The 60948-nt window shown below is 44.9% G+C and overlaps 3 protein-coding genes and 1 pseudogene across 5 annotated transcripts in view; 2 read left to right on the top strand and 2 right to left on the bottom strand.

Annotated features, from left to right (window-relative positions):
• Window positions 1-1495: 1495 nt before the first annotated feature.
• STAR (steroidogenic acute regulatory protein) lies at window positions 1496-5956 on the top strand (the record flags this gene model as incomplete). The annotated part of the gene is made up of 7 exons (XM_081082681.1): window positions 1496-1559; window positions 2367-2480; window positions 2741-2868; window positions 4162-4320; window positions 4452-4636; window positions 5225-5318; window positions 5843-5956. 7 exons carry the CDS (start codon window positions 1496-1498, stop codon window positions 5954-5956), a joined length of 858 nt encoding a protein of 285 aa, XP_080938807.1.
• A 3054-nt stretch (window positions 5957-9010) lies between these two features.
• Window positions 9011-33590, bottom strand: ASH2L (ASH2 like, histone lysine methyltransferase complex subunit). Of its 2 annotated transcripts, XM_081082679.1 has the most exons (17): window positions 32777-33590; window positions 32032-32098; window positions 31707-31852; window positions 27906-27994; window positions 27532-27626; window positions 23439-23534; window positions 22518-22613; window positions 20758-20833; window positions 20026-20043; window positions 18518-18611; window positions 17307-17524; window positions 15425-15592; window positions 14085-14278; window positions 12781-12873; window positions 10552-10650; window positions 9848-9907; window positions 9011-9745 (listed from the first exon to the last, which is right to left on the bottom strand). In XM_081082679.1, exons 1-17 carry the CDS (start codon window positions 32962-32964, stop codon window positions 9638-9640), a joined length of 1905 nt encoding a protein of 634 aa, XP_080938805.1. In that variant the 5' UTR covers window positions 32965-33590; the 3' UTR covers window positions 9011-9637. The 2 variants fall into 2 exon arrangements, with proteins under 2 accessions (XP_080938805.1, XP_080938806.1); XM_081082680.1 differs by lacking the exon at window positions 20026-20043 and having other exon boundaries at window positions 32777-32985.
• On the top strand, window positions 21088-21759 carry LOC308511510 (large ribosomal subunit protein eL8-like; annotated as a pseudogene). Its single transcript has one exon. The product of its transcript is annotated as a large ribosomal subunit protein eL8-like (transcript).
• Window positions 33591-45888: 12298 nt separating the features above from the next.
• EIF4EBP1 (eukaryotic translation initiation factor 4E binding protein 1) overlaps window positions 45889-60948 on the bottom strand; it is a 21059-nt gene continuing 5999 nt past the window's right edge. The window contains exons 2-3 of the mRNA XM_081082678.1: window positions 50533-50712; window positions 45889-47825 (exon numbers count right to left, since the gene is read on the bottom strand). Of these exons, the coding sequence (XP_080938804.1) occupies window positions 47794-47825; window positions 50533-50712 (212 nt within the window). The 3' untranslated portion in view covers window positions 45889-47793. The remainder of the gene's footprint in view (window positions 47826-50532; window positions 50713-60948) is intronic.

Raw genomic sequence — 60948 nt, 5'->3', positions numbered from 1 at the left:
CATCCTTTCTAGAGGGAGGGAAACAGTGGGAGGTGGTGGGGACCTGCTACTGCTCCCTGATTTTTAGGCCTTCCCTCCGCCTCCGGACAGTGGTGACAGGGCAGGGAACTCTCACTGGAGGAAGGCCTGGGCCAGCGGCAAATCGGTGTGATTCTCTTGGCCTCCCAATATTGTTGCCAAGTGAAACAGGCTTAAAAGCAATTTCAAGGCCAACCTTAAAGGGAAAAGATTTCATCAGAGAGCAGCATGCAGGCTGGGCGGGTATGCGGCCCCCACCCCCACCCCCACCCCGTGGTGGAGTATGGAGAACAGCAGAGAGACTCTGCTGCCTCATGAGTCTCAATTAGAGCACAGGCCCCCAGAGTGCAGACTGGAGTGAGCACCCCAGGGCCCTGTCTTCTCAGCCTTTCAGCTCATGCCAGGCGCTTGGGGGCAGCCTGTCCTGCCTGGCTGCTTCCCTACAACCAGAGAACTTACCAAGCAGAGAACTCCGCCTCCGGACCTGATTAATCCATGCGCTGGGGGTTGGGCATGGAGTGTGGGTAAGGGTGTAGGGTATGCCAGGCCCAGGTCCCTCTCCTTGTGTCTCTGGCCAGTTATACCCTCTGTTTGCATCTTATGGGGACACAGCCCTGACGTATCATCCTTGTGCCAACACAAACCCCTAAGAAGGGGGAACTATCTCTGACTAGGGCTTTGGTGACGTTATTTATACAAATGGCTGAGTAAATAATTGAGCAGCTGAACATACGAGTGTCTGGGGGCTGCTGGGAGCTGTGAGAAGATGGACTAAAGGTGAGATTTGTGTTGTTGTCCCAGCCCTGCCACTCTCTGGGGCTTTGGGCTCCTCATCCAGGGTCTCGAAGGCCTCTACCAGCTTCGACCGCTAAGTTCTTAGCGGACACCTGGGCACTGAGGCGGCGTCTTCCTAGGCCCCGTGTGCAGTTCACAGAGCACCTGCAGAGCAATCACCTGGGAATGTTTTTAAACAAGCTTTCAAAGCCTCAATTCTAGACCCTTTAAGTCTGGAGTTTCTGAGGATGAGGGCTAGAAAACCTGTTTCAAACAGTCCCTCCCGCCCCCTCCACTCCCCCAACCCCATCGGATGGTGTCTGCTTTCTTCTAGACCGCCTTTGCCTCACTGCTTCCTCTCTCCCCTCCATCCACCCAGTCTGGCTCCAGCCTTTTCCTCCTTTCTTGCCCTGTTCCACCCCCTCCTCTCCCCACAAATGGCCAAAGCAGCAGTGTGAAGCAATCCCTCTCTCCTTGACCCCTTCCTTTGAGCAGTGAGTGATGGCTTTTTTTTAATCTCCTGCGATTAACCGCAGCCTTCAGCTGGGAGCATTTAAGACACAGAACGCAGGGTCACAGCCACAGCTGCAGGACCCAGAGGCAGACCTTGACGGGCTCGGGAAGGACGGAAGGAACCGCCTTTGAGAGTAGAGGCAACAGCAGCCGCAGCAGCTACATCACCACGACCAGCCGCCAGGAAACAATGCTCCAGGCAACGTTTAAGCTATGTGCTGGGAGCTCCTACCGACACGTGCGCAACATGAAGGGTGAGCTCCCTGGGGGACAGGGCGCTCGTGGTGGTGACCAGGACTCTCAGGCACCTGGCTTAGTGGGGGAAACACTGGACTGGGGGCAACCCACTCAGATTCCTATCCCAGCTGTGCCTCTTATTGGGCGATCTTGTCCCTTGAGGACCTCACTTTTCCCACTGGAAGAACTGGGCTGGAGATCAAGATGCCTTTGACCCTTCTGGGTTCTGTAATGTCTGGTCTCCCCTCCAGGGCTCCAATCTCCCTTGAACTCTTCCTGACTCTGCCTCCCTCTAGGATTGGTCCCAAGGGTAGCAGGAAGGACTAGCCACAGTGGTAGAGGTAGGACTAAGCCTGGACTCCAACGAGCCAGGCTGGCAAGCCTAAGACACAGGCAGGGAAGAAGAGGTGGGTGGGGAGAAGGAAAAGAAAGGGGAGTAAGACAGCAGAAGAGCAAAGACCCAGCTGCTGGCAGCTACACAGACCTTCAGGGACTGGTGTCTTCAATTCTGCTGTGGCAGGATTTTTCTGGTGTGAACAAAGCTTCTCTCTTTCAAGAGGGAAACTCTGGTGCAGCTCCTGCCTCCAGGCGGGACCAGGCAAGCCAGCCTAGATGGGAGGCAGATTTCTGGGCCCTGGAGGCAGCCTGGTGCAGTGTAGGGAGCCCTGGACTGGGAGTTGACCTGGCTCTAGTTCAGGTCCCTGCTAGGAATCTGTATGTTCCTGATCAAGTCACTTCCCTCTCCCAGCCAGTTTCCTCATCTGCAACAAGATGAAGAGGTGGAAGGGCCATATCCAGGCAACAGTTTCCTTCCCTTCCTGCAGGGTTGAGGCACCAGGCTGTGCTGGCCATTGGCCAGGAGCTGAACCGGAGGGCCCTGGGGGGCCCAACCCCCAGCGCATGGATTAATCAGGTCCGGAGGCGGAGTTCTCTGCTTGGTAAGTGCTGAGGCTTCCGGGCTTCTGCCAGTGGCACGAGGCTCCCAGGTGCAAACACTGTGCATGTGGCCCTTGTCCCCGCCACCCCCGGGTCCTCTCCCTGTCACCTGCAGTGTCTAACTTGACCTGCAGGCTGAATCCTATGGCTTTGGTCTTGGCTCTTCAGAGGAAAGAGCAGGTCCAGAGATCAAAGGGAGGAAAGCTGGTGGGAGGCTAGGGGAGCGGTAGGAAGCTTGGTCTCTCCTTGGCTGTGTGTCCAGGTTCCCGGCTGGAAGACACTCTCTATAGCGACCAGGAGCTGGCCTATATCAACCAAGGAGAGGAGGCCATGCAGAAGGCCCTGGGCATCCTCAGCACCCAGGAGGGCTGGAAGAAGGAGAACCAGCAGGTGAGGGAGTGTGTGGAGGAACAAAGCCAGCTGGGGGTCCCTGCTCTTCAGAATTCCTGCCTTGTGCAGTGTCACTGGGTGACAAGTAGCTTTGAGAATTCTCCTTCCCCAGGAACATATCAAGTATTCCCTCCCCCCTCAAAGACATCCTGTAGACGGGCATTTGAGAAACACTGTTCCTATATCCTGCCCTCCAAATACACTGTACACCTATTCAGCAGGGACCCTGGGCTAGAAGTTCCAGTGCCAAGGAAGCCTGCTGACAGCTGAGCTTGCAGGGTGATCTGGACTCACTGCGAGTGGGCTGGACTAGAACACAGGTGGCCCATGCCTTCTGGGCTCTCTGCTCCTGAGCACTGCACCTTCACTGGGAACCAATAATGAGGCCCATGTTAGAGGCCAGTGGATCTATTGAGACTTTGGTTTTATCTTCACTGAAAGCTTACATGCTGCCTGTTGCCCAAAGTTTAGGTCAGTGGTTCTCAACCTTCCCTATGCCGCGACCCTTCAATACAGTTCCTCATGTTGTGGTGACCCCCCAACCATAAAATTATTTTCGTTGCTACTTCATAACTGTAATTTTGCTACTGTTATGAATCGTAATGTAAGTATCTGATATGCAGGATGTATTTTCATTGTTACAAATTGAACATAATTAAAGCATAGTGATTAATCACAAAAACAATATGTAATTATATGTGTTTTCCGATAGTCTTAGGCAACCCGTAAAAGGGTCGTTCGACCCCCTGGGGTCGCGACCCACAGGTTGAGAACTGCTGGTTTAGGTAAAAGCTTTCCTTCTCCAAATTAACAGACTACTAGATTGGGAGTCAAGAAATCTGGGATTTAGGCCCAGCACTGCCCTTGGCTAAGGGTCTCTGGGCAAATCACTGACCTTCTCTGGCTCTACATCTTTCTTGGATGAGGAACTGGGCTAAAAAAATCTTTAAAATCCCACCCACCATCTGTGTGTGTGTAACTAGTTGGTTGTAGACCAGATTTTTCCTACTCCCACGATCCTGGAGCTTCTGAAGTCAAGTAAGGTCCTGCCCATCAATACTTGCCACCAGGAAAAAGGGCCGAGGGAGCAGGTGGCCACCTCTGGTCTTCAGCAGATGGACAGGCTTGTGGCAGGAAAGATCACCTGCAGTTTTACTCAGAAATAGTTCCAGGTTTCCTGCTACTTAAGAGTTCTTCTGTCTCCTTCCTGCCTTGCCTAGAGTTGTTTATGTTCTCTGGAGTAGGAATATTTTCCTCTAACTTTATCCTGGGGCTCCTCTTGCTCCCTGACAGGCCAATGGAGACAAAGTGCTGAGTAAAGTGGTCCCAGATGTGGGCAAGGTTTTCCGGCTGGAGGTGGTGGTGGACCAGCCCATGGAAAGGCTTTATGAAGAGCTTGTGGAACGCATGGAGGCAATGGGAGAGTGGAACCCCAATGTCAAGGAGATCAAGGTGAGGAGAGCCCAGGTGTGAGTGACGGGGCCCCAGGAGAGCCGAGTCGGAAAGGTGGCCAACGCTGTGAGTGGTGGTGCCTTACCCCAGCACTGGCTAAGCAGTGATTCTGGTTCCCTGTGACCTGGTAGGTCCTGCAGAAGATTGGAAAAGACACAGTGATCACCCACGAGCTGGCTGCAGAATCAGCAGGAAACCTCGTGGGGCCCCGGGACTTCGTGAGTGTGCGCTGTGCCAAGCGCCGAGGCTCCACCTGCGTGCTGGCTGGCATGGCCACGCAGTTCGGGCAGATGCCTGAGCAGAAAGGTGTCATCAGGTAATACTGGCAGCAGGCTCAAAAGCTCCCTTTCCTAACACAGGCCTGGGGGCCAAGCATGGCTCCAAAAACCCAATCCTTGGTCCCTACTCTCAACTTCCTTTTACAAAGGAAGATGCTCATTTTCCATTGCAGGGAAGACTAGATCAGCCCTACTTATATAGCCAGTTTGTCCTGATTCTCCCCAAAAGTTTAAAGACCTTAATTGTTTTCTAAAGCAAGAGGTTTAGCTGGTATGGTTAGGTGTGGCTGTACTAGTGATTAAAATATAATCTGCACCACTTAGAACCCAGCTGCTCCCCGAGTTCCTCAGGGGCCCCAGCCACCACCCTAGACCCTTTCCCCAACCTCCCTCTTATCCAGCAATTATAAGGGACCACAGGAAGCCTCCAGGTTCCAGCTCCAGTTCTAATCAGCATTTGTTCTGATAAGCTGGTAACCATGCCAACTGTTAAATACCACCCTTGGCGAAGGCCACTTCTCTGATGAGATTTGGAAAGACAAGTCTAGTAGAAGTGTGGCTAGTAGAACTCGTCAGCATGAGCGAACTGAACTGGCCTCCTGATTCAACTTCTCTTCAACTGACAGAGCTGAGCATGGCCCCACTTGCATGGTGCTCCACCCTCTGGCTGGGAGTCCATCAAAGACCAAACTCACTTGGCTGCTCAGCATTGACCTCAAGGTGAGAGGGGCATGGGAGGTGGCACAGTGGGAAGGTGGTGAGAGAAAAATAGTTCACCACTCCCACAGGGAATAGGAAAAATCCTTCCATTTAGAGAGAATTAGACTGTTGAAGGGAGAAGAGATTTGAGTAATGGCTTGATATTCAACCATCTCTCAAAAGCCTGCAATGGCTCCTTCTTACCTCTCATATCAAATCTCAACTCTATAATTATTTTTTTTTTAAAGGGGAAACTTAGGCCCAGAAAGGTATGCTCACTAGCTCAGGGTCACACAGCTGGGAAGATACGTCTTAATTTGTCTTGAGAACAAATCCTGTTCTTCTGACACTCTCATGACAGCAGGGCAGCAATGCGGTCCCTCCCGCAACTACGGAGGGACCGTGGTCCCAATTCCAGTCAACAAGGTTGCATCTATAAACAGAGCTAGAAGACTAAGACCAAATCGTAATGTGATAGGATCCAGAGGTTTCTAGAGTGGACCACCACCCACAAGATGGTCAAATTCTTTCATCTTTTACTCTAGGGATGGCTGCCAAAGACTATCATCAACAAAGTCCTATCACAGACCCAGGTGGACTTTGCCAACCACCTGCGCAAGCACCTGGAGTCCAGTCCTGCTCCTGAGGCCAGGTGTTGAAGACCAGCCTGTGGCTTCCCACTGTTCCCGCTGCATTGGCTTGTGTGCTCATCAGGAAAATCCCTCCCAGAAGCCTGCAAGTCTGCTTGAGATCATCTGGGGACTGTGGGTGGGGTGGTAGTATATTTACATTATGATATTAGGACTCAGATTGGTAAAATTTTAGTACCAAGAAAATAGGGATGGGTCTCATATAGAGGTCAAGCCTTCTAATTTCATTCACTGAATAGCTGGGAAATGAAGGTTAAGGGTCTCAAAATATCTGTAAAATTTTTCTCTGGCCCTTACATGTCTACCTAAAAACACCTTAAAATGCTACTAGCTGAGAGAGGGTGCAGAGGGTGCTAAATACAAGGATTGGGACCTCATGCTTTATGGGCTCAAGAGTTCCACTCCCTGCAGGCAGTGTGTGTGGAATATTAGGGTCTTACAAGAGGGGCTCCAGCAACTCTTTGGCCCTCCACCAAGCAAGCAGAGAGCTGCACCAAAGTGCGGGCAACTCCCCACAGCAGGTGCCTTCCAGAGACCTAGTTCAGGTTTTCTTGATAAAAAAAATACAAAAATAATTATTAGGCTGATTTCCCTACTACTTCCACGAGCACCAGTCAGAGTAAAGAATCATAACTAATACAAAAACTTCAGTCTGTACCTGTTTTAAAATTCTACTCTTAAGAAATCTATTTGAGTAAATGTCAACTTCATACTAAAAGAGTCCTAGATAAAAATCTTAAATTTTAATTCCCTAACTCATTAAAAGGAAAAACTACTGGAAACTTATATCACTCAATTATTTAGAATCTGTTATCAAAACCTTTCATAAAATTTAATTTCTAGGATAAGCACAAGCCTAATTCTTAAGAGCACTAAAATTGGTACCTGATTAATGGGTATTCAAAGGTGAAAATCATGACTGAGGATTTTTATTTACTTAATTAAAAGGAAGGATAGTCTGACTTTGGGTGGTAAACACATAATACAATATACAGATGACATATTATAGAACTGTACACCTGAAACTATATAAGTATTACTAACATTAAAAATAAATTTTATTATTTTCTCATCATTAGTGACTATTTAGACCTAACAAGGCAACTGAATCTTTACTTCAGTCTATTGTATCAGCTCTCAGCTTGGCTCAGGGATGCCAATTTCTCTGCTTTAGTAGGTCAGTATTTTACTATTTTGAGAGATGGCTGGAAAAAGGGGTAATATGATGACAGCAAATTCCCCTTCTAAGAGTCAGAAAATTTATGCTTTAAAAATATAAACTGGGATGGGGTTACTTTGCTAAAATGTATACAACTTGAAGCTTTCCCATTCTAGTGCTAATAGCATTGATGATTTATACCATTTGGAAATAGAGTTCTATCTTATTTATTAAACAATTAGCAACAGCAGAAATTCTGATATTTATTAAGGTATTGAAAATTTACAATTAGAGATATTTATTATTATTTATTCTGATTGTTTCATTGTTTCTTGGTCTATTTTTGAAATAGGTATAATTACTGTTTATCTGTCCAGGAGCTTCAGAGTGAGAGGGGATAGTTGTAGAAGTATTTTCTAGAACAGAAATATCATCTACTCCCCAGTAAGAGAAAATAGTTGTTTGAAGAAGTATAGAGCAATATATACCCTGGTTTCAAAAGAGAACATATCAATAGTAAAGAAATAGGCTTTCAACACATAACATGGTTTTGAGCTTGATTATAATTTGCCTTCTTCAAACTATGCAACTGTGTCTTTGAAATGACTGGGGAGATATTCTCCCACTTGTTTAACTTTGAATAAAGTAAGTTGTAATGATCTATTTACAAGACTAGAGTATTCTTTGAGCCCTTCCAATGAACTTTGTCAGAACACACACATTTTGAACATCAAGTATAAACAAACAAAATCATTATTCCTTCTACCTCTGATTTACGAAAGCCAAATGTACAAAAACTAATTTTATCATTTAAAAAGAGTAGGTTGTAATTATATTTCATAATTTGTATTTTACATAATTACGTATGTGGTAATTTATATTATAAAGAATTTACCTCCAGCTTCCTCTAAATAACAACCCTCATCTTAAAAGTTCTTCAAGCCGAAACCGGTTTGGCTCAGTGGATAGAGCGTCAGCCTGCGGACTGAAAGGTCCCAGGTTCGATTCCGGTCAAGGGCATGTACCTGGGTTGCGGGCACATGCCCAGTGGGAGATGTGCAGGAGGCAGCTGATCAATGTTTCTCTCTCATCAATGTTTCTAACTCTCTATCTCTCTCCCTTCCTCTCTGTAAAAAATCAATAAAATATATTTAAAAAAAAAATTCTTCAAACTCTGATGATCCAGAAACTTTGTAGCCATGTTTGCCCTTTAAGACCAGTCACAAGTAAACAGGTGTTTAAGGGTGACAGACTGAGACTCCAGCCTAAGATCATACTGATTCAGTGTGAGGTTTCCTGCTGAGATGTGGAATGGCCCAAATTAATATATTTGTCTTCTAGTTAGGAAAAAAATATATTAGTCAAAACTACTGTTAAGATACCAACAGTCACTTGAAATTTGGGGAATTTCTTAATATATGGTGACTCTTGGCAACATATTCCTACCTCGTGGTGAACCACTCTACCTGTTAGCATAGGTAGGAATTTATATGTGGGAGAGTTTAGGGCCATCCTGGGAGGGCTGCATTGCCATTGATGTATAAAAAAGGGAGCCTAAGAAAACAGTCATTCTTACCTTCTAGTGTTCAGTTTCTGAAAACTGCCCTTTAATCATCAGCTACACAAAGGAAGAGAAGTAAGGCAGGAAAACAAGCTGCACGTATTAACACACTTGCTCAAGGAGAAGAACTGGAGGGAGCCCACTAACCCTTCACTCTTCTTCACCTCTGGAGTCTTATTTGTCACAGGGTAAAGGGGGTGGTTGAGTTGGCTGGAGAGAAAGCAAGCAATTGGAGAGGGATTGAGGTACAAGTCAGAAGCCTGTCTCCTCCACTGCTGGCCACCCTTCCGCAGACAGCCCACATTTCTGACTGTCCCAAGAGGGAAGCAAAATGCCACACATGCGTGATTACAAGTTTTATTTGGAAAAAGTTTCTAACTATTAAAGCTGCAAGCGAGTTCCTGTCACAATTACAGTTCTAGAGGCATGGTAGTTTTAGAGATCCCAGTGTTCAAAAGAGTACTTCAAAATTAATAACAAAAACAAACGCACACCCGTTGAGAGCTCTTAGACCGGTCTGGTATGCACAGCCACTAATTCCAGCTGTTCTCGGAGACAGGCCCACCATCCTTGCAAATCAGGTGGGAAGGAGTCAATGCCCACAGAGGGGAAAAAGTCTCTAAATAAGTTAGCTACTTAGACAACATTATCCACTCCCTAGAGAATACAGTAAGATAACAAGCCCCAGTAGTGGGGAACACGGTACAGCACCAGCTTCACAGGGAGCTTATGGGATTCTAGGGTCAGCAGTTGGCATCTCGCACACAAAATGAAAGCAGTCACTAGAAGCAGGGAGAGTACTGAAGGGCAGGGAGTCTCTCCCCGTCCCACCCAGCCTTTTACCTTGCTAACAGCAGAGGCTATGTTCTGCAGTATCTTCGGGATAACGTTGGTCACGTTAAAAACAAAAAGAAAATCCCCCAATATCATTCCCCAGAAAGTCCATGTCTGCAAAGAAAGAGGGACCTGGTCAGGGTTCCCACGGAGGACTCCGCCTCCCATCCACTTCTGTTTCCACATGATATAAGACATCAGCCAGAGTGTGTTCTACTACAGCGCCCCAGCCCATATCACTCATCTGTGGGAGGAACGAGAAACAGAAAGGAGGTGATGAGAATAACTACAGCAAGAAGCTACAAAGATGCTGAGGATGCATGTGGACATTTTTAATGTTACTCACAGGGCGGTAAGTGAGATCCTTCGGAGGGTACTTGAAGCATGGTCCAAAGTTAATGGAAACCTGGGATAAATTTAATTCAAGCAGACATGGCAAAACAAAGTAAGTATATAGTGAAAAAGTTAATGGGATATTTTTCTCTTTGAAGGTAGCTGTGATATTCAGGGTATAACAGGAACAATGATATATATTAATATTGCTAAAATTGGCCAACACCTTAATGTCCATCAAGAATTAGGTAAGTAAAATAGACTAAAATACATGGGAAACTTCCAGGCATTACCTTTCCAAATCATTTTTTTAAAAAACTAACAGGCTCTAATGATAGTCCCCTTCATACTGAATTATATATATATTTTTAAGTCAATATAGCAATAGTTACAAACTAACAATGGCAGGTTATCATGACATATATAACACCAAACTGATTTATGCACATAAATAGTTTACAGCCATTACACGGAACAATAATATTACCACACAGTACATTCAAAGGACAAATATGGGGCACACTAATTGCATGATCTAAGCAAATGCTTCATAAAACACCCAACTATTTTTGGAACAAACAGTGACAGTCAGAAAACATTCCCATCTTCCTTAGGCAATTCAGATTTCTTTCTAGAACTCAGGCAGTGGCCCTTTGACTATTGCCATTCACCTACTTCTCCCAAGTTCTGTCCACATGATGAACAGATGGTACATACCGTGCAGCTCTTGTACAATGAGATGGCCGGAAAGTAAACCCCCTCAAAAATATCTTTGTAAGCCACACCTTGATTGACACCATTTTTATAAAATATTATCTGAAACAAAAAGCACACTTTTACTTTTGAATTTAAAAACAGAACACATACACACTAAAAGAGAATTCACTTGGAGCACCCTTCAGAAGTGCTGTGCCACCATACTGGTGATAATGTACTCCAAGAATAGCATATAGCTTGTGTAATAACATCACTTAATCAGTTTCTCACCTATTTATATGCACTATTCTAGTTGGTGTTCACATTTATTTGCTTTCTGCCTTCCTATGCTACTTCTACCAGTTATACTATTATTTATTATACTGTATTTATACCTTGCATAAGGTTCTCATTTCTACATTTCTACTTCAAAAATCTCAGGATATTCTGTCAGTCTCTGAATTCTCATTTTCTTTGTTCTTTATCTCCCCAAAGATATTCTCTCTGAACCACTATATATATATAATTCGTGCACTGGGGGGGAGAGGGGTAGGGTAGGAGGCCCAGCCTGGCTTGTACCCTCTCACAGTGCGGGAGCCCCACAGTTAATTACCCCAAAGAGGTAGGCCCCGCCCACCCATCCAGGGCTCCTTGATGGATTGCCCCAAAGAGGTAGGCTGAAGCCAGGGGTCCCGCCTCCGCGCTGCGCATGCATTAAGCCCCCGCCCACCCGCGCGCACCTGCTGCACATGCAGCCTCTTGGTGATCACTTGCTGTGGCATGAGGGCGTGTTGTCCACATAGGCTTTTATTAATAGGATATATCTGTATACTAGAGGCCCGGTGCACAAATTCGTTCATGGGTGGGGTCTGGCCATGTGCCCTGATTGGGGCCGATCGGGCAGGGCAGCCCTGGGGGAAGGGTGTGGGGGGAGGGGTCACGGGCCATTGGCCGGCCAGCCCCACCCCCTGGTCAAACTCCCAGCAGAGGGGACAATTTGCATATTAACCTTTTATTATATAAGACAATTTGCATATTAGCCTATACACACACACACACACACACACACACAATTTTCCCCCCCAGATAAGGTTCTTTTTGCCCTTGCCAGTGTAGCTCAGTTGGGTGGGCATCGCCACATGCACTGAAAGGTTGCTAGTTCAATTCCCAGTCAGGGCACATGCCTGGGTTTCAGGCTCAATCCCTGGTAGGGGATATGCAGGAGGCAGCTGATCAATGCTGTACCCTCACATCAAGGCCTCCCTGTCTCTCTCTAAAAATCAATATACTATTTTAAAAAATTCAAACTTCCAAAAATAAATAAATAAAAGGTTTCTTTTTCTGAAGTAACTTTCGGTCTCTTCTGCTCAGAAAGAGCAATCTTCTCTCTGGCTATAAATAATTCCTCACTTAACATCATCGATAGTTCTTGGAGCTGTGGTGAAACACATTTTGAAACCAATTTTACCACTGGCTAATTGATATAACTGAGTTAAGTTTTTACTGCACCTCATCAGTGTTAACGAAATGACGTTATTCCAGGACTTGCTGTATTTTCTGGCTGTATCATCCTTAGATCTACTAACCGCTTCCCTCTACTCATTTTTCAACTAGAACCCTAGTTTTGTTTTAATTTCTCCTATATTAGTTTCTAATATTGACTCAGGTGCATCCACAGCATTTTTATGGAAAAATGTTTCCAGCTCAGAACTTCCTTTCTTCCCTTCCCCTTTTATTTTTGGCCCTTGTGGCTGGTCCAGATTTGTCAGCCCTTCTTTGATTGTGTTATGACCTTGGGTAGACATGTCCCCAATGACCCTGGCACAGGGAGGTAGGGAAAGTTCTAGGGGACACTGAATGAGCCATTCCAGCTCTGGCTGCCTCCACTCACACAGCCAGGTCCTTTCCTTCCTCTCCTCCTCCAGTGTTCCTCCCTCTGTACTTGGTACTTCTTCTGATAAAGAATAACCATCTCTGACTTGCTTCTTCAACCATTTGTAGATTTCCTTGTTAGACCAGTGTTTTTACTTCTTTTCTACAATGTTCCTGAAAGAACCACGATTATCGCTCTAATAGCAGCAGCACAGTATCACAGAAAGAGCACAAACACAGTAGGCAGAGTGTGAGCTTACTCTGTTAGCGGGAAAACCCTTCATTCCCCTTTGGGCCTCATTTTCCTCACTTATAATTAGGGGGTTGGTCCAATCTTCAAGGTCTCCTAGTTCTGACGTTTTTGTGACCATGACTCACCTCACTATGGGGAGTCTGCTTTAGGCTCTTCTCTGCTTTATCCACAAAGTCTTTTTCCTCAAAATACAAATAACTCTTGAACTTTATCAAAGCCTTGAAAACCAAGAGAGAAAGGAAAAAAAGGCTCATTGAAGCATCAGCAACATCACACAAATAGCTCTGAGTCATGCGCTCTGCAACAGAAATTAAAAATCTTTGCAGAGTTAGCTTTGCTAGATTTTGAACTATGTGCTTCTTAAAAAGTACCAGGAAGGCACGTTTGCTAAAAATTTTCAAAAAGACCTTTACTAATAAATTTTGAGGAAACACATACATTTAAGTATATATATACTCTCACCACGACAACAGTAGAGCAACTAAAATTATTACATATAGTTGGTGAAAATGGAGAGTTGGGCAATTTTTCATAAAAATAAATATAAAACTACCCTATAGCCCAGTAATTCCAAAATAAATGGAAGCATGTTTACAAAGAGATTTGTTCAAGAATGTGCACAGCCCCAAACTTAAAAGAGCGCAAGTGTCCATCAACAGGAAAATAAATGTGTTATATGTTAATTATTTTTCAACATAGTTGGAAAAACTAGAAAATGGATAAACACACTGTGGAATATTCATACAATAGAATGAGAACAAGCCAACAACACAACATGAATGAATATCAAAAGCAGTATGCCAAATATTAAAATTCAGATGCAAAACAACATACTGCATGATTCCATTTATATACGATCAAGAACAAGTAAAGCCTATAGAATAGAAATATGATAGGGGAAAAAATTCTTAAAATTACTCAGAGAGGTAGTTGCCTTTATGGGTGTAGGTGGGACTGGGGAATGACTGGGAAAGGGCATGAGGGACCTTCCGGTCCTGACGATAGATTCTATGTCTCAACAGCTGTTTGGGTCAAACTTAAAACTCAGTGAGTGAAAATCTGTACATTTCATTTTATGTAAATTTTATATCAAAAGAAAAAACTAAACAAAGGTTGAACTCTAGCTAATGATGTGCATCTTGAAGTACTTGGTGGGGAGTGAATGTCTGCAATATTCTTTTGAAGTGCATTAAAGAAAGAGGGATGGATGGACGGGTGTGTGGAGAATAAATGCATAACATGTTAATAGAATTTAGGTGATGGGTATTCAAACACTGACTTTAAAATTCTTTCAACTTTGTTATGACTGAAAATTTTCATAATGAAATGTTGGGGAAAATATGAATGGTGGGTCAGTATCACAGGAGGCCACAGACTACAGCTGCAGGTACTGGTCGGCAAACCCAGGAATATTTCAGGACAAACTTACCTTATCTTTATAAGTATCAGGCAGCGACTTGGCTGTCTCTGTGTCTTCAGGAAGATTGATATAGAATCCTAGGACATCTCCCTGTCCATAGCCAGAAGAGTAGTGTTTGCCAATGGACTGGTGGAACTTGGTTCCCTTTTTGCTCCGCCAAGAATAGCTAAATTTATCATAACCTAAGGGAGCTTGAAGGTTACCTACCCAAAAAAAGATATACAGGAAGTCAGAAGACTGCAACCCAACTTCTGGTTTGCTAAAAAAAATAAAAAATAAAAAATAAAAATAAAAAATTTACTTTTTTTTTTTTGGTGTGGGGGAGGAAGAGTCATCAATTTTTTTTTTTTAAGAGTGTTAGTCTTTTTTTTTTTTTTTAAATATATTTTATTGATTTTTTACAGAGAGGAAGGGAGAGAGATAGAGAGTTAGAAACATCGATGAGAGAGAAACATCGATCAGCTGCCTCCTGCACATCTCCTACTGGGGATATGCCCGCAACCCAGGTACATGCCCTTGACCGGAATCGAACCTGGGACCTTTCAGTCCGCAGGCCGACGCTCTATCCACTGAGCCAAACCGGTTTCGGCGAGTAATCAATTTTATAAAATTACTAGAGGCCCGATGCATGAAATTCGTGCAAGGGCCCCAGCCCCTGTCCGCCAGAAGGATGTCTGGTCTAATTAGCATATTACCCTTTTATTATTATAGACTATTTCTCATAAGCAAAGAATTATAAAAATATTCCAAGAATTGCAACTGCCTAAACCAGCTGTGGGCAAACTACGGCCCATTTGAAATGAATAAAACTAAAAATTAAAAAAAAAAGACCGTACCCTTTTATGTAATGATGTTTACTTTGAATTTATATTAGTTCACACAAACACTCCATCCATGCTTTTGTTCCGGGCCTCCGGTCCAGTTTAAGAACCCATTGTGGCCCTCGAGTTAAAAAGTTTGCCCACCCCTGGCCTAAACCCTTTGGAACTGAATTTCATGTCCATAATTTGATAGGCTCCAAAGTAGTAAAACTTGCCCTAACCGGTTTGGCTCAGCGGATAGAGCATCGGCCTGCGTACTCAAGGGTCCCAGGTTCGATTCCGGTCAAGGGCATGTACCTTGGTTGCAGGCACATCCCCAGTAGGGGGCGTGCAAGAGGCAGCTGATCGATGTTTCTCATTGATGTTTCTAACTCTCTATCCCTCTCCCCTCCTCTCTGTAAAAAATCAATAAAATATATTTAAAAACAAAACAAAACAAAACAAAAAACCAAAGTAGTAAAACTTATTAGCCAGATAGTCTTATACCTCTCTACCTGCTTCACTGTCCATACTATAACCACAGCTTACCTAACGGCTGAGACCAGCCCAATCTAGCAGCAGTGTCTGGTGGCATCTCATCCACCGTAATTTCGAAGTACCAGGCCCCTTTCCGGACCCCATGAGAAGCCCGCACCATCGAGTAGCCCTTCTCTCCAACCACAGTCAGCCGGTCATCAGAGATCTTTAACTGGGGAGCTGCAGAGATGGAGATAAAAACAAAGGCCTGCAACTTATCTGAGATACTGGGAGACAACTGCCACAAAACATGAGTCTTACACCCCAGTGAAGATCAGAAACATCAGGTCAGGAATCAGAAATATTAGTTCAGGAGTTTAAAAATCTCAAGACAAAGATGAGAAGAGAGGAAGAAAGTTGTTAGGTAATCCAGTTTTATTATATGTTGAAGAGCACAAGTTAAATTAATTATATTGCCTGTTCCCTGAAATATAATAAACCAACTGTAATGTGTTTAAATCCTGATTTGAATAAACCATCCTTTAAGACTTAACTTTTAACTTTGAATTTCAGATTTTCAAAAATAGTACAGTCCTCATTCAGCTTCCCTAAATGTTAACACCATCTATAACCATAATATAATTACCAAAACCAGAAAACTAACATTTATACAATACTATTAATTAATCAACATATCTTCTTCAAAATAAGCCAATTATCAACACAATATCCTTTTCCTGGTCCTGGATCTAATCCAAGATCCCACAATTCATTTAGTTGTCATGTTTCAATCTGCGACAGTTCCTCAAGCCTTTCATGACAGTAACATTTTGAAGAGTACTGGTCACTTTAGCTTGTAGAATATCCCTCAATAAAAATACCTGTAAAATAAATAAACAAACTCATTCTCACATTCCAAATGATAATGAATGGCATTTGAGCAACAAAAGAAAGTATACTCCACAGAATAAAGTAAGTATCTATGAGTCCATATGATATAATCAAGTAAATAATAATTGGACAAAGGAAAAAATAAAAAATCATTAGGCAAACACCACATTAATAATCGCTGCAGACAAGATCCACTGGTTACGATACTAAAATTAGTACATAAAACTTTACAGAGAAACAAGTTATTTGTATAGCCTCAAAGTATCATTCCCCAAGTTATTTACTAAGTAAAAAGGGAAAGACAGTAGAGAAAGCCAGCGGAAACCATCTTAGCCAAATGATCATGGTCAACACAAGCCATCAGGAGACATATTGACATCATGAACTCCATGAGGTGATACAATGAGGACTCATTTCTGTAGTGTTAAAAAAAAAAACCCACACAAACAACAACAAACACCCATAACCTCAGTCTAATTATGAGAAAAAGACAAACCCTCACTGAGAAATACTGGATAACGTAACTGATGAATACGTTTAAAAGTGTTATGGTCATGAAAAACAGGCTACTACTGAGGAACTGTTGAAGACTGCAAGAGACTAAGGAGAAATAACAATGCAATGTGAGATCTTAGAAAAGAGGCATTACTGAAATTTAAGTAAAGTTTTTAGTTTCATTAATAGCTTTTACCAATGTCAATTTCATGGTTTTGATAATTGTACTATGGTTGGGTAAGATGTTATCACTAGGGGAAGCTCGATGAGGAATATATGGAAACTATAGTTTCTGCAATTTTACTGTAAGTCTAAAATTAGTTCAAAATATAAAGTGTTCATAAACTATATATATGTGTGTACGTTGTGTGTACGTGTGTTTACATAATGGCTAGAGCTTATAAGAGACAAAAAAGGAAATTACTTCTTACTATTCGGCTGGGTCTAGAGATGGGTGTGGAGGAGTGGCTATAGACTGACACATATATCTAATTCTAGACTGGACAAAGCTGATGACAAAAGTTGAGGGTAACACTGGGTCCAACATGAACATTAATAGTTTACATACCTCGATCATGTAAGGCTAACAAAACCCGTTCATACAAGCAGGCTCTGTAGAGATCTCCAGGAATAGGTTTTCCTGCCCAGCAGTCAAGTTCAAGCTTCTCAGGGTCAGGGGCGTGGGGATCAGGCTCCGCTAGAATATACCGATAGCCATCTTTGTTAAATGGGTGTTCCAAGGGGTAGCCATGAGGGGGAAGGCGCTGAGCAGAAAACAAAGGGTCACTGTAGAAAGGAAAAAATAAAATCAAGAAACTAAAGCCCCCTCTAGCTCAAATGCCTTCAATTCTATAAGAAAGGCCTCTAACTTATTAGATTTCAGCTGGAACACAAGCAACTTCACAAATGCTTTTCGTTACTCAAATACACCATCCTGCCCTCTGCAGGCAAAACAGAGAAACGAAAAGGATTCGCTTTATTTAGCAAAACAGTTTTGGTTAAACCACTTCAATCTGTAGGGGTTGACTGAATCTCTGATACTGAGCTAGTACATCATAGGGAAGAAAGGAAGAAGAGGAACGAAGGCAATTTCCCTTAGTTTACTTATTATTATAAACTAATGAACAGAAACTCAGCAATATGAGCACTTACTATCTGTTATCTAAATGAGAAATGACCTGGATTTCATCACCTCAGTATTGAAAAAAGTGAAGGAAAGAGGCAAAAAGCTTAACACATTGTGCACTCGTAGTTTTATTGCTAGCTTTACCCAGTGGCCAGATAAGTTTCTACTGAACGAGTACAAAAAACGTTTTACAAAGTATCATACTTTAAAAAGATATTAGCTTGTAAGAACATGTAATAAATAACTTCAAAATGCAATGGGTATTTAATTTTCAGGCATGCCTTTAACATTTATGTAAAACACTGTGCAACAGGAAAACACGAGAATGCTCATGATCCGCCCGCAATGTGTTGAGTAAAAGAGCCAGTGTTCAATATTGGTGTCACTCCCTCTCCCCCATCTAGCCTTTCTCAAAATGCCTTACTCAACAGAGTGCTGCCCTGAGGCTGGTTCATGTAGCACCAAGTTTGTAAACCAGGATACCTAGCGTGGGGTCATTTTACCTCTCAAGGTGCTCAAGATTTGAGAAAAAAATGGACAGGCTTTTTAAACCTCAAACCACTTGAAATGCACGGCTCTTCCCTTGGACGGCCTTTGCCAGCACCGAACAATACTCTACCAACGGTGAGTGGAGGGGAGTGTTTTCCGCCCACCTCCGGGCCTTCTTGGTGGTCCCTGTGGTCCCTCCATCCTGCTGTTTGCGCTTAGCTCCTCTTCCTTTTCCACTGCTTCCTGCTGCAATTCCCCCTTTAAAGAGAAGGCAGGTTATTTTCAATGAGCTGCGATAGAAGCACCATGGGGACACAAATTCCATGGGCACTAACATTCCCAACATGCATTTGTGTAACATCACAGGAGGATTTCCTTCCCAAAAGCAGATTGGACTTCTCCCTGGTTCTGAATGAACGTGCTGAGTGTCTCATGGCCCAAGAACACTGGGTTCTGGCAGTAAGCTCAAATGAACCTGTGTTACATTTTCAACTTTCCTTTCTTAGTGAACTGCAACTACCAGGACACTTTCTCAGGATGTGACACAAATGCATCTTTATTCATTCAGATTCTAAACACCCACAGCTAAAAACAATTGCATGGATAAAGCTTTTTCCCCCCATCCAAATCAATACAAACAGCCATAAAGAGAGAATATCCTCACTGTAGGTAGATGTTGGCTTGCTTGAACTACACGATATATTCCATAAACACAATAAAGGCACAATATCTGCAAAAGCACTTAACTTGAATATCCAACAAAACAAAAGTACATCAGACATGGAAAACGAAAACAGAAGTACTAAAAAGGTGTTTCTCTCCAGTGCTGCCTCAACTATGGTTGCACATGACACAAATTTAAGAAAGAAGGCTTTAAATTTAGTAGGCAATTTTTACAGTTATTATTGTGCCATGCATAAAATTCAGTTTGGACTAACCTGACTTGTGGAATTAAAAGCAAATATTAGGAGACAGTTTATATATTTAATTTAAAAAATTTAGCTGCATACTATGGCCACAAGAAATACTACCTTGTATATTTCTAAAATAGGTACTTTAAACATTTTGTCCAATGCTGTCATTCCTCTCAGTTTGTCTTCCAGAAAACGTCCCTGAACTGCAGGAAAACACCTTTATGTAAACAACTGCATATAGTACTGTATCTTAATTTGGGGCAAGCTTGGAATTTATCAGCAATTCTGCTGCAATAAAAAGGATCGAGACGTTGAAGGCAGGTCATATTCTGCATATACTGGACCAGGTTGATGCAATACTTCCTTTTATGAACACATCAGGTGTGATTCCTATTTCTCATAAAAGGTTTAATGTTAAACTGTTGCAACATCAGTATCTCTAGTTTGAGTAACCTTAATCAAAACTGTTCGATTTTTATTGTCATTTGCATTTTAATTATTTTAAGAGAGAAGTTTTAGATCCATCTTGAACAAACCAATTGTGGTCGTGTTAGGCAGAATATGACAACATACAAGCTTTAAATTACTAAATTAAACTGGAACTACTGCTTCATAGTAAATGCTACTGCCACCATTTTCACAATGCTTTGAAATTTTAATTTAGTTTTAGCTTCTACCACAACTCAGCAAAAAAGCACTTTTCAAACCACAAAATACTTAAGTCTGAGAGGCTGAAAGAAGACAGAGGAGGAATTCACCTCCAAAAGAGGCTCCACCTGTAACAACAGAAGTGGCACCATGTATTTGTCAAACTTTAACAATGAAGAGGGGGGGAAATGGTGTAAAAAGATAAACAATACACTTAGCTATTTCCAATCATAGAATATTAATAACAGAGGAAATGATTACATATTTAAGATGCTGACCACTCCAAAAACAAGTTAATGATGTCATGTGTCCAATGAATAGCTAGCTACCACCAGCAACCCCAACTCTCATTAGATTACCATTAGTAATGAAGGGTATTTCTGCTATTAGATGGGTTACAAGTAGAATAAGCATGCTATAGTGGGTGATCAATACAGATAATGCTGTCATGCGAATAAGCTGAAGTTCCAGGGCAAGAAAATTAGAAGTCTGTTAAATAATAACTGAATTAAGGAAAAAGAATAGAGAGCAACTGAATCTAAATTGTTAGTTATGAAGATATAGTTGGGGAGTCTAATGTAAACACAGTAAATCCAACCTTAGAATTGTACCTTTATGCTACATCAGTTTCACTTAAGACCAAACTGTGCTATAAAGTGCCAAAGAGTTCTCCACTACCATCTGTCACAACCTTGGCTAGCTCCTAAAAATTGAGTTTAGGACTTTAAAGCAAAATTTAGTAAATATCCAGTTAACAGTCAACTAAAAGAATGCCCAATTCTAGGCACATATGAATTCAATAGTTTACAAAAATTTCATCAATGAAACATTTAAATACTTACCATTTAAATTCCCACTGGTATTCACAGCACTGCTTTGTTTTTGGTTGTCATAAGCAGGACCAATATTACTAAGATCCTAGGGAGAAAAATACTGAATTATGGTAAGAAGCTATTTAACCAAACCAATCTGGCAATGCTCAAAAACACAGGAGACATTCTAATAGAATGGGAAGTGAAACTGACAATCCTAGATTCTGAAATTTGCAGTAGTTCCAAACTTGGATGCTTCAAGGATCAGCAAGTAAGACAGGTCAAGTATAACAATCAAAGTGGTTTAAGAATGATGATGAGACAATTCTTTTTTCTTTCTTTCTCCTCCCACTGCCCAAGATGCTGAAAGGAAAGAAAGGTAAGGGGAAGAAGATGGCGCCAATCCTGCTGTCATGGAGACAGACACAGGAGACCAAGAAGATGGCAAATCCCCTGTTCAAGAAAGGCCCAAGAATTTTAGCACTGGACGAGACATCCAGCCTCAGAGACCTCACCCACTTTGTCGAGTGGCCCCGCTACATTCGGCTACAGCAGCAAAGGGCTTCTCCGTAAGCGTCTGAAAGTGCCTCCTGCCATTAACCAGTTCACCCAGGTCTTGGACTGCCAAACTACTATTCAACTGCTTAAGCTGGCCCAGGAGTACAGACCAGAGGTAAAGCCAGAGAAGCAGCAGGGATTGCTGGCCAGGGCTGAGAAAACAGCTGCCAGCCAAGGGATGTCCCCACCAAGAGGCCACCTGTTCTTGGAGCAGGGGTTAACACTGTCACCACCCTGATGGAGAACAAGGCCCAGCTGGTAGTGACTGCACACGATGTGGATCCTATCGAGCTGCCTGTCGTCTTCCTGGTGCCCGTGCCGTAAGATGGGGGTTCCCTACTGCACCATCAAGGGGAAGGGCAGGCTGGGTGCTTAGTCCACAGGAAGACCTGCACCACCGTCGCCTTCACACAGGTTAACTTGGAAGACAAAGGAGTTCTGGCTAAGCTGGTGGAAGCTATCCGCCCTCACTAGGGAGGCAACGTCCTGGATCCAAAGTTGGTGGCTCACACTGGAAAAGACCAAGACTCATGAACTGGCCACCAAGCTGGGCCAAGTATGCACTGTTCAGTTTTCTGTACATAAAAGCCATGAAAATTCTAAAAAAAAAGATGATGAATGGTAATCGGAGGGTAGGAGTGATGGTGGGGCAATGGCAAATTGGAGTGCCAAGTCCCATTTCCTCAATCCCTAGAGGAATTCAGGCCCAGCGTAGTCACACCTTCTCAATTTATAAGAAAAAACTGAAACCTGAATTTCCATGTGAAACCCTGAATTTTCAAGGCTGGCAAATCAAACATTTTAAGAAGATCTGACTTCCTAAGATGCCAAATGTGAACAGAGTGGAAATTTTCTTTTTCCTCATGTTATGTTAGACGCAAAAGAAATTCTTCATAAGAAAATTTTCTTCAGAATAATGAATGTTTTTAAGAGCAAAACTTGAGATAGAAAATTAAAAAATAACTTAGAATGGTATATTTGCGTTACAAATAAGGAAACTAAAGTTAAAAATTGTAAGAATAATATGTATAACGTTGTAACATTCTGGGGAACAGCCAGAACTAAAACACTAGTCTCCTGGTTTAGTTCTGTCTTTCCACATGTACCAATACTGATTTATTTGGAGCCCACCATGTTATGGGCATGTAAATGGCAGTGTGTTACAATGTGGCAGATTCCCTATCTCCAGGTGGCCCAAAATCAAAAGGGGAATATAAAGCATATTAATGTACCTGATCCAAAAGCCCAAATTTGGGGTAATCTTCTTCTGGGTCCTTACTTCCAGGATCAGGGTGTTCTTTTACCAAGAATACATCTCTTTCTTTACTCTAAAAGGAAACAAAATTTTATTATTACTTGAAATTTTATACTTAAAAGAAGTACTGAATGTTTAACCACAAACTCTAATTCTTAGGTATAATCTCCAAAAGAGACAGTACTGTTTTTTTCTCTCTGATTAAAAAATTAATATCTGATCATCAAAAAATTCAAACAGTGAAGCCTAGAAAAATGAGAGCCAGCCCTGGCCAAGTGGCTCAGCTGGTTGAAGCATCGTCCCATACACCAAAAAGGTTGCAGGTTCGATTCCTGGTCAGGACACAAAGCTAGGCAGCTGGTTCCATCCCTGGCTGGGAGGCAATGAATCGATGTTTCTCTCTCTCTCCCCCTTCCTCTCTCTATAAAATCAATGGAAATGTCCTTGAGTGAGGATAAAAAAAAAAAGAGAGAGCCAAAGTGCTTCAAAACCCCTACCTGACCCTCCACCTAAGAGAGATAAGCACTGTTAACAGCTTGCTGTTGATTCCTCCCAAGGTGCTCTTTAATTCTAAGGACAATGATGTTTAGAACAGTGTTATTTGCTTTCTTAAATCAAAGAAAAAATTGTCTCCAATTTCAATATAAAATTATACTTGCCAAAGTGCAATGGACAAAAAAAAAACAAGTGATGCAGGCACAGTAAGACAGATTATGTAACTTACTGATTTTGTGTAAAAACTATTAAAATTGACAATTAGTTATACTGCACTCTCCAAGATTTAATATTAAGTTGTTCTCATTTTCTTAGTCATAACATTATTTCAGTGAAACTAAAAAGAATTTAATTTGTACAAAGAACACTGCCTAAATGTTGCGTCTAATTTTCATCTACTTACCATGGTTTTAACAATGTTATTTGGCCAAGTCATTTTCCCAGGTCTTTGTCTGGTTGTCATGCACTCCCAGTATTTATCAATAAATGGTATGATATCCTAATTTTTAAAACAAAATATAGTAAGACATTTATAGTTGGTTTCAAAGTTATGCTCACAATAAAGGAAAGAAAACTGCAACATTTCAGACCTCATCAAAATTAAGAGAAAAATACATATTTAGTCTTAATGATTAAACAAATATATAATTGCATGCAAAGAGCATATAGATTGTGGGAAATTTCAAACAAGTATATATAAATCTTAGCGACATAGACCTTATAATTCAACTGGATTATAATCTTGGTTGCCATCTGAAAGATGACTCCAAAGTTAATAAGTCTCTCTCCCAAGCTCCTGTTTCTACCTGCCTGAGACATCTCCATCCGGACATCCCACAGGCATCTCAACATTCTTGTGAATAAAACGGAACTCTGTATCTTACCTCATAAATCTGCTCTGCAGATTTTCTTTCTTGTTGTTAATACTCGAATCACCTATCACCCAAAATCACAAGCAAGACACCATGGAATCATCCTTGATTCTTCTTGCATAACCTTCACATCTAATCAGTCACCAAATGAATTTTAGCCCTAGCTGGTTTGGCTCAGTGGATAAAGTGTTGGCCTGCGGACTGGAGAGTTCCTGGGTTCGATTCTGGTCAAGGGCACATGCTTGGGTTGTGGGCTCGATACCAAGTAGGGGGCATACAGGAGGCAGCCAATCAATGATTCTCTCATTGATATCTGTCTCTCTCCCTCTCCCTTCCTCTCTGAAATCAACAAAAACATATTGGGGGGGAAAAAAGAATTTAAATTTTCAGAAATTTCTCACCAATCAGGCCTCCTTTCCATCCCCACTGCCTTGACTGTGGTCCTCGCCAGTTCTAACCCGCATGACTAAAACAATATCTGAGCCTGATCGTCTGGCATCAACTTTCCCCTTTCTAGGCCATTCTTCCACAGTCCACCAGAGTTAGAGTCCACCACTAACATCTTCCACTAGACTTACTTTAATGAAAACCGTATCTTTACTAAAAGGAACCGGGATTGAATCAGGGAAACTACAAGGGAAGCCTGGAATATTTTACTGTTCAAAAACTATAGGGACATACAGAGTTTCAGGGGTCAATCTGGATGGGACTATACTAATCAAAGCTGAACATCAGAAATACAGAAATCTGAATTCCAAACTGAACTATAAAAATCTACAAATCCAGTGATACTTAAAGGGAAAAAAAATGATGGGGAGCCCTGACGGGTTTGGCTCAGTGGATAGAGCGTCGGCCTGCGGACTGAAAGGTCTCAGGTTCGATTCCGGTCAAGGGCATGTACCTGGGTTGCGGGCACATCCCCGGTAGGGGGTGTGCAGAAGGCAGCTGATCGATGTTTCTCTCTCATCGATGTTTCTAGCTCTCTATCCCTCTCCCTTCCTCTCTGTAAAAAAATCAATAAAATATATTTAAAAAAAAATGATGGGGAAAGGAAAACTCTTTACAGAAGAATTGCAACCAATAAATGTATTCTGGTAACTGATGCAGGCCTGGATAATCAATGGTTGCTAAAACCACCACTTCAAAGGGTTAGAAGAACAAGGCATTCACACAATCTCCATATATCACGCCACAGGTTACTCATTACAAAGAAAAAGGTTTCTTTTTGAAAGAAGAAATGAAGAAATCTGGTAGATACCTCCTTTTTACCCAATTAGTCAAATTTAGGATCACCAATAATAAAACAAGTCAGTATCTTGATATGCTTCTTGATGTGATTCATAGAAAAACACACATTACCTACATAATATTCCAGCCAAAAATGATTAGTCAGTGCCTAATCATGAACAAATAATCAGATAAATGCTGTGAACCCAGAGGAAGAAGATACCTACTAAGAAATGTGAAGGGCTCCTCCTGGCTAACTGAGCTTAAAAAAAAAAAAACGTCTTGCAGTCATTTCTACACAGGATCTTCTCACACAAACTGCACTTCAGGAAGAGGCCTGTACTGAACAGCCTGCAGAAACTGTGTTTCTGCTGAGCCAGCCCTTATGTTTTCTGTAATCTCATTTCAACCAATAGGACTGAGGCTTTCCCCATCCAATCAGAACAGTGCAGCTCGGACCAACCACAGCAGCTGTATTCTGACCAATCAGGGCAGTGCCTTTTGAATCAATCAAACTGCAAGGATTTGGAGCCCTCATTTGCAAGAGGACAGACCAATCAGGGACCAGGGTGGGGACTTCTGTCCATATAAGCCAGCTCCCTTTGGGCTCTGAGAGCACACTTCCCCTTTCCACTGAAAACTGTCTCCCAGGCTGAGCTGAAACACCAAAGATGCCTCACCAGGGTAGAGGAGGGAGCCAACCATCCTGGTGCAAAGCAGAGCAGAGCTATCTAGCTGGGTAGGCACCTACTTTTGCCCACCTCTGCATACTGTATATAAAAGAATACAAGTGTAGCCCTGGCCAGGAGGCTCAGTTGGTTAGAATGCCCCATACACCAAAAGGTAGTGGGTTCGATTTCTGGTCAGGGTGCATATGAGTGGCAACTGCCTCTCAATGTTTCTCTCTCACATTCATGTTTCTTTCTTTTTCTCTTTCAAATCAATAAATATATCCTTGGGTGAGGATAAAAAAATAATCTTTTTAGAATAAAAAAAAAAAAGCATAAACAAAAAGAATATAAGTTGTAATTATTAACCAGTTGTATTGCATTAGTGTTAAACTTTTTTAGAATGATTACCATATTGTGGTTGAGATAATATTGGGTAAAGTATAATGTCTATAATTTAGTCTCATACAGTATAGAGCAGGGGTGGGCAAACTTTTTGACTCGAAGGCCACAATGGGTTCTTAAACTGGACCGGAGGGCCGGAACAAAAGCATGGATGGAGTGTTTGTGTGAACTAATACATGTTAACACTGCTGCTGGTGAAGGAGTGGAGGGGAGAGTAAGAGAACCCTCCGCTCTTTCGGCTCCGCGGGCCGGATAGAACAGCCGATCAACAGCCGATCGGGCCGGGGCCGAAGTTTGCCCACGGCTGGTATAGAGGGTAATATGGATATGGGGAGATAAAGCAAATGTAGCAAAATATTAACTGGCAATACTAGGTGAAGAATAAACAGATGCTCATTGTACTATCTGAATTTTTCTGTATTTTGAAAATCTGGGAAATAATAATTTGGGAAAAAATAAACTAAGAGAAAAAACAAGTCTACCACAGCACAGTTCTATTTAAAATATTTTTAACACAGGAAAGAAAGGAGGTGGGAGGGGACTTTTTGCTGACTACTGTAGTTTATAGGATTAAGGCCCTTGCCCAAGTATGATCCTGATTATGTTGATCTCACTACACATCCTTTATCAATGTGTTTCAAACTGTAGGTTGCAAACTACTAGTAGGTTACAGGTCAGAACTATTCTATATTCTAGTGTAGAAAACGTCAGAATGTAAAAAGAAGAGATCAGAGAGTAAGCTTTGTTAGATGAACCGTGTTTGTTTTAAATAAAAGTGGGTTGATATGGCCCTAACTGGTTTGGCTCAGTGGATAGAGCATCGGCCTGCGGACTGAAGGGTCCCAAGTTCAATTCTGGTCAAGGGCATGTACCTTGGTTGCAGGCACATCCCCAGCGGGGGGTGTGCAGGAGGCAGCTGATCGATGTTTCTCTCTCATCGATGTTTCTAACTCTCTATCCCTCTCCCTTCTTCTCTGTAAAAAATCAATAAAATATGTTTAAAAAAATAAATAAATAAAAGTGGGTCGATATGAATGTGCACTAGTTACAAAATAAACTCTATCATTTAAAAATTTACTTAGTGGCTCAGTGGTTGAGTGTCTACCTACAAACCAGGAAGTCACTGTTTGATTCTAGTCAGGGCACATGCCTGGGTTGTGGGCCAGGTCTCCAGTAGGGGGCCTGCAGGAGGCAGCCAATCAATGACTGCATCTCATCATTGGTGTTTCTATCTCTCCCTTCCTCTCTGAAATCAATAAAAATTTATATTTTTAAAAAGAGTTATTTTTTGGCATAATTGCAATTACACTAATTGCATCTTTACCTTATCTTTGGAGAACATGGTTTTTGGATGTTCATCTTGTGTTCGGGACTGCCATGTTAGGTTGGCCAAAGCACTAAGGCACATTTCCTTCAAGTCTATCAAAACAAAAAGAAAAAGTTATCTATGACACTAGATTTTATTACCAAAAGAATATTTAATGATGTGGTCTACAAATTAACAAAATAACCAATTACCAAGTAGAGTCATCATTTGATCTAAAACAGACAATAGCAATTATTCAGAGTTAAACTTCAATGCAACTTTCACCACTACCAGGCAAAGGTTTCCTGATTCTGCTAAGCCCAAATGCTTTTTCTTGCCCAGCTAACTAGAGGATAATTCGTTTGCAGTACTCCAGAGCACTTTGTTCTTACTTGCTTGCTTCCGGAGGAAATAGGTATTCCCACTATGATGGCACACATTGCAGTGAAAACTGTAGTTGGTCATGAAAGGTAGACAGGATCTGTAGAACAGCCAAATTGTACAACTTAGTGAACTTCTGACCACACATTTCTTTATGAGAAAACAACAGTGAAAGTTATACAGTCATGTTAATATCTCTCTCTATATAAGGCTAATATGCTAAGTGTCTAACTGTCCAGGTAATGACGTCATGTAGCAACGCCCGACTTTCTCTCCCTAGCGACTAGCCTCCTTGCAGTTTCTTCAGCCCAGAAACCCGACTTGCTTTGTAGCCAGGCAGAAACATTTCACACTTTAACCAAATGTCTGTGAAGCATTTTCCTGTGCCTCATCTCATTTGATCCTCTCAGAAGTCCTGGAGTAGGTAGATGGGAGACTCGGTGGAATCCTATTTTCTTTTCATTAGCAGGAAAATGGAGATTTAGAAAGCTTAGAAACTTGACCCGATTGAAAACAAGAAATGGTGGACCTTCAAAATGACTTCAGGTTTTGTCACTGTGCAGAATATAGTCAAACACTGCTGCAGTTAAATATTTTACCCCTGTTCTCCCTGTGTGATCTACAATAATAATCTGCTTTGTGATGATATTTACTGCTGTGTTGCTGACAATTACCTGAAAGAGAAGTTGGGGTGCTTCACTGGGCTAGAAAAAGTTTAGCAAATCAGAAAGCGGGTCTAATTAAGCAAGTTTATTCTATATCTATAAAAGGCTAAGTTGACTTGTGCATGCGCACATATAAAGCTCTCACTGGTGCCAATATCACGCATGTTTCTCTTTGTCATTGTCAATTGTGAATTTGGCTGACACTTCTATTATAGAGAAAGGGTGAATAGTGATATTAAAATATTTCTTCTAATTAATTTCCTTTCAATGTGCACGAATTCATGCACCAGGCCATTAGTATTAATATAATCTTAAAAGTTAAAAAGGTCCCCAAAAATCAAAATAGGATTTGTGTTTTTTACAAATACCTAGATTTTTCTGTCACAAATATTTAATAAGACATTATCCACCATAGTGGATAATTCAGCGTTTGGAAGGTTCTCATTGGTACTTTGTCTGGGTTAATTACAGTTTCTGAGTACCTGAAAAGAGTATGCCAAGTGAACTGTGGAAGAAGACAAAGTAGTCTCTTCAAATATCTTTATACTTAAATATTAGTATTTAAAGACCTCTAAATATCTCTTTAGAAATGCTAATAACATTGTTGGGAAGGGTGGACAGAATGTATAAAAAGATTAATTAAAGCCCTGGTTGGTGTGGCTCAGTTGGTTGAGCATTCTCCCATGCACCAGAAGGTCACTGGTTCGATTCCTGGTCAGGGCACATACCCAGGTTTCCGGCTCATAATTGATGCCACCCTCTCACATCAATGTTTTTCTCTTTCTCTAAAGTCAGTAATAAAAAATACTAAATTTTTTTTAAAGATTAACTAAAAATGTTAAATAATGCCTTGGCGGTTTCTCAGTGGTTAGAGTGTTGATCCGAGGACTGAAGGGTCTCAGGTTCAATTCCTGGTCAAGGGCATGTACTTCGGTTGCAGGTTTGATCCCTGGCCCCACTCGGGGCTTGGTCTTGAGCAGGAGCAACCAGTTAAAATCTCTCTCTTTCTCCCACCCCCACTCCCTTCTACTCTCTCTCTAAAGATCAATGACAAAAAATATCCTCAGATGAGGATTAAAAAAGAAAAAAAGGCCTTAGCCAGTTTGGCTAAGTGGATAGAGCGTCTGCCTGTGGACTGAAGGGTCCCAGGTTCGATTCCAGCCAAGGGCACATGCCTGGGTTGTGGGCTCGATCCCCAGTGGGGGGCGTGCAGGAGGCAGCTGATCAATGATTCTCTCTCATCATTAATGTTTCTATCTCTCTCTCTCCCTCTCCCTTCCTCTCTGAAATCAATAAAGAAATATATTTTTTTAAAAAAGGTAAATAATTATTCAAGAAGAAAACACAGAAGTCACAAAACATTACTTGCCTTAACTAAATGAATCCTAAAAATGGATATTAGTCTATAAGAGTTTAAAAGATCCAAGTAGTAACTTCAGATTTAAGAGATAGGGAAGACTGCCCTGGCCGGTGTGGCTCAGTTGGTTGGATCATCGTCTTGGGCACTGAAAGTTTACCAGTTTAATTCCTGGTCAGGGCACATGCCCAGGTTTCGGGTTCAATCCTGGCAGGGGGCTTGCAGCAGGCCACTGATATCTTGCTCTTACATCAATGTCTCTCTCTCTCTCCCTCTCCCTTCCTCTCTCTCTAAAAAACAGTAAGAAACACATTCTTTTAAAAAAGAAACAGAAAAAGAAAAGATAGGTTTAAGTTGGAAGAGAAGAAATGAAAATAAAGGCAAGTTTATCTTGGACTCTGCTGAAACTAGCTTAAGGTAGCCTCAAAAAGAAGGTTCCCAAGTGTGTGTTCATTGCCGCCACTCAAGAAACTGAGAAATATTCTTATGAAGGTTAAGACTAAATACCATCACCTTTACTCCTCTCCAGAATACCTTCTATTAAACAGCTGTTGTAATAAACTCATTTACAGAAAGCAAAGCCTCATACCAGAGGTAGGTAGGTATATAGTTATTTAATTCAAACACAACCCGGTATTTAGAGCAGCCTTTTTCAGCTGTAGAACATAAGCTGTCCCGCTTACTTGGGCTTTAGTTGTAACTTCTCAAATTCAGGTACAAACTAGTCTCTACCTAAACTGTGGACTGTGGTTCGATTCTTCCCTGGACTGCTCCAAGTTCTCTCCCCGATAAATTTCCTTTCCTAGGTCCTGTCTGTCTAAACCAACCCTCTTTGGCCAAAGTGGCCAGACTTTAGGTCTTTCCTAAGTGAGGATTTGCTTAGCTAATTTATTTTCCCTAATGCTCTTTCTACCAATTCTTTCTTCCTGATCCTTCAATGCTTTCCTTTCTTTTGTAAACATTTAATCTATCCAGTCACCAGTCACATGTTAACTGGAACATTAGCATTTCTAAAACCCACTGTAGCTTTTTAACTAGCAAGCGTTCAACCCATTACAAATGAGGGTATTTCTTCACAATCCCACCCAAAGAAATTAATTTATTATGCAGCTTTATTTTGAGATAATCTTGTCTAAATTTTCTTGTATTATATGGACCATATGGAACAGAGAGCCAGCAAAACAATCATTACCATAGACAGTGAGTCAGTAATTGTCACTTGCTAGATGTTGATAAGGAAAGAAGCCTCTCATTCTCAATCCACCATAAAATGATTTTAATTCACTAAAAAAGGCGAAAGATTAAAAATAGGTTTTGCTGGTGGGAGAACTCAGGGTATCTAAAGGGAGTGAGTTAGAAGCAAACGCTAAATAAGGATGGCTCAGGCATGAAGGGTCATCTCCAATTTCGGACACCATGCTTTGTCCACCACGTATATCAACCCTTTCCCCCAAATCCACAACACCCAGTACAAGATTTAAAGGATACTGTCCCAATTCTGTTCATATCATACTTTGTCACTGCATGGTTTTGTCTCAAAATGATTTCAAACGCAAAAGCAGAGATAATAATATATATCACTGTACCTCTTAGGGCTGTGCTCAGTCGGTAGAAAACATTGCTCAGGGTATTAAAACAACTCCTGATTCAAATCCTACCACTCACTGCACAATGGTTAGGAGACACTGGAAAAAGCTATACATTTATATTCGCCTACAAATTACTAAACGGTTGAACATGTTGAGATCTGTTTCACAAAGCGACTCTTACAAAACTACAAAAATACTCACGAGGTATCTATGCCAAAGGTGTCTGCTGTGAACCACTTGGTACATATCCCACACTGCAGCTCTACCTCTCCCAGCTGCCGGCCATTCTCTTCGTCCACGGAGCCCGCTTGAGTATCCATCGCCTCAGAAGTATCCCCAGCACCTTCCTGTGTCCGGGGCGCAATTAGGGAATCAAGTTAGCTGACCTATTGGATATCTTTTTTTGACCTATTGTATTTTTGACTCACTTAAAAACTAAACCAAAAAAAACCAAAACAAAACACACACACACAAAAAAACAAAAAAACCACCTTATTTTGCCATGCAAACATTCATAAAGACTTACTAGTGTATCTTTTCCATTAGAGGATTCTGTCTCCAAACCACCGCTTACATCAACAGAGTTCGCATCCCTGTAAGACAATGAAAGCACTCCGGTAAAACTTTTCAAGAGAAACAAACCTCAAAACGCCGAGGACCCCAGAGGTAATGATCAAAGTACCGGTGAACTGCACCCCCCGCTTTTTCTCTAAGCCCGTTCTCAGGCTGGATGCCCTGGGTTCAGAGAATGTGGCTCCGACTGACGCAGGCCCGTGGGCACAGGGAAGCCTAAAAATCAGCCCCACAGACCAGTCCGGACACATGGGGTGGAATCAGCTCAGCCGCACAGACCAGTCCACATGGGGTGGACCCGGTCCCGGGAGGTTCGCAGACGGGCAGCTCCCCCACTCGGTTTCAGCGGGGCCGCCACTTCGCCCAGCCTGGCAAGTCAAAGTGGCTTCTTCTCTGGGGTAGTTGAGGGGTTCCTGCTAGAAGACTGCGTTACCGGCCGGGGTGCAAGGACCAGAAACTAGGCTCTCACAGACCTTAAAAGGTGCGGGAAGGGGCGTAGCCCGAGATCCAGTTCAGAGGGGACGGGCCAAGCGGCGGGTGGGACTACGGTGCCGAAGGGGGCAGGGCGAGCCGTTGGCGGCAGGGCCCAGGTTCGGAAGGGGCGGGCGGGAGGACCCCCGGGAGCCGCGGGATTCCAGGGGGGGAACGGGCCTCCTGGCCTCCCTCCCGCGTCCTCCAGTGACTGCTGGACGTCTCACCCGCTTTCGGCCTCTCCGGAGCCGGGCTCCGCGGCTGGAGCAGCAGAGGTTCCCTCTCCGGCTGGAGCGGCTGCGACCGCTACCGCCGGCTTCGTCTCCCCTTCCTCCGTCGCTGTTGCATTTGCGGCCGTTGCTGGGCCAGGTCCTGCACCCACTCCGGGTCCGGGTCCAGTTCCCGCCGCCGCCATCACGGCCGCCTCCTAGACTTCTCGCGAGAATACGCGATCCGTCTCGCGCGAGCTGCTGACGGCCCCTGTAATCTTCAAATAGTAAAGGCCCCCGGTGGGTCCCCTGGCTGCCTGAGTCAGGCGCGCTCCCGGCCCACTTTAAGGTCCCGGGACCGACAGCAGCGGGCGGGGCCTCGGGGCTTGGCGAGCCACCCGCAAAGCTAGGTGAAGGCTAAGGAGGCTGGCTGATGAGTGGGATTCCTCCAGCACTTACTCCATTCCGGGGGCGGATGCTGCGCACATTCGTGGCTAAAACAAGAAATAACCGCGCAGGTGAGATGCCTTGAGAGCACTGGCTGCCTGCAGACTGGGACGCTGTGGTGTGCGTTGCAAACGTTTCTCACCTTTAAATGTGGGAAATGTCTTCCAGAAGACGAGCACTGGCTGTTCCGTCCTGGAAGGAGTTTGTTTACTGCCCTAACAATCTGCCACTGTGCGCACGTGTCCGAGCGGCCTTTAGACACGGGGGCCTAGCCCTAGACCTGCGGTTCTCAACCTGTGGGTCGCGACCCCTTTGGCGGTCGAACGACCCTTTCACAGGGCTCGCCTAAGACCATCCTGCATATCAGATATTTACATTGCGATTCATAACAGTCGCAACATGACAGTTATGAAGTAGTAGCGAAAATAATTTTATGGTTGCGTCACAACATGAGGAACTGTACTTAAAGGGCCAGAAGGTTGAGAACCACTGCCCTAGACAGTCTGAACCGAAAGCCTCAGCTAGGAGGCGAGGGCCAGGGAGGGGTGTGGAGGGAGCATCCAGGCGGGAGAGGCGAGTCGCGCTGTGTGTTCTAGAAGCTGCCAGCCGCGCACTAGTGTAAGGGGAGGAAAATGAAGCTGGGAAGTTAGGGAGCTAGCTGCTGGGAGGCTGAAGAGTTTGGAGAAGCTTGGTCCTTAGAGAAAGGGAACGGTATAGTCTAAAGGTAAGAACGAGGAATCAGCTACAGCGTTGGTAGGTGGAGTGGTTGGAGTGGAATCATTCAGAGCCAAGGTCTGCAAACCGAACAATACAAACCCTATAAGTAGTCAGACCAGGACAGTTTTCAGGAAATCAGTGTTTACAACCTAATTCCTAAAAAAATTGCCCAAGGGTAAGCCTTTGTCCCACTTTACGAAACAAAGGCCTACTTCTCTCCAATCCTGCATCTAATCTTACTGTGATGTATTGTCGCAGGGTGTACTCTGGGACGCCAGGCACACAAACGAAAATTTGTAGATATTTGATTTCTCAGGGAGTTTTTGACAAAATTGAAGGAGGACCTAACTGAATTACTTATCAGTTGTAGATATTTTTTTTTTTAAACGCTGGGTCCTGGCCGGGTAGCTCAGTTAGTTAGAGCTTCGTCCTGATAAGACAAAGTTGCAGGTCAGGGCACATACAAGAGTCAGCTAATGAGTGCATAGATAGGTGTCGTAGGCAGTTAGACGGACGTGAGCAGAGCAAGGATGATGAGCCAGGTATAGAAGGTCACCAGGCTGAAAAGCCCTGGGTGCCAAAGGACAAATGTAGGGTGGGACCTTGCCCCCAGGGTGACCTTCCCTCCCCTAGCATATCTCTGATCATGCGGTTTGGACCCCCTGACCTTCTCTAGAGATAGAGGCCTCGGTTGTATTTCAGATCCAGGCCCAGGAAAGCAGCAAAGCCAGACAAGTAACGCCACTGTTGACCTCAGGACCAACCGCATTGGATAATGACCCACTGGAGCCTGTTAGGTCCCCGGAGGAGGAATGCAGGAGGCCAGAAAGGTGAGGGATTACGAATTTATTTGATCACCTACACCAGGTGGCTGAGCCCCAGATGGCTCCAGCATCCAGTGATGGGAGTCAGTGGTTTTTTAAAGGACTTTTGGCGGGCTTTTTCTGAGCGGAGAATTCTCTGTGCAGGTCCAGAGGGGAGAGATAATGGAATGTGGTTTCAGCAAGTAAAGTGGGTCTCAGCAAAAGGGAATGTTCATAGTGAAATGGCCTGCAAAGTCAGTTCTTGGGGGAGGGGTATCGATTCAATTGCTTGATCAAACCTAGCAGAGCCAACCAATCAATCAGTGGAGACCTAGACCATGAAAGGACCCACCTGGAAAGCTACTGAATATTCTATTGAGATCTTCCCCTGGGCCCTCCCCTAAAATCTACACCCTAAAACCCTTAGGATGGGGGACCCAGGCCACTCTCCCTCCCCAGAGCACTCCAGCAGCACCTTTCCCTCCCCCCTCCTCCTTCCCATCCCCCCCAGGCACGTTACTATTAGCTTCCTCACTCCCAAGCTCCACGCACCTCCCTTTACCTCTATAATTTACTTCCTAAGCCCATTTCTTCTACCTCTGTGATTTTCCAAATAAATGTTCTCTTATAGTTTGAGTCTATGAATTCTTTCCTAGCTAGACACAAGTACAGAGGTTGCTGAACCCAGGTCCAGTATGACCCCATTCGTCTAGCACTCGTCTAGTTCCTGCCACCCACGACAGATTGTACAACAGATTAATGTTCCTCCCTCTCTCTCTCTGTCTAAAATAAAGTAATAAAATAGATTGTTGGTGCTAAATGCTAAAAGTAGCAAGTGAAATGTTAGAAAAGAACAGGATACTTACACAGATTCCAAGGATATCCCCCCAGATATTTGTTGTAGTTTTAATGTGGCCACAGAATCGTTGATACACCTTCCTCCAGGAGGTGAAGCTTGACTCCTTCCTCCCATTGAGTGTGTGGGCTGGATTTAGTGACTGGCTTCTCAACAACGATATGTGGAAAAGGAAAACAGTAATTTTTACAGGAGAGAAATGCAGACACCACCTTAACCAAGTGGTCGAGGTTAACACCATCAGTAATAAGTAATAAGTCCTTTTGATATCATTTACCCCTTCATATGATGCAATGAGAAAGTCACTTCATCTATGTGGAATTTCCCCCCTAAATTCATTCCCCCAGTCTAATCAAAAGAAAACATCTGCCAAATCCAAATGGAGAGATATTCCAGAAAGTATTTGAGCCATGTGGACCAAAAAGGGGCCACATAGCCCAGCCTGTGTTGCTCAGTGGTTGAGCGTCAACCCATGTACCAGGAGGTCCCGGGTCGATTCCCAGCACATGCCTCGGTTTCTAGCTCCATCCCCATTAGTAGGTGTTTCTATCTCTCTTTTCCTCTCACTCTAAAATCAATTTTTAAAAAATTTAAAAAAGGGGAGGGGGGAGCCACATATTAAACCTGACAAGCTCAGGGGAGGCCTGCATGTCAGGGCTTACCAACTCAGAGACCTAAAGTAACCACATAGGATGGTCTAAATTAAAACGTCCTAACTAAAAGTGAGTCATGGAGGGTAGTCATGTCCTTGGCCAGTATCTTCCATGACAAGGGTCAGTCTTTACCTTAACTGAGCTTGTCTGTTGTCTTTTTGCATCTATGAGAAAGACACTTTACCTTAACTGAGTCTGTCTATTGCCTATCCTATATATCCTATATAATAAAAGCCTAATATGCTAAGTGTCCGACCATTTGACCAGTTGCTATGATGCGCACTGACCACCAGGGGGTAGACGCTTGGACTGGTAGTTTAGCTTGCTGCTGGGGTCTGGCCAATCAGGACTGGGCGAGATGGGCCAGACATGCCCTGGAGCCCTCTGGGGTGCACCAGTGGGGTGCCTCGGCCTGTCCTGTGCCCTCTCGCAATCCGGGACCCTTTGGGGGATGTCGGACAGCCAATTTCGGCCCAATCCCTGCAGGCCAGGCTGAGGGACCCCACCTGCATGAATCTGTGCATCGGGCCTCTAGTATATTATAACTGGGTGCCCCCTCCCCCAAAAAATGTATACACACTTTAACAGCTGATAGCTCAATTTTGAAAATGAAATGTATTTTAATGAACACTACTTTTATAATTATTAAAAGTGTGTGTATACATTTTTGAGGGGGGAATCTATTGATCTCCTGAGACTGGAGGAAAGCAGGAGGAAGGAATAAGGATGACATTTATAATTATTAAGGGGAAACAGGAGACCAAGGGAAAACATTGATGGCCGGCAGCGAAGGCCTGGCTGAACTCTGAGACGGCACATCTATTGTGGCTCCAATTTATACCTTCCATGCTTCCTTCCAGCAGCACTAAGCTGCATAAGTATAATAGCAGGGATGAATGGGAACGTTCATCTTAGTTTTCAGTTTTGCCAGGCAGATAAAATAAGGGCCAGGATCAAAGGCAACCAAAGCTGATAGTGAGAGAGAGTTGAGATGATTAACCATAGCATGTGAGAGAGCAGGGGCACAGGAAAAACTGGAGAATTCAGCGTCCAGAAGTCCCAATGAGAAGGCAGGAACTGGGATGGAGAGAGGTTGAGGTAAGAGAAGAGAATATTTGAGTTTCAAGATTTTAGTAGAGGTGAATCCACGTGCCCTGTCCTTGGGCCCCCTTCCTCCTCAAGTTCATCTGCTCCCGGATCGCGGAGATGTCATGGGTGACTGTGAATAAGCTTCTGCTCCATCCCTACGCTCGGCTGCCCTCCGATCTGCCTCTGCCTGACCCTGACCTTTAAAACAGCCCCCCTCGTCACCCTTAGCCAGCTGGAAGCAGTCAGAACGAGTCGCTGTCCCTTATCACCAAAAGGCCGGGATGTTAGGTCTGAGAGAGCCCAGGATCGGATACATGCAGACATGTGATGAGACAATGGACTTCCCCTGGAATTTCTCACAGATCAAGGTGCCAGACACAGATACCGGCTTCTTCTCCCTTAATCCACATACCCCCACACAGATACTGACTTCTTTCTGAATACCCCCGCCCATCCCCTGCAGCAGAGAATTCCTCAGCTCATGTCCCCGCCCCTCACCCAACCACAGTATAAAAAAAGCGCCCCCCCCCTCCCTGTTGGCGTGAATCCACGCCCTATCCTTGGGGTACGTGGGTCTCCCGGGAACGCAGAAAGAAACCTTTTCCTTTCCTTTCTTTTCTGAAGAAAAAAAGAAAAAGAAAAAAGAAAAAAGATTTTAGTAGAATCCCCTTCCTCTTTCCCATAGCCAACTTACTTGTGGGCAGAAGTGGGCCAGGCTAAGGTAGAACCAGACCTCATTTCTGGGATGGAAAAGCCAGGTATCCATCCACCCAACGAGGTGCCTTCTGAAGATAAGTTAATTAAAACCACTAACAGGGCACTGGGCAGGAAGCTTAGGATGGACAGTCAGGAGAAACATTCTTAGAAGCTCTCTGTCCCCAGCAGAGGACTCAGCTTGCCAGACAGCTGACTGGATACAGCTGACAGCTGCAAGCTGAATTATTTGCCTGGCGGTGGTGAAAATACAGAGCCCATTCTCCTCTCATCCTCAAATATAGCATTCAGATGCGCACAGTTGTTATTCTTGAGTGGTGGGTTTATAAAGACCGCTTCCTACTCTTTCTCTATATTTTCCAAGTGTTCAACAGTGTACACGTGTTGCTCAAATGAGAAGTAAATAAAGTCTTGTAAAAAGTGTTCTTTGTCTTCTTCCTCACTTTTTGCTACTATTCTCACTTTTGTTCCTTTAAAAAAAAATTATTTTTTAAGAAGAGTTTATTTGAGCCAAACTGAAGACATATGCCAGGGAGCAAGATCTCAACTGCTCCCTTGTTCCTTCTCAGTTCTACTGCCTCTCGCTATTTGTAGTTTTATCTCCTCACCAGGATTACCACATCCGAATCTTCGTGTTTTAGGCTTTCCTACTCCAGTCCACCTGGCCAGTCTTTTAACACCTCTGCTTCACCTCATCCTTCCTTAAGAAGCTCCTTACTGCCTTTCAGTGAGAACTCAGACTCAGCTCAGTGGTCAAGAGTGCCCAGCAAATGACCTCCCAGTCCTGTTGGCATCCCCCATTCTCAGCACACCCCGCCTCCTCAGCTCTCTAGGTGTGGTTCCGCCTCTCCGCTTTTCCCCCTCTGGATTCTGCCTCACTCCTTGTACCCATATCCATTACATCAAGACCCACGTCAAAGTTACCCCCTCAGGAAACCTTGCTTCGCGCAGTTTTTATGTGAATGTATATGCTTCAGTCATCCTCAGTTATAACTGAGAACTTTTTTTTTGTGGACCCAGATGGCCATAATCTTATTTGGCTCACTTGTATGAGGATGAATGAGGTCATCATTTCACTCATAACAAATCCTGATGCTTATTCATAATATACTTCTCTGAGAGGTTCAAAAGCAATCAGCTCCCCACTCAACACAGTGCATTTTTGCCTCATTTTCTTTGCTTGTGCTATTCCTTCTAGCTTGAATGCAAATGTTTTAAAGAAAGTTTCAAAACAGTATTATGACTATTGTTTCACCCCAAAGGATTGGATTAATTTGGATGAAGTTAATAAATTTAAAAAGTGATTATTTTGACTGATGAATTTTTCTGGACTCGAGAATGAGAAAGGTGTGTAAAAAATTCCAGCATTGTGTTGTGATCCAACTTTTGTACACTTGTTAGTATACACGAGGAGAAAAAGGTCTGGACTTCTGCTCACTGGACTTTTATCACTGATTATCTCTGAGGGAATGGAGGTAGTTACAGACCCTACCTGTTCTTTCCATAATATACTTCGGGAGTGTTTTGTTTTTTTTAAAATATATTTTATTGATATTTTACAGAGAGGAAGGGAGAGAGATAGAGAGTTAGAAACATCGATGAGAGAGAAACATCGATCAGCTGCCTCCTGCACATCTCCTACTGGAGATATGCCCGCAACCCAGGTACATGCCCTTGACCGGAATCGAATCTGGGACCTTTCAGTCCACAGGCCGACGCTCCATCCACTGAGCCAAACCGATTTCGGCAGGGAGTGTTTTATATTTTTCTATGAATTAGATTATAATCAGGAAAAAAGCGAACACATTTTCAAAAGCTTTACACATACCTGGACTAAGCCACAAAATGTAATTTCCCCAGGTCCGGTGTTGAAGTGAACTAATCTACTTCTATCATCTTTTGAGCAAGAAAAAGATGCTCCAGACCTTTAAGGAACTGAGGATTTTCTTTTCATTTAAAAAGAAAATAGGCCGGCCGGTGTTGCTCAGTGGTTGAGCATCACCTTTGGTCCTGGTTCGATTCCTAGTCGGGCCATATGCCTGGGTTTCGGGCTTGGATGCAGGAGGTGGCTGATCAACGATTCTCTCTCATCATTGATGTTTTTATCTCTCTCTCTCCCTCTCCCTCTCTGAAATCAATAAAAATATTTTTTAAAAAGGAATTAAAAATAAAAGGAAAGTAGAGACATATGTGAGCTGAGTTTTAATTGTTGCTCGATCACTTCTCATTCAAAAAACTTACCCAAAGCTGTGTTCATTGTGTCTCTCTGTCCACAGCCACACTCACTCCTGGTGTGAATATTTTGCTGTTCCCTCAAAGGTGAATGAAGCTTTCCAGAAAAATCTAGAACTTAAAAACTCAGTTGCAGACCTTCTTCCTCCTCCCTGAGTGTGCTTTAGCGAGATAGCAGCCAGAGCACTACCTTGGAGATGCCCAGGGTCTGGGCTGGGACCTGAGACTTTTATTTCTAACCAGCTCCCAGATAGTGCCTAGGATGCTAGTCTAAGGATCATGCTTAGAATAACAGGGAGTAGAGTATTTTTCTCTTTCACCTCCCCACTAGCTTCTCTAATGCAGGCCCTTTCAACAGGGCTTTGGGTATAGGAGGCAATAACTAACCCCACTTAGCTAATAGCTAATGTAGCAGAATAATTCCAAATAGTAATGGGTTGATTTCCACTCTTTCCTTTTCTCTCTTTAGTCTTCTTGCTACACTCCTCCCCCTCCCTTCCCACATAGTGCCCTATCCTGGCTATACATTAGAATCACCTTGGGAGCTTTTCGGGGCAGGGTGGGGGGCGGGGGAGACAGTGCCCCTTGGCCAATGCCATCAGGCTCGGTAAAGGAGGGATCTGGGTATTGGCAGCTTTAAAAAAAACTTCCCAGTGATTCTAATGTGTCACCTGGGCTGCACTGTGTTTCATTGCCTCAAGGAGAGATAGGGCAGGTGAAAGAGAAATAGTGTATTATCTATGTTCCTTAGGGAAGGAGTGAGGTTAAAATTTTCCCTTCTTCACTCATATTCGTTCGTGACCAGGATGTGGTAGATGGTGGTTCTGTTGGAGCTGCAGGGGATGAGGCGCAGTGATGGAACTCAGAGCGTAAATGAAGCCATGTAGGTACAAGAAACCCAAATATCTGGGAGAGGTCAAGAAGACAGCAGTTATCAGAGACTTGAATTAGGGAAAATCTGAGAGTGAGCTTGCCTCATTGAGGGATAGATGGACTCCCGGGGAAGAGGCAATGTCATGACCTTTCTTTCCCTTGCTTGACAAAAAGGAAGGTTCTGACTGAAGCATAAACGTTAATATAGTTACTCATTCAGATATCTAAGTTTTCATAATGTAGGCCCCAAAGCCAGGGCCTGCTGCTACCCACCTTACTTGGTTTCCAAATACCTATCTGGTCACATGCACTTCGTGTAGCACCTATGTGAGTGCTACCCACCGCAACCAGCTGACTAACAGGTCAGGACCTGCAGCTCTCCCTTGGGCTGATAATGTCCTGTTTGTCATGGCCATGCTCAACCCTGGAGGAACATGAAGGAAGCTGTCAAGTCTGACGTAAGAAAGAATCGGAGTCTCCAGGGGGGAGCAGGGAGGCAATAGCTGAAGGTTCTGGCTGGAGGTGCTAAATCCTATCAACAGGGACTAAAGACCTAGTGGCATTTCCAATTGTGTCTTGACTACAGCAAAAACTAGTAGCGCTAACTTGTTCCTCTGTGGTTTGTGATCTCCCCAAACTAGGGCTGACTAGATAGAGGTGGTGGACCAGAGTACACACACACATCACAAAGTGCCCACACACAAACCTCTTTTGCCTCTGGGCAGTGCCAAAGAGCTGACCTGGGTTAGATGCCATCTACAGAGGAAAGGAGAGATGAAGTCATGCTACTTTCCCCCCAAATCAGACCAGCACCACTAGCACAATTTATCAGTGAATTGAGTAAGAGTGGCAAAGTTCGTCAGGCTTACAGAGTATTTGGGTGTCAATGCCGCTATGGAGGATGTCAGAACTTTCTAGTACTCTGTAAATGTCCCTTGTCAGCTGGGGACCAACGAAACACAGCGGTGGATGGGCTTCTTGGTGGTTCTTGAAGGGCTCAGAAGCTGCAACTATCCAGGAGTTGGGGGATTACCTAAGTGACTACATTCATAGCCATGATACAGATACAAATCTGAACCTGCCCGAGAGGCTAAGGGAGGCGTTTTTATCAGTTCAGAGCCCCCATGGTCCTTTTGGAAGACAATCCTGCTTCTCCCATGATAGGGTGGAGTGACTAGGGAAAGATTTAAATGCAAACTAGTGGTGGGAGTTTGAGTTGAGAAAAGTCCTAAAAGGGTAAACTCAGATGCTAGGTGGAGTTCTGTGGTGAACAAAGCCACCTGGTGAATTGAGGGTCAGAGGGCAGTATGGCCCTATGCATGGCTGTTTGGCTGGAGGGAGGAGGCAGGGTTCTAATTAGCTTGACCCAAACCAGGGAGCAATGCAAGTGTTCTCCGCCCTGGTTCGGCCTGCAATACCCCTCTGGCCACCCTGTCGGCAAAGCTCCCTTAGCATTCCTCTCAGTGATGAGAGTCCAGTTGCAAATTTTGAGAAAATGTGGAGAAGTGTGCTCAGGTCTAGAATGCATGTGGCACCCTTCACTTTTCTTCACCTAAACGAATGGAATGGAATAACTATTCCTGAGATGTATGCTTCCTTCCTGGTGTTAAGGAACGCTTCCAGCAGGAGGCAGCACCATGTTGAGTATTGTAACTAGAAACTAACCTTCATTCCTCCTGAGAATTTAAGAGTAAGGGGCTACGGCTCAAAGGGCTTCCTTTATTTTATTTTAAAATATATATTGATTTCAACACAGGTGTATTCAGTTTGAAATTCATTTCAACTGTACTTCTTTGTGCACTTTCCTATATGTTATGCTTCAATAAAAAAATGTATTACTAAACATGAAATATATGTATATATTGATTTTAGAGACCGAGGAAGACCACTTGCTGAGTCTATTAACAAATCCAGCTCTTCCTGAAGTATTGGGAGAAAGAGAGAGAGAGAGAGAGAGAGAGAGAGAGAGAGAGAGAGAGAGATGTATTTGTTGTTCCACTTATTTATGCATTCATCGCTTCTTGTATATGCCCCGACCAGGGATCAAACTCACAACCTTGGTGTATCGGGAGGACGTTCTAATCAACTGAGCTACCAGGCCAGGGTCAAAGGGCTTCCTTTAAAACTGGCTTCCCTGTTCTATGGTCTCTGAACAGTTGGGGAAGGAAAGATTCCCCTCCACGTTGTCAGTGGGGCGCCCTCTCCCACTCTCCTTGCAGGAGACGTTGAAGTCACACTCATTCAAGGAAACCTAATCATTAGGGATTGTACTTTTCCCCAATTAACCTGCATGTCCTTACCTTCTCACGCCTATTTAATCTGCTGCATTTGAGGTGGCTTTGCTCAAGTTATTTCCAGAAACAGAGGTGTCTGATGCCTGTCAGAGCTCTTCTATGCAGGATTAATCGTCCCCACAGCAAGGAGCACATATCTGCTCAGTGGGGGCAGGGAGGGTTGGCCATGGTAAATTCTGAACTGAATTGTGAGGAGGCCAGGTTTCTGATTTCAGCAATGAAAGCTGCATGCACAACACAGGAATCACACACATGGCTTCAGTTCCTAGAGGTGTTATACGAGCTTCTGAAAGGCTTAGTTTTGCCCATTGCTCTCTTTAGTGCATAAAACAGTGCCTGCACATAGGCACATAGTAGGCACTAAATAAATAGCCCTTCCATAAATGAGAAAATGCTATCAATCTTCTTTCATTCCTTTGTCTTCCTACCCCCACCCCACTAAGTCTAAGCAACCCAATGAACATCTGAATGACTCTGCTTTACCTTAACACCAATCTGTTACTGCCTTGTGCTCTAATACCTCCAACCAACATCCTAGTTGCCTACTGCTCAGACGCCAAACAGCCCAGATCTCAGTTCCAGCCTATGTGTTATAATGAGGATGGGCTTTCATACTGGACAGACAGAACCTGGAATCCCAATTCTGATATACATTAGCCATGGACATGTATAAAACGGGAATAAAAACACCTACTTTAAGTGCTTTCATTCAACCAATGCTTTTTGTTTCAATAATCTAAAGCTATGGTATCTGAATTTACCTTGTGCTACCCAGCACACTTCGGTCTCACACACTATATTCATTCCAGACAGCACACCTGTGCTCAGGCAGGTTCCCTACAGCCTCCGTATCCTTTGCACTCTTCAACCGCTCCTCTCCTGCTGACCTGTCACACTCTCACTCCACTTATTTGCACTTAATCATGCCTCCTGGGATTATTTTTTCTCAGGTGTTTGTCTTGAAATTCTCTTGTATTGCCTTAAGACAGTGGTTCTCAACCTTAGCTGCACATTAGAATCACCTGGGAATCTTTTTTAAAATCCTGATTTCTGGGCCTCATCCTCCAGAAATTCTGTTTCTTTGTTACTAATGTTGTGGCCCCACCTCATAACGAAGAAACAGAATTTCCGGAGGATGAGGCCCAGAAATCAGGATTTTAAAAAGATTCCCAGGTGATTCTAATGTGCAGCCAAGGTTGAGAACCACTGCCTTAAGATCTAGCATCATGCTGGGTGTGGATAAGAGATTTAACGAAGGCTTGGTAAATCAGAATGAGGTTGGATATATCTGGAAAAGACCACTTGCTGAGTCTTTTAAAGAACCCAGGTCTTCCTGAAATACTGGTTTCAGGCCTTGGGATTTCTTGGTTGGCTATGTGTCCTTGAGCTTTCCTTGAGTTGTTTCAACAATGATGAATATCATACTAAAGGGTGCCAGTCAAAAGATGGCCTCCTCCCTAGCTCACCTGACCCCCTGGGACCTGGAGGGGTGCCCACAGCTGTGCCAACAGTGGTGTGGAGGTTGGAAAATTACTGGAAGTTCAGGTCCCTGTCTGCCACTCATGCTCACTGGGAGCATTCCCCAAAGTTTGTTTTTGCCTTTCTTACTGCTTACTCTGAGCAGCTCCCAAATTGGTATTTCTTTCTGATCTCTTTTCTGAGACTCACAGACCAGAAATCTCCGACGCATCTCTCCTCCTACCTCACCAAGTGCTGTTAAGCCTCCTTTTCCAAAGTAGCCTATTACCATTCCCACCAACCTGGTTCAGCCTCTTCATTTATGTATGGAAAACCCAACAGCTTTGACATTCCTCCAGCTAAACTTCTCTCCTGGCCCCTGTACCTCAGGCCATTCATGATCCAGGAAGGCTCTCCCCAAATTAAAATCCTGCTGGAATCTGATTCTCTTCACCCGTGGCATCAACACAGCCTCCTACCCTCGGACAATCACATATTGTTTTATGACTTTTCTGGGTGTCCTTTTACTATTCATAGAACCTCTCATCTCCAGATCAGGTTGTAAGCTCCTTGGGAACACACAACATAGCTTAAAACACTTCTATTTCCTGTTTATCGCATGTGGCTCTGTCCCACAGTCAACTGGGTTTCCCTGACTGCAAACAGTGCTTTTGCTGATGCTAGCGGGTGAGCAGGCCAAACTGTGATGGTTTCCTAGAGTATCTCTAGAGAAGCCTTAAGACTCCATACACTGGGATCTTACACTGGACCACAGGAGCCTTACTGGTACCTAAGATTTTAACTTCCTCAAGGATAAGGACTGTGTCATAGGTCTTTGTTATTCCACATGATCCAGCCAGAATAATGCTCAAGAAATACCTGGGTTTTCTGGAGGATACTTTCAATCAATGGGAAAGATTGAAGAAAGTGAAGAAACTTGTGAACAATTTTCTTATTGTCAGAGAAGCTGATTTTTTTTTTTTTTTTTTTTTTTACGTCTCTTGGATCCTGAAATATAGCACCTAGAAGAGGAATGGATCGGATCATGTGGACTTGTGGGCAAGACCTCTGGTTGGTCAGGAGGGGAGAGAGTAAGGTGCTTTCAATGAAAAGCTAAGGGATTGGGAAGGCTGATCAGATCTCATTTGATCCTAGTTGGAGCTTTAGTTGTTCTTTGCTCTGGTGGTGGTGGTCTCTCCATGGTTTCACTTTCTTTTTATACCAAAAGGGTATGCTGTGTGCCTAGAGTCAACAGGCCACTGTGGCTGGGCCCTTCCACATACCATCACCAGGCACATGGATTCCAGCCGCAGGAAGGGGACTCCAACTCAGCTACAGAAAAGGCCAGGCCAGGGACTTGGCCACTAAGGCTTGCTTCTCCCCAAACAGCAGATTGACCAGTGCTATGAGCACAGAGCTTGTCAAGTCCATGTCAGCCACTGCCTCTTGTCCGGAGGCCATCACCCCCCAGCCTATGATGAGAAACACCTTGTTTCTCAGCAAACACCCAGTTCAAACCCAGGCCCATCTCTCATTTCCTAGTGTGTGACTTTAACTTCTGAGCTGGTCTAAGCTGTAAAATGAGAATGACACTTGCTCTACTTGTCACAGGATCAGCATGAGAATCAAAAATGAGATAATGTCTAGGAAAGTGCTTACAGAGCCAGATCATTCAGAAGGGCTCCTCCACATCTGCTTGGCATCCAAGGAAGGCCCTTAGAGACCTGGGCTTTTTTAGACATTTATAAAAGCCATCCCCACTCACATAAATTGCCTGCTCTGGCCAAAGCAGGCAACTTGATGTCCTGTCCTTGCACACCCTGAATCCATAAGACCACCCGATCCCAAAAACACTGGGCGCCTGCCTCTGCCCAGCCCGCTCCTTCTCAGGAACAACTGTAATGTCACTTCTATGAAGCCTCCATTTGCATGGACCACTTGCTGGTAACTAATCCTATATAATCTCTTTTGTGCTACTTTTCTTAATGGGTAAATCGTATGCTTCAATGAAATGATAAAGCAGAAAGCTGGTGGAAAAGAGAGTGAGAGAGAGGGCTTGTCTCATGTTTGTATCCCTAATGGCAGCTCACACAAAGGGATCACTCAACAAATACCAGGGGCACATGGATCGAAGAGGCTCTACACTGGCCAAGGCTCAGGCTCTTCCCTTTGATTCTTGCATGAACGAAGCAGAGTGAAGGGGACAGGTCATTTGCCAGGCTTAGGAAACAAAGCCCAGAAAAGAGGCGGCACCCACCACTGATGGAAAGTGGCACAGTTCACACCCAGTCCCACCTCTCCTGTTGCTAGTGTGTGATTTTGGCTTCCGAGCTGTAAAGTGAGGATGACACTTGCTCTGCTTCCATCACAGATCAGCATGAGAATCGAAGGAGATAACGTATAGGAAAGTGCTTTACATGCACTGTGCAGAGTAGTTGGTGTTAGCTATCCCCATGGAGTAGAAAAAAGCTCAGACAGGGGCCAAGTTTTGGCCCAAGGGCAACGGTGGCTTTTATTTCCTCTGTTGAGGAAGTAGGGGAGGGGGACTTCCCCAAGCACACCAACTTAAGGAAGGGGCGGTGTGCCCTCAGAGGAAGAGAGCCGATGGTCATTCAGAAGGGCTCCTCCAAGTCCACTTCCTGGCCCCAGGCTGCAGGGTGTGTGCTCTTGAGAGTCACTCCCTTGGGGTGCCAGCTCTTGCATGAATGGAGGCACAAAGAGGTATCTGCTGGTGTTCACCAAGAGGAAGGGGGGACTGGTGCCCTGACTGAGGGAGCAGAGGACTGGGGTGGTGGACCCCCACCCAGTGCCTGCCCAGGATGATAACTGGCGGTGTGACGCTTCTCCGGAGAAGGGCCAGAGAGGCCCAGAGGCATTGCTCGATCTGCTGGCTGGTCCTTTAAATGTCCATCTCAAACTGTGACTCTTCACCTGGTGAGAGAAAGGACAGAGGGCCAGGTGAGCAATGGTGATTGGTAGAACTGACATTTGTTTTATTTTTACATTTTATTTTTTAAAATATATTTTATTGGTTTCAGAGAGGAAGGGAGAGGGAGAGAGAGACAGAAACTTCAATGATGAGAGAGAATCATTGATCGGCTGCCTTCTGCACACCTCCTACTGGGGATTGAGCCCGCAACCGGGGCATATGCCCTCGACCAGAATCAAACCCGGGACCCTTCAGTCTGCAGGCCGACGCTCTATCCACTCGGCCAAACCAGCTAGGGCTATTTTTATTTTTTTAAATATATTTTTATTGATTTCAAAGAGGAAAGGAAAGGGAGAGAGAGATAGAAACATCAGCGATGAGAGAGAACCACCAATTGATCGGCTGCCTCCTGCACACCACCATTGAGGATTGAGCCTGCAACCCAAGCGCAGCCTGACTGGGAATCGAACTGTGACCTCCTGGTTCCTAGGTTGACGCTCAACCACTAGAACTGACATTTTAGAAGCCAGGGAGATGTGTTATCTTTTCATTCTGGTGTTCCTACAAGAAGAGCAGAGGCCAAATTTATGTTGCCAAGGAGAATGGAGGCGAAGGCAGGACTACAGTAGGTATTCCTGGAAACATCGATCTGAAGGTGCCCTGTCTAGCTGTGCTCTCTTCCCCAATCCCAAAAGCACAGAGGCCAGGTCTCCCATAGGAGAGGTGATAGTCCTGAATTTTGAATACTTTTTATTATTTTTTATAAGAATGATTACTTGTGAATTGACATAAATACAATGTCATAGAAAAATAGTCCTTAATTATTCCATAGAGCTTTTTGGAGCACGTGTCCCAACTTTTGGTTAAGAAAATGATGCCATAACCCACTCAGCACACTCTGATTGACCCTGCAATAATTCAGCCACTCACTGCCCTCACTCCCGTTTCCACTAAAATTTCCAAGGCATTCATGCTGCAGACTTTCTTTTTAATAGAACTGCCTCATTCAGCATCTCCTGGGCAAGGCCCAAGGTTCTACATAGTAAGATGCCTGCTCTAGCCCCACAGAGAAACAACTGGCCCCTTCTTCTGGTTACGTTAACACAAATATGTGGGTTCAAGACCAGGAGCCTTGGCTTCTTACATCCAGTTCAGCAAAATGAAAAATGATGTCCCTCCCTTACCATCTCACCCCATCACAGCTGTGAGAAACTACTAGGTTATTATTGTGGGTAAGGTTGCTGCCTGGGGCACCACTGGGCCAACCCTGCATTTGTTATGGCCAGAGCAGCTCTAGAAACTGGGATATAAGAGAATATGCGCGTGGGGACCAGGGACAGCCTTCACGTAGTGGTGACTTAACCACTGCAGGAGTGCCCAGCCGGCACGGCTCAGTGGTTTAGCATTAATCTATGAACCAGGAGGAGGTCAAGGTTCAATTCCCAGTCAGGGCACATACCCAGGTTGTGGGCTCGATCCCCAGTGTGGGGTGTGCAGGAGGCAGCCAATCAGTGACTCTCTCTCATCATTGATGTTTCTATCTCTCTCTACCTCTCCCTTCCTCTCTGAAATCAATAGAAATATTTTTTAGAAAAACTTCAGGAGTTGCACCTCCACCCTCAACTTCCAGTCTTTGATTTGAAGCAAAAAGTAGGGGTATAAGGCACCATGCCACCAGCCACGTGAATCTGTTCCTCCTTCTCTCCATCCTTTAACACACTGCAGGAAACCCCGCTACCCAGGGCTGTCCTCATCGCTCTCTGCGTCTCTTCCCACCTTTCCACTGCTCTCCAAGCCTGAAAGGCAAGGCAACTGTCTCCTGTCTTGGACTTTGGGGTTCCCAAGGTAATTATGATTCATGTCCTGCAGGCTCCTGGTAGATGGATTCTGCTGCTGTCAGCAGAGCCAGCCCAGCCAGAGGTCTCAGCTGCTTCCTGTAGGGCCTGGTGTACTGCCTTCCAGGTGAAGGGCGGGCGAGTCCCAGGCTGACTCGGTTTGTCTGCAAGTGCTTACACTGCATCCTCCCATGGTGGGAGAGCTCAGACACTCTGATGAGCCAGTCACGGTGCCACAGAGATTACATTCACACACACCTCTGCCAGGGGGGCTGTTCTGATGACTTGGCGGGAAGGAAGGAGGGATCAGAAGGGCTTAGAGACCCCATGGCAAACCTGCAAATAACTGGTTGCGTTTCTACTATTCATCAAGAATCCACTAGTGGATGATACCCTGACAGAAGGCATCCTGGATGCCATTCTGAGCCCATAGACATGTAATTTCCTTGGGGGACAAGTACACCATGTCGTTGAAAAGTTGTCTCCTATACATGAATATCGTGGATGTGGTGTTTCTAGTGTTGCAGATGCAAGGTGTAGCTTTAGGAACAATTATATAAAGGGGCACACTTAGGAAATTTGCTATGTGGGGCCTCTTCCATCTCAATCAAGCTCCCCACTGATTAGATTACCTGATGAGGCCAAATCATCTTTTCTGTGGTTCTTGGGCCCCTTTCATGGGGAAAGTTGGTACTGATGAAAGTTCTCCCCACCATTCCCCCAATCCTTACCCGACTCCCTCTGGACTCTGAGCTGCTCCACAGGTGAGACAGTCACTCTCAGTCCCTCCCTGGAACTCCCCCTAGTGGCGAGGACTCTCAAGCCACATACATGCCCATCCCAAAGAAGACCCTGGCCAAGCCCGGCCACTCACCGCCCGCTGGCTTATCTTCAGGGCTGTTCTGCAGGTGGTTCTGGCTGGCTTCAGTGGGGGGCTCGTCACTTACAGGGCTAGTGACCCCCGGAATGGTGGGCAGGTCCCGTGGGGGTGTTTTGGTCACAGGTGAATTCCGACACTCCATCAGGAACTTGCGGTCATAGATGATCCTGGTACCTGGAAGGGAACAGGGACACTGGTAGAGCCACTTTGAACCGCCTGCCTGCTCATTTTTCCACGTCTCTGAGGCATGGCCGCAGCACAGGCAGCAGGTCCTCCTGTAAAAGCCTGGCCTATCGCCAGGTTGAGTGGTGTCCTGTGCACCGAAGGGATACCGGTTTGATTCCAGCCAGGGCATATGCATGGGTTGTGGGCTTGATCTCCAGTAGGGGGTGTGCAGGAGGCAGACGATTGATGTTTCTTACTCTCTCTTCTTCTCCCTTCCCCCCTCTCTCTCTCAAAATAAATTTTTAAAAATATGTTTTTAAAAAAGACAGACCTATAAAAGGTGGAACGAGACTTATTCAGGTGCCTAGGGCTCTGCTGCCACCAAACTGCCCTGATTCCCCGTTACGAGGGGCACTCTGGTGGAAGAAGGGGCCCACTGGCCACCAGACTGCGTCCTTTCTCCGCTCAGAGCTTGGCACACCCTGCGCTCGCTCCCTCAAGCCCACCAATTCACTGACCTCATTGGAGCTCAGCGTTATTACTTGGACAATCATGTCCCATGGTGGAAAAGGTGTGTTTTTTTACTCACTTTTCAATCCCATCCTTTTAGCACCCTCAGGGGATATCCAGGATCTTTCACTCCATTTTACAAATGTGTGGTCAAAAAAAATCAAGGCATTCCCCGACTAGTAGAGATGAGAACGTCCCTGCCTGGGCTTTGTGGAGAGGAAAGGCCCACAAAAGGGTCTCCTGTTAAGTCCACCTCCCCGTGCCAGCCTGCTCTGTCCCTGGCACCAGTTTATCCATTGCTCTGAGGCGCCACTGCACTTCAAGCTTTGTAGATGGTCTGAGTTCCATTCATTTTCTTTCTGTTCTCTTTTCACAAGTGTCACCCTAAGGTAGGGACCAAGTCTTATGGAATCATTCACTATCCTAAAACAACATATTGGACCCATCCTGTGATACTTAAAAAGGGGTGTTTTCTAAAGTACGGGACTCAGGGTCCTCGTGGGAGACCCAGCTGATCCATCAAACGACAGTGAACAGTGAGAGGTTATTCCTGATCCCCTCGGAAGCACCAGTAATATAACAGCTCACTAACATTTGCTGATTGCTCCCTTCTCAACCAAGAGCAGGCCTCAGGTTCAAAGCCTTCCATAGCCAGGGGAATCCAGCTAGAATTTAAAACTGTCTTGTTGTCATTATATTTCTTTTTATAGTTACTTTCTATTAATGGCAAGCGAATCTGGTTTTCCATATATAGTGGGTGGTATCAAATTTCCTTTTAATACATAACAGGATATAATTTAATACAGGGTGAGGCAAAAGTAGGTTTACAGTTGTTTGTATGGAAAACAATAATTCATCAATAATAATACATGAATGAACTCTGTGTTTCACATACAGAAACACACAACCGTAAACCTACTTTTGCCAAACCCTCATTTGTGCTAATAAAATCTACAAACTAAGTGATGGCAGAGGTAGCATCTAAGACACCCACCCCGAGGGCATTTTAGCTGCGGAGGGTAGACACTGGTGTTCAGAAAGCCCGCTGACAAGGCACCAAGAGGGGGGAAGGAGAGAGACCACAAAGCCACCTCTGATTCAGTTGGGAAGGATGAGGAACGGAAGCTACCGGTCAATGTGGTGGGAATGTTTCCTATGAAGTGCTTGGGCTTGTTAAAGCCTTTTCCCTTCCATCCCTTCATGGGATTCACCACTACACAGCTTCGCTTAACAGTGATCTTCTGGAAATTCCCTACACCTCCCAGAGATGAGGAAAACGTAAACAAAATACACACACAGTTCCATATTGTCAAAAATAGGAACTCTTGGCTGGAAGGTTGCTGTGGCTTCCTGGTGCTGGGGACTTGGCCTGCCTTTAGGGACAGGAAATGGACACCAGAGGGGATGCCAGAGGGGGTCCCTGTGAGGTGAGAGCAGCAGTGCTGGAGGGCGCTGTCAGGTGAGGTCTTCTGGGGAGTGTGGATATCACACCAGGCGGGTCTCCGCACCACAACCCTTTTTAGCCGAGGGCCTACGTCCTCTCTCCATATTTGGGAAAATGACCCAACTCCACTAGGTTTCTACAAACAAGAGTTTTTGAGGATCTAACAGGCTTCAAGATGGCAGAGCGCAGCAGTTTCCTGCTGCTCCTCTCAAAAGTCATGTAAAACACTAAGAAACAGAAGCACAGGCTCCAGCTGGGATGCAGGTGAGGCTCAAACTGTTCCCAAATCACAATATATAAAGACAGAAGGTGAGCAGAGGAATGGTGCGAACAGAGAGGGAAAAGGGGACACCTAAATGCAGGGGTGGGGTGTGGAGGTTATACCGTGAAGCAACTGGGGCCGCCCCAGAGAACCCCAGGGAGGTGCAGGGATTAGAAGCAGATGGGGAAGGGGATGGGGGCTGATAACATGCAGGGCTGCCATGTGCTCCTCACCCCAGGAGGGAGGGGAAATTAAGCTAAAGCTGACTTTCTGAATGGTGAGCCTCAAATCCCCTCCCCTGCTTCAGGATAATGAGTAACGATAAAGCCCTACAGAAACTGATTTGGAGAGGGGGTTCCCCAGGGGGAAAAACCTCAGCTAGCCACCAGATTGAGCCACCAGTCTCCAGAATGCTGTAGGGCAGTGGAAAGGTTGAGAACCACTGCCCTAGAGCAATTGTTTTTAAGCTGTAAAAAATAGAAACTCCATTTCTAGTTGGCTCATAGAGTCATAGCAATAAAAGTAATGAATATGTGTTTTTAAAATTTTGTGATATAATTATATTGGGAGAATAGGAGGAGAAAAAGGGTGGTGTATGCATGCCAATAAATTATCATCTATCAAAAAAGCAAGTCAATAGATGAAAGCTGAAAAATGTTGTTAGTTGTTTCTGAAGGGTGAGATGGGGTGGGAGAGGCAAGAGGTTGCTGTTTTGTTAGAAGCCTTTTAATACTTTTGAGTTTTAACTATTTACATATATAAACTATTTACATATAGTAACTTTAAAATACTTTTACTCTGGAAAAAATCAAGCACATACAAAAGTAGACAGAATAATCTACACTAATAAAAGACAAACATGCAAATTGACCATACCTTCACTACGCCTTAAGGCATGCCCACCAGCCAATCAGAGTGACTATATGCAAATTAACCCAACCAAGATGGCAGCCAGCAGCCACAGAGCTGGAGCAAGCAGGAGGCTTGCTTGCCCCAATGATGGAGGAAGCCAAGCTGCTGTGGCAGCTCTGAGCTCCACTCAAAGCAACAAAGTTTCAATTATAGAAGATAAATAAACCCCAGATACCTGCTTTCAGCCGGCCGTGGCCATGGAGCTGGAGTGAGCAGGAGGCTTCCCTCCCACCCACCCTGGCCGGCTCTGAGCTCTTCTCAAGGCTACAAAGTTTCAATTATAGAAGGTAAATAAATACCAGAATAAAAAAAGAAAAAAGAATAAAAGGAGAGGCTGAGAGCGTCCATCGCTGGAGGGGCTTGGCCAGCCTGAAAATGGCCCTCAGCCCCTCATCCAGACTGGTCAGGCACCCCAGTGGGGACCCCCACCCTGAAGGGGGTGTGACCAGCTGTAAACAGCCATCAGCCCCTCACCCAGGCTAGCCAGGCACCCCAGCGGGACCCCCACCCTGATCCGGGACACCCTTCAGGACAAACCAGCCAGCCCCCACCCGTGCACCAGGCCTCTACCCCATATAATAAAAGGGTAATATGCAAATTGACCCTAACAGCAGAACGACTGGGAATGACTGGTCACTATGACACACACTGACCACCAGGGGGCAGATGCTCAATGCAGGAGCTGTCCCCTGGTGGTCAGTGTGCTCCCACAGGGGGAGCTCTGCTCAGCCACAAGCCAGGCTGATGGCTGCCAGCACAGCGGTGGTGGTGGGAGCCTCTCTCGCCTCCTCAGCAGCACTAAGGATGTCCGACTGCAGCTTAGGTCTGCTCCCTGCTGGTAAGTGGACATCCCCCGAGGGCTGCCAGCTGCCAGAGGGATGTCTGACTGCCAGCTTGGGCCCAACCCCCCCAGGGAGCGGGCCTAAGTCAGCAGGTGGACATCCTCCGAGGGGTCCCAGGCTGCAAGAGGGCATAGGCCGGGCTGAGGGACCCCCCGCCCCCTGGAGTGCACAAATTTTTGTGCACCGGGCCTCTAGTCCTATATAATAAAAGCCTAATATGTAAATTGTCCCCTCAACAGGGAGTTTGACCAGGAGTTCAACTAGGATGCGGGGCCAGCGGCAGAGGTGGTGGCCATGGTGGCAGGGCGTTGGGAAGGGAGGTGAGCTGGCAGCCACTAGGGACCCTACCCATGCATGAATTTTGTGCACTGGGCCTCTAGTATAATTACACACACACACACACACACAACTTTAATTTTTTTTTAAACTAAGGAACAGGTTAAATAAATCATGGGACAGACCTACAGTGCAATGCTGCCTGTGCAGCTGCTGTTTGGAAGAAGAAAAGTGTACATTGTTCACAATATATTGTATGAAAAAGAGTCACAGAACTAACTGTATGTGGTTTGTGTTTGGCTACCTCTGGGGGGTAAGATAAGGATTAAAGCAAAAAAACAAACAACCGAACATCTTTTACATTGAGCATTTTTTAAAAATACAAAATTCTAATAAGGATACAAGGACAATAAGCAAACAAATAAGGATATAGGGTCTGAATTTCCTTTCCTAGTAAGTCAAGTTAAAACTTTTTTGGTTAGCCCTGGCCTGTTTGGCTTGGTGGTTAGAGTGATGGCCCTCAGACTCTTTGGGTTTGATTCCCAATCAAGGGCACATACCTGGGTTGCAGGCTTGATTTCTGGTTGGGGTACATGCAGGAGGCAACCAATTGATGTATCTCTCTAACATTGATGTTCCTCTCTCTCCTCCCCCTCCTCACTCTCTCCACTCTCTAAAAAAATCAACTAAAAATATATCGTTGGTGCCGAAACCGGTTTGGCTCAGTGGATAGAGCGTCGGCCTGCGGACTGAAGGGTCCCAGGTTCGATTCCGGTCAAGGGCATGTACCTGGGCTGTGGGCATATCCCCAGTGGGAGATGTGCAGGAGGCAGCTGATCGATGTTTCTCTCTCATCGATGTTTCTAACTCTCTATCTCTCTCCCTTCCTCTCTGTAAAAAATCAATAAAAATATATTTTAAGAAAATATATATCGTTGGTGAGGATTAAAATAGGTAGACTTCCCCCAAAAGCCCAGGGGGCCTCTGCCGGGCTGGAGAAGTGGCATGGTGAGCTCACTCCTCTTGCACCTCTCTGTGCTGGTGTGTACTGGCCCCTGGCCACGCTAGACTTGACCCCCACATCCTGTATTCAAGGAAGGGGACTATGCAACTCAGGGACAAGCGTTAACCTTCACCTACACATTACCAACCTTTGTTCAATCCTACGTCCCAAATGTAGGAGTGCATTTATTTACCCACAGAAGCACTCTGTACCAGCACCATGCTAGGCGCTAGGGACACAAGCAACAGTTAGCTATAGTAAGAGCTTCTTGACCTCAGACACTCATAATTTAGTCAGAGAAAGACCTGTACACCAGCGGTTCTCAACCTGTGGGTCGCGACCCCTCTGGCGGTCGAAAGACCCTTTCACAGGGGTCACCTAAGACCATCCTGCATATCAGATATTTACATTACGATTCATAACAGTAGCAACATTACAGTTATGAAGTAGCAACGAAAATAATTTTATGGTTGGGTCACAACATGAGGAACTGTATTTAAAGGGCCAGAAGGTTGAGAACCACTGTGTAAACAAATGAATGCAGTCAACTGTGTGAAGTCTAAAAACAGAGGTGGGTGTGTGGGCCACAGAGGGAGAGGGGAGAGATCTATCCTGTGTGTGCCAGTGGGGACAGAGATACCAAGCCCCCCCATCAGCCCTGTCTTCCAACTTCCAGGCAGCCTGAGCCAGAGAAATATCCATGTCACCCCAAATAGCCAACAATTCTGCACTGCCCCAAAGTGAGGGGGCAATAGGGGAGGTGGATTGGGGATGACGTAGCCTGGAGAGACTGGAGGTGCAGAGCAGGGGAACCCAGAACCTTGTCCCCCCAGCAGGGCAGGAGGACAGCGGTGGATTCCCCACATTTCAAAGCATGTTTCAAACTGGTGTAGCTGGGATCCTGTTGGGGGTGGGGGTTCGGGGGAGGCAGAGTTCAAGGTTTGGTCTTGAACTGCCTGTAGAGAAGAACTGAGGCTATTTTCTAACTGAAAGTCTTTTTAAATGAATCGCTGTACAAGCCTGTGTGGGGGAAATAGAAGTTCAGTGGCTGCAGGAGTTCCCTGCCCTGTGGAGAGAGGGGGTGGGTGCAGCATCTCAGGATGAATACGTGCTGCTCTTCCTACAGCCTGGTGGTTAGAAACCCAGCTCTCCTATTTGCTAGCTCTCACCACTCTGGGCAAGTTAGTACTCAATCTCTTGGCACCTCAGTTTCTTCTTCTAGAATGGGGTGATGATGATGATGATGATGATGATGATGGTGATGATGATAGTGCCAACTTTAGGGGGTTACTGTGTGGATTAGAACAGTGGTAGACACAAACCCTAGCTATTATGACCTGTATGGCTTCAGGTGACATATTTCATCATTTACTTGGTCCCATCCGCACCGAGGACCAGTAGACGGTCAAAGCTGGGACCAATCAAGGGAGAGGAAAACAACCCTGGAAAGAGACCTGTGGGGAGGGGAAGGCTTCCTCCGTCCTTTTTGGGCCCAAAGAAAAATGCCTCAAAGAAACAAACATGCCTCGAAGACCACCGCTGGCTTTGGCATGTTTGGTAACCAGTGTCTTTTGGGACTTTAAGCTCCAGATGTGCACCAAATACAAGAACGGTATGTTTTCCAAACATTCTCAGTGGTGAGGACAGTTTGCTTGAAGGTATATACTGATTGAGACATCCCCCCAGGGTCTGGTTTCCTCACCTGTAAACAAGGGTTGTGGATTAGGCTCATGAAGCTATTTTTAAAGCATGAACCCGGAGCCAGGCTTTATCACTAATCTCTAGGGTCTGTTCCAGCTTGGTTAAGCTGCCATTTATTTTTAGGATCTCCTTGTTGGCAGGTGCTTAAAGTGGTACAAACAGCACGAGGCCTGGACTCAGACCTGGGCCCACCATGTGCCAGCCCCTTGACTCCGAGGGCAGACTCGTTCCTCAGCTCTCCGAGGAGGTTACTAACAAAATCCACACCTCACAGGAGCATCATGAAGATGAAAGAAGATCATGAGTGTCTTGACTCCTTTTACGAGAAAAAACCATCTGTGAGAATAAACCACACAACTGCTACGAAAAGAAGAAAATCAATGAGGAGAGCACACACAAGCAGGCCAGAAGCTGCTTGGAGGCCAGGGAGCATTTATTGATGGCCCCTGCAGCCAGTACAGTATTGCATACATGAGTGCTAAGCTTTTCAGGTAAGGTGACTACAGCTATCACCCTCAGTCATCACTGCCTGCCTGTGGGCCAGACCCTGCACTCACAGCCTGACATGCGTCCCCCAAACATTACCCTTAGGGACTAGTACATTGAGGGACTAGAGGTTGGGACTTCAATATGAATTCAGGGGGACACAATTCACACACAAAACATTACCTGTTGGTAATGAAATTCTGGGGTCCCCTCACCCTGCTCTGTGTGGCATTTTGAAGTGTTTGGGAGAGTAAATAATTATTTTAGCTTTTTTAAGGGAGATCATTACCCTTCACTCGCAGACAGGAAACTGAGCCTTAGAGAGGCTGCCCCCCACAGCCACCCAGACATCAGAGGCAGGCCTAGCCTGCCCCATCTCCAGTCCTAAACACAAACCTCTTTAAAGTTAGCAAGGCAGTCGCACTGGCAACTGGAAAAATCACAGGGGTCTTCAGTACTTCTTCTGAGTGTTCGGCCAGAACAGGCTGTTCCCTGAGAGGCAGGCCTGCCGTCATCCCTCCTCCCTCTCCCCACAGTCCCCGCACGGGCTCCAAAGGCTGCTGGATGCGACTCCTGTAAGATGAGCCGAGCTCATCCCTCACTTCCCCCTGGGCCTCCCCTGGCAGAAGCATTCTTCCCCTGAGCAGGACTTGAGGCCCAGCAAAAGTACAAGAAAGGAATTCCTAGAACTGCTGTTCCCATTCCAGGGAAAGGGAGAGCATTTCACAACAGGGTCAGGGGAGGTTTGAATGCCTGCGCTCAGAAGCAAGCCAGCAGTCTGAGGACAAAATAATCCCGACAATTTTAAATTCAGCTCTCACCAGCTCTGGGTCAACCTGGAGGCCAGTGCACAGACGTGCCAGGGTCTACCAGGGATCGCCCACCACCGTGACCACCAGGCAGGAACCGCAGGTGTCTGGGCAGTGTTTCTGGCTGAGCTGTCTGTTTAGCAAGCGGAGCTGATCTGCCAGGGAGAAAGTCTTGGTGAGAGAAGCAAAGTGTGCCCAGTCCAAGATCTTTCTTCACCTCGGCCCCCACCAGCTCTGCAAAGAGAACCAAGATCCTGGCGTTTCTCGGGTGCCCGGAATCTTAAGAAGCTCCAAGAACACCAACTCGGGGTGGTCATGGAGTGGCAAAGGCCCATTGCTTAGTCCCTCTCTTCCAAGGAAATCCCTTGAAGGGAATAAGGCCAGTTGGTTTGAAAATTAAACAGAAGGAACAAGGCTTGTAAAGACTTTCAGAACAAAAAAGCTAAAATAATTATTTACTCTCCCAAACACTTCAAAATGCCACACAGAGCAGGGTGAGGGGACCCCAGAATTTCATTACCAACAGGTAATGTTTTGTGTGTGAATTGTGTCCCCCTGAATTCATATTGAAGTCCCAACCTCTAGTCCCTCAATGTACTTGGAGATAAGGTCTTTCAAAAGGCCATTCGGTTAAAAGGAAGCCATTGGGGCGGGGCCCTAATTCAATATGCTGGTGTCCTAATAAGAGAGAGACACCGCAGAGGAACAAACCATGGCCACAACCTCGACCATGTGGAGAGGCAGTAAGAGAGAGGCTGTCTGCAAGCTGAGGACAGGGGCCTCAGGAGAAACCAACCCTGCCTGCACGTTGATCTTGACGCCCAGCCTACAAAACAGTGAGGAAGTACATTTCTACTGTTTAAGCTATCCAGTTTGTGGTATTTTGTTATGGCAGCTCTGGCAAAGTAATATAGGCCGGCTTTACCCTTTTCCTCTGAAGAACTGAGAAGAGAAATTTGTTGTCACACACACACTCTCTTTAAGACAAGAGACCTAGTTCTTAACTTCCACACTATATGCATTACCGGGAAACCAAAGGGAGTTCAGAGCTCGCCTGTACCTCCTGGTATTCTTACTCCCACCCACTTTTAGACTGCTGGGCTCAAAAACTCAACTCCCTCCTATTGCCAAAAATTAAGGATGTTCAAATGGGAGGACAGAGCAAGTGTGGGCTCCTCTGAAGAGTGTCCCCAGAGCCCGGGGCCACTTGAAGGGGAAAGAGAAGGTAGTGGTAAGGGCAGGCACGACAGAAAGTGGAATGCATTGCCCAGTGGTCTGGCATCATGGCCCCATCTGTATGGTTTGCTTTGTGGAGCTGGACATAAGGCCTTGGAAATGGGGCATGGGACCAACGACTTAATGTTTTCTGGAAGGTGTCCTCTGTTCTTAAACCCAGAGCGGATTCACAGGCTTGTGATTCTGGTTTGTTTCTACCCCTGGCCTTGGCTCTGCTGGCCAGTTAAGTTCCCTGAAAGACCATTTTTTGAACTTTGGCTCTTAGGGAAAATGGTCTGAAAATGTGGCCCCCATAACTCCTCCCATCCTTATTCACACACATGGTTTCCCTCATTCCAAGGCAGTTATTTCCCCTCTCTTTGTTTTTAATTTATCTTTATTGATTTCAGAGAAGAAGGGAGAGAGAGAGAGAGATAGAAACATCAATGATGAGAGAGAATCATTGATTGGCTGCCTCCTGTGCACCCCCTACTGGGGGTCAAGCCCGCAACCTGGGCATATGCCCTTGGCCAGAATCAAACCTGGGACCCTTCAGTCCGCAGGCGGATGCTCTATCCACTGAGCCAAACCGGCTAGGGCTCCCCTCTCTTTGAATCTGGACTAGCCCTATGTCTTGACCAACAGAATACAGCGTAAGTGATATTATGTGACTTCTAAGCCTGAGCCCTAAGAGGTCTTGAAAACTGCCAACTAAATAAGTCAGGTTAGAGTCTTGAAGAGACACAGCTCCCAGCCTTCCTGGTGTCCCCAGCAATGCCCCAGAT

Source organism: Myotis nattereri (genome assembly GCF_964212035.1).
Source record: "Myotis nattereri genome assembly, chromosome: 2".
NCBI classification, from domain to species: Eukaryota; Metazoa; Chordata; class Mammalia; order Chiroptera; family Vespertilionidae; genus Myotis; species Myotis nattereri.
The sequence above is the reverse complement of the archived record's forward strand: the minus strand, read 5'-3'. Positions and strand labels throughout refer to the sequence as shown.

Coding starts and splice junctions, on each gene's coding strand:
- ASH2L (XM_081082679.1), bottom strand. CDS start 32,964: ATGGCGGCGGCGGGAACTGGACCCGGACCCGGAGTGGGTGCAGGACCT. Junction 15,593..17,306: donor GTTAGCCTTACATGATCGAG/GTATGTAAACTA, acceptor CCATCTCTGCAG/CTCCCCAGTTAAAGATCTCT. Junction 12,874..14,084: donor CTGATACTTATAAAGATAAG/GTAAGTTTGTCC, acceptor TTGGTTTTCAAG/GCTTTGATAAAGTTCAAGAG.